The 60547-nt window shown below is 34.2% G+C and overlaps 3 protein-coding genes and 1 long non-coding RNA gene across 6 annotated transcripts; 3 read left to right on the forward strand and 1 right to left on the reverse strand.

Moving 5' to 3' along the window:
• Positions 1-4349: 4349 nt before the first annotated feature.
• NRPD1A (nuclear RNA polymerase D1A) lies at positions 4350-17369 on the forward strand. Of its 2 annotated transcripts, none has more exons than XM_016346496.3 (16): positions 4350-4588; positions 5678-5806; positions 6221-6341; positions 6431-6555; positions 8004-8057; positions 8167-8379; positions 8994-9149; positions 9267-9362; positions 9447-11719; positions 12304-12479; positions 12891-13150; positions 13244-13417; positions 13525-13662; positions 14185-14432; positions 15193-15304; positions 16554-17369. In XM_016346496.3, the coding sequence occupies exons 2-16, from the start codon at positions 5720-5722 to the stop codon at positions 16716-16718; spliced, it is 4398 nt and encodes a 1465-aa protein (XP_016201982.1). In that variant the 5' UTR covers positions 4350-4588; positions 5678-5719; the 3' UTR covers positions 16719-17369. The 2 variants fall into 2 exon arrangements, with proteins under 2 accessions (XP_016201982.1, XP_016201983.1); XM_016346497.3 differs by having other exon boundaries at positions 12307-12479.
• Positions 17370-24677: 7308 nt separating this feature from the next.
• Positions 24678-25913, reverse strand: LOC148563416 (uncharacterized). The gene is made up of 2 exons (XR_015883183.1): positions 25777-25913; positions 24678-25626 (listed from the first exon to the last, which is right to left on the reverse strand). It is a non-coding gene; the product is annotated as an uncharacterized LOC148563416 (long non-coding RNA).
• Positions 24935-38111, forward strand: LOC107642973 (molybdenum cofactor sulfurase-like). 2 transcript variants are annotated; one of them, XR_015883182.1, is made up of 3 exons: positions 24935-26789; positions 28013-28067; positions 37954-38111. XR_015883182.1 is itself a non-coding variant. In XM_016346499.3 (2 exons), the coding sequence occupies exon 1, from the start codon at positions 24935-24937 to the stop codon at positions 26783-26785; it is 1851 nt and encodes a 616-aa protein (XP_016201985.1). In that variant the 3' UTR covers positions 26786-26789; positions 28013-28393. The 2 variants fall into 2 exon arrangements, 1 of the variants encoding a protein (XP_016201985.1); XM_016346499.3 differs by lacking the exon at positions 37954-38111 and having other exon boundaries at positions 28013-28393.
• Positions 31115-32426, forward strand: LOC107640178 (uncharacterized). Its single transcript, XM_088486797.1, has 2 exons — positions 31115-31461; positions 31676-32426. Exons 1-2 carry the CDS (start codon positions 31115-31117, stop codon positions 32424-32426), a joined length of 1098 nt encoding a protein of 365 aa, XP_088342923.1.
• Positions 38112-60547: the final 22436 nt, after the last annotated feature.

Consider the following 60547-nt stretch of genomic DNA (forward strand, 5'->3'; position numbering starts at 1 on the left):
TAATAATTATTATTTATCTCCTTTGAAATTGCCATATGAAAGACAAACAACACTTATATAAAATACAGCAACCAGTAAAATAAGCAAAAGTATTTAAAAAATATAAAAAAAAATATGACAATTCACGCGTATAATCAAACACACAATCAGTATTTTCTAATCTGCAAAATCAGCACATCACAACATGTATCTTCAAGGTCCTAGGACACCTGTATGTTAACAGGTGTCTTCTGCAGCCCATATTGCTCCAATTTTTTCTCTCATTAAATTCTTTTTCATCTTTGTACACAATATAAATTCTGAAACATATCTCGGCTAAAATTTTTATATATGATTAATTTTAATGTAAAATACAAAAGTATTTGATTATTTTAATATTTTACATAATTGAGATAATAGTACAAAACGTCAATTGTAATAAAAATAAATTTTTAATTATAAAAGAACAAAATGTCAGTGACGTTTTGTAATAAAAAATATTATTTTAATTATTAAAACACAAAACGTCGATGACGTTTTGGTAAAAACATATTATTTTAGTTATAAAACACAAAACGTTATTAATGTTTTGTAAATAACCATAGCAGTGTTTAACATATAGTTTGGTCCATAATAGAGAATTTCACACTTAGTAATACAATATAAAAAATAAAAAGTTCACATATCTTTTTTGGCCTTGTCATAATTCTCTGTCTCAAAATTTTTTAATTGGTTGTATTACACCATTTAATCCAATCTACCATATTCTTTTGTAATACCATAGTTATTAATGCTTTTATTATTTTTTTTTATATATTTTTGTATATTATCTCGTACAAGACACAGTACATATATATATTAGTAAATAATTAAAAAGTGTGTCATTTGCATTACTTTTTAGTATATATTTTATTTTATTTTTATGTTAAAATAATAAAAATAATTAAATACAATAAATATATATTATGTTCAAATAATAGGGTGTATTAAAGATAGTACATGTGTTATTTTTCAAATTAAATACATATGCTGTGGATTTGGTTATATTGGAGTTTAAATTGTAAAATTTATAATCAAATATAAATTAAATTTATTTTATTTTAGAATTGTAATACTTGTTATTTTTTTATTATAATTAGATTAGATGAGATAACAAATGTATTATATATCCCTTACATATAGCCAATAGATGAGAGAATATATATATGCTAAAATTAGTTATAAAAAATTAGTCATTATATATTTGTGTATAAATATATAAAATTTTTAATTTATTTTTAATATATATTTATATTTTAATATTTATTTTATACTGATAATAAATTTTAGTGATTGATACATATACTAGTTTATTGTTTAAAAATAAAAAGAGTGAGTATAAGTATACAACTATATAAGTATATATTATTTGTTTGAGATAATACTAAATTTGGTCTCTAAACTTGCATACAAGTTTCGATTTAATTCCTGAAATTTTAATTACCTCTATTTAATCTCTAAACTTTGCGAATGTGATCTGTGTTAATCCCTGGCATAATTTTCGGCGCACAAAAGCTAACAGAAAGTTGACGTGGATAACTAGATGCCATGTTGGATTCTGTAAACGACGTCGTTTTTGTTTTGACATTCAAATAGTCTAAAAAAAAGCCTCCTAAGCAGTATTATTGAAACTTTTCCTTCTAAAACAAGTGATTCGACGTCATTTTTTGACTAATACTTGAGCTCCAAAATCAAAATGGCATCGTTTTACAAGTTCTGACACGGTATTTGGTTGTCCATGTAAACACTTCATTAATATTTTGGTGTCAAAATTTATTCCAGGGATTAATATAAGTCACGTTTATAAAGTTTGAGGGTTGAAAAAAGACAATTCAAATCTCAGAAACTAAATTAAAATTTGTATAAATTCAGGGACTAAATTAAATATTATTAACTCTTATCTGTTTTCTTTCATGGTATTAAGTACTGTATTATCATAAATCTAAAAATAAGAAGGTTAATAATCAATCAACATTAACTTTAAATATATAATTTTTTGTTTTTAGTTTTTGTTAAAATACTTATTAAGATGTAAAAATATAATATAGAAAAAAAAATTATTAACAAGTTTAAAAGTTCAAAAATTTGTAATACATTTGTAGTGTGTTTATTGATTTTTTTTTTAAAAAAAAGTTTTACTCTAAAGTCTAAACAACATATTTTCTTTTTTAAATATCTAACACCCAAGTTTGTTCAGGACATTGTTCCTACAACATTCCTTAGTCTCAAAATCTATATGGTTCTAGCTACTAGCTTGTTTGGTTGGTCCATTGCACAATCGAAGAATTAAAGATTGCATAAAAAAGAATGAAAATTTGGAAATATTTATTTTGATGGTTAAAAAAATTTTTTTAGACAACATCTGTCAAATATATTTGTTTTAAACTTTTATTTTTGGACATGTAAATGTGCATTGTTCGATTAATTGATTATCAATTGTTTTTTTAATTATTTTTAAAAAAATCTCAAATATTATTTAAAGCATTTATATGAAGCAGGAGTAGACACAGGAGATACGCAAAAGCTCTCTTTGCAGTTTGCTACTTTGCTCAAACCTCAAAGTACATTTGTACGTGTAACATGTCTCTCACACCATGCTCGCACGCACATACATGTAGATGTAGTGCACTGAACGAGGGATAAAAGGGAAGCAAGCAATCAAGACGACGAGAATTTTGTTTATCTTAATTATTTATTCCTTTTAATCTATAAGAAAATTTTGATTGAAGTAGATAGTTAATGGAAAAAATGAAGGAAGTAATGGTTTTTTAGATTTTATTTTCATCATAAAGTTGAGGACAAAACATTTCCGTAAATTAAGAATAAGATTTGTTTTTTGAGAAATATTAGAGAATTAACAAAATTTATTATTTTTAATTATTAGTTAATTTTTAATATTTAAAAATATGAGATAAAATATATTTTTTTTTTACCAAAGATAAGATAACTCAAACCTGTGACCTTTTAAATGAGTATGGAGAGACTATGCTATTTGAGCTATAACTCATTGGCAGATGAAATATATTGTTAGATTACTATGTTTAAAAAATTAAATTGATTACTAAGTGATAGATAAAAATAATAAATTATAATAATCTTTTAGTATTTCTTTTATGTTTATTGTTCCTATCAAAAATATTTTATTTGAATTTGGAGTTTTGTGTTTGATTATCACTTTTCTGAATATATAATATTTTCCTAAGTTTTTCACACACATTTAATACAGTAGATATTCGATATTCTGTTGTAGAGATGATAATCTAGATGTTGATATGTATTATATTAAATATTTTAATTAAATATATTAAATTATTGAGCAAAGTATATTTTTTATAATATTTATAATTTTTAAATATTTATATTATTTAATTTATTCAATTTTATCTTTAATATTTTTGATTTATTTAATTTTGTCATAAACATACATTTTTTATTTAAATCAAAACTATTCCTAAACGTTTTTAATTTTATTCATATCGTTTTAGATATAGTTAACATTTAAGAATATTTTTGACACAAATATAAAATATTAAGGATAAAGTTAAATAAAATTAAATATTAAAAATATTTAAAAAATTTTAAATATTAAAAATAAAAAATATATTTTACTCTAAATTATTTAACAAATTCTTCAAACCTTTATAAAGAAATATCACTAGAAAAATATTTATAAACTTTCAGAGCATATTTAATTCCTTGTTATTTAAACATATATAACCACTTATTTATGACTTTATATATAACTCATCAATATAATCAATCTAATAAATAAAATAATAAACGATTATGAATATTCTTCAAACGCACATTAAATATGGTTAATAAATATACAAAATATTTTTCAGTGAATAATAATACTCATCATCTTTTTAATTATATTCCTAATACTTCAAAAAATTTGCTAATAAGTACTTTTTTCCGAATTTTTTTTTGAAAGGGTTTTTCCGAATTTATATTCTATCTCATTATATTCCTGATGTGAAATTTTATTTCAAAGCACTGTATAAGGATTTTAAATTTTTAAAATTAAAGTTTTGAAGGTTTCTTTATAAAACTTATTTTTTTTAAACTGGTTATTTTTGTACCATTGAAAATTACCTTTTAAAATAATCGTTACGAAGATTCTTTCTTAAAAAAAAAATCATATAAGAGAATATATATCATGATTATTGATTATTCTGTTTGAACAAGGGGGATGGAAAAACAAAACAAAAACAGAATCACAGCAGAGGAGGTAAGTAAGTTGTGGTGATTGGTGAGAGGAGGAGAGAATCGTAATTTAAAGGAAAAAGTAAGGGTTAAAAGATACAAGGCCCAAAAAGAGAGACATTGCTGAAAAGAAGTGACCTTTTTAGCTTCCCAGAGAAGAAGTAGAGAACTCACTTTTACTTACTTACTCCCCTTTAAGCTACCGGCGCTTCTCTTCTTCACTATCACGCCGAAACGCGTTTCGTCCTCTAATCCCTTTTTCTTCCGCGCGATTCTCGCACCCAACGGTTTCAACGCACTTCTCAGTTCTCACTCTCACTCTCATCTTCCCTATATTCGCATTCATTCACGTTTTTCTACGGTAAGTAAAACCTTTTTTTGGCTCGCTCTTTTTCTCTTTATCGGCTTTGGACTTTGATTATCTGAATGGTTTTTCTGTTTATTGAAACTCATTGAATTGTTTTTTTTTTTCGAGCTGCTGCGGCCGTTAGAACTGTTTTCCGTTTTGCAATGTGCGCGTGATCATGTTCTGCATGTTACATGATCATGCTTTTGAACACTGTCTTCGTAGTGTTTGTCGTAATGTGACTTCTCTCTTTGCTCATTATTAATGCTTTCATTCGGTTCTGATGCTAATCATTCTTCTTTCCCTCTCTGGAATCTTTGTTAATGGGGATTGTGGAGTCACTCTGTAATTATGCTATAACAGACTCGTTTTGCAATGTGAATGACATGTTCTGGCATTGGTTATAGTATATATTACTCTTGATACTGTGTGTTAGGTGGAGTTTTTTATTTTTTGATTTTGATTTTGGCAGAAAGTATTTCCTCTTAATTGATTATGGATATGGCAAGACACCATTCAAAATTTCTGTCTTTAACTCTTCAATGGAATTTGGTGTGTCCTTCATGGATGCTTTCTAATATGACAATCTATTTATAAAAAGCCTTTCTATCAATATTTCAATTCCCCATTTTTTATGAATATTTTATTCTCACGTATGCGGTGCATATGAACGTGTATTGAGCTGTTTTTTTTTTTTAAATAATTGATAAAAAATTGCTATGAACTTGTTTGGGTGCATTGTGATTAAGCATCAAAATCAGCTGATAGGACACAAGGCTAAGTCAAACCGCACAAAAAAAATACTAGTTTATTTGGCTTCAGCTAATTAAAAGAAATTTGCTGGTTTGATATTCTTTATGGAACATTGTTGACATGGAATTAGAATGTTGAGGAAAGTTTTTTTTTCTGGTTTAAATATTTGCTTATTTATTTTCCCTTTAGCTTTATATGGTATATCTTCTAATGCCTAATCTGGGCTCTTCATGGTATTGGTACCTACACTTTCAGTGAAATAATAACTACTCTATGTATCGATATGCATTTTTGACTCATTTATTATTGATCTCATTTCTTTACAATCTATTAATATTTGCTAATGAACAGGCTGCTTGAGATTTTCTGCTTTGCACAAGGTTACCAAGTTCCATGGATGATAATCTCTTCAATGACCAAGTGGTGCCATCTGGTCGCATAACAGGAATAAAGTTTGGCCTTTTAACTGAGGAAGATATAGTTAAGTATATTCTTGATCTTATCTGCATTAGCTTTCAATTGTTTGGTGTATTAAGTCACTGTTACTGGTGGCTCATATTATTTCCAAGCAAATACTAAAAGACACATGCCGAGGAAATTTCAACCTAAGCACCACATTTATTCCTTTATTGAATATCCATGGCATTGGTCCAAATCTATAACAACATAGTAATAATTGTAAAAGTATATATAATGGCATGCACTTACCATGCATAAACACAGGATCAAGGGATGGTTGGAAACAAGAACGTCCTTGTTTGGGTGCATCCGTTCTATTTGCCTTAAAAATGAGACATCCCTAATCTATAGACTGGATTATCAATCTCGAATGTCTTCTCTCACCTTGTAATTTATTAACCATGTATTGGATATTAATCAATTTCACCTTTACAGGAGAATGCCTCTACTTTGGAAATACAAGCAGCCGGGCAGGTTAACTGTTCTGATTTGGGACTTCCAAACCCAACTCATGAGTGCACCACTTGTGGTTCTAAAGATAGAAATTTCTGTGAAGGTGAGGATGTATTTCAGGACAATTTATTTATAGATTATCATTTGTAAATGTACTAGAAAAGACAGTGAAGGATTAATACTTAATTTCAGGCCATTATGGGGTAATTAAATTTAACATTACCATACCCCATCCTTATTTCCTATCGGAGATTGCACAACTTTTGAACAAAATCTGCCCTGCTTGTAAATCTATTCGAGAAGAATTACGGAGCAAGGTCAGCTATGCTTTACTTCTGCCAAATATTACTATAGTTAATTTTACTTTTTTTACTATGATTGGCAATTTGTTTTAGTGCACTCTTCTTGTAAAGAGCTTCATATTGTCAAAGGGCCATATTCAATTTGGGGATCTAACATCTAGTGTCCTATTAATTCGACCTTCCATGTGCTATGAAGGGCAAGAAAATTGATTTCTGTTCATATGTGTGCATGTCTGCGGTTTTTTTTAACTAATTTAATTTATTTAGTTCATTTATTTGTTTTAATCATTTAAAAGGGATCATATTTGATACTTTGGTTTACTTGATTCTGCTCTCTCTTGCAGAACAACTATTTTCCCATGACTTTTGTGTGTTCTATTTATCTTTATCTTTGTACAATCTTTATGTTTACAGAATACACCCCTTTTTTTATCGATTTTCTTTGTTGGATGTATAGAGGGATCAGGAATCAAATGTATAATAAAAGGTCACTCGTTGGCCTCTTCTTGGAGCATTATTAATTAATTGAGTATTTAATTTGTAATAAGCCATAAATACTTCCAATCAATAATTCAATTTGGAAAATCTCCTTTTAACAATGTGTTTGGATGATAGTTATTGAGTTGAATGATAAAGGAACAAGGGAAAAAGAAGTAACTATAAAGTAGATAGGAAGGATAAATAACTCAAGGTGATCTATTTACCTTCCATTCTGCTGCAAGAACCTATGTCTGTTAAACTTTTACTCCCAAAATTGGGATGGAATGGAAAAGAGTAAAACTTGTATGGGATTCAGAAAACAAGTTGTATTTGGCTGGAGTGTAAGCCTTGTGTTGAATGACTGACATTTGGAGAGAAGTGGATGATTTATGCTGAGGGATTTGGAAGCTTTTGCTTTTTTGATGTTTTCTTTGTTCTTGAAAATAGGATTATGTTTTAATCCAAAAAAAGAAACTATGCGATTATTAATGTTCCAAGCAAGGGAAGGTAGTTGTCTTTTATTTTTTAATAAAAAAAATTCCCTTGTACTATTATTTCCTTCCTTTTTGGTCCCACCAATACTTGTTTCTTTCTATTTCATTAACAAAGATCCAAATATGGGTTAAAAATTAATCTAATAATTAGTTGATTAAGCATTCATAGAGTAGATAATGTAGTATGGGATGCCTGTAAAATATGGAAACTTATTTGATTTTTGAAGTCCTTCAAAACCATTTCCCACTTCTAAGTTACACGGGATGCTTAAGTAAAATTAGACATCCTCCAAGACTCTCATTGGTCTTTGCTTCTAGAAGTTCCAGGAAATTATTCCTATATATATATATATATATATGTATGCATGTATGTATGTATGTATGTATGTTTCTTTGTTGTTGTTGGGGTTGGCTTGAATGGGATTGAAATTGTATTTGTTTTTTCCATTGTTATTTGCCTCTATTGATAGTTCAAGTGTCTTCTTACAGGGTGCTCAATTACTCTTTGGAACCAAACGGTCTAATGGTTGTAAATATTGTTCTGTAAGTTAGTGTGGCTTCATCCTCTCCAAGAATCAATTTTGGTTTTGGTTTTCTTTCATTATTCTTCTTTTTGTTTTGTATTATTAATAAATTTTTGTGCATCAAACAGGGAAATAGTTATCCAAAAATGAAATTCAGAGTTTCGTCCAATGATCTCTTCCGAAGAACTGCGATTATTGTTGAAATAAATGAGAGGTCTTTAAACTCAAAGAAACATTTGGGACGAAGAGTACCTGAACATTTTTGGGATTTCATCCCCTCAGATCCTCAGCAAGAAGAAAGTTGCATAAAACCAAACAGAAGGGCTTTATCCCCTTATCAGGTAGCATTCCCCAACTTTCACATATGTTATTCAATTTTGTATCGTTTTCCTTTCGATACTTGTAATGTTAACCATATTCATATGTAATCTTCGTCTGTCTGATCCGAAATCGTATATTATATCATGTTAAAGAATGGGGGCTATTTCCGATTTTTGAAAGATAAACTGTTTATTACTGTCTCTAATGAAAATGCTTCTTCGAAGCTTAAACTTGTGTCTTATAAATTTTAGCACATTAATGCAACAATTGGACATGATACATGCAATTATATATGTGATCTCGAATTGGGCTTGATTGCAAAAAGGTAAATGCATCAACTCTAATATTGGGATTCAGATTTTATTTACTTGATTTTTATTGTTGATGTGATGTTCAGCAACATGAGATGTTCTTTGATGTGCTCACATTTTAATAACTTTTTCATATTAATTATGTTTTCTTCTGTATCAAGTAATGCTCTTTAATGTGTTTCTGGAGGGATGGAATTTTCCAAGACCACTGAATTTGATATAGCTTTCAAGTTTATTTTCTTGCATCATTTTCAGTATGAGGTCATGCTTTTCTGCTGATGCTGTATTATTATCGGTATTTGGTATTCCCCTTTTGATCTCAGGTTCTTTGTTTGCTGAGCGATGTTGATCAAGACTTTGTTCAAAAATTTGTTCCACAGACGGAGTTACTTGGTCTTAATTGCTTCCCGGTGACGCCAAATTGTCATCGCGTGACAGAAGTCATGCATGCATTTTCTAATGCAAACCGATTGAGTTTTGTAAGTATATTTCTTTTTCTCCTTTATTGTGTTCTTTAATATAGTTATGAACTTTCAAGTATAATCACTTGAGCTCTAGTCTTTAATATGGCACTTTGCCTGGTTAAATGTTTTCAGGACAACAGGACCAGAGCTTGTAAGAAATTGGTTGATTTCCGGGGTACAGCTACTGAGTTAATTTCTCGTGTTTTGGATTGCCTGAGGATCTCTAAGGCAAGATTTTCAACCTTTACTTTTGTGACATTTTGTCAGATTGTGATTTTTTTGTCTTTCTTATGATTGTACTTTAAAATGCAGCTACATCCTGATAAAACACCAGCAAATAGTTTTGCTGATATCCAGCAAAAGAAAAATGCTGAAAATGCGTGCAATTCATCTGGTTTGAGATGGATGAAAGATGTGGTTCTTGGAAAACGTAATGATAGTTCATTCCGTACGGTAGTAGTTGGTGATCCAGACCTTGAGCCTGGTGAAATTGGTATACCTTGTCAAATCGCTGAAAGTCTGCAGGTTTCCGAGTATGTGAACAAGCATAATTTGGAAAAAGTGCTTTATTGTGGCGAGTTACGCATGATAGAGAAGGGAAACATAAAGGTCCGCAGAAAAGGTAGTCCTATTGTCCTGTACAAAAAAGAAGAGCTTCAAATAGGAGACTTGTTTTATCGGCCACTTGGTGATGGTGATAAAGTATTGATAAATAGGCCACCTTCCATACATCAACACTCAATGATTGCTCTCTCGGTTAAAGTCCTACCAATATCTTCTGCGGTGTCTATCAACCCACTTTGTTGTTCCCCACTCCGTGGGGATTTTGACGGTGATTGTCTTCATGGGTATATTCCACATTCAGTTGCTGCAAGAGTTGAGCTAAGTGAGCTGGTTTCTTTGGAGAAGCAATTGATAAATGGGCAGAGTGGTAAAAATCTGCTTTCACTCTCTCAGGATAGCTTGACGGCTGCCCATTTGCTGATGGAAGATGGGGTCCTTTTGAATGTTTACCAAATGCAGCAGCTTCAGATGTTTTGTGCTCATAATTTAACGCCACCTGCTATTGTTAAAGCTCCTTCCAGTAATACCTCATTTTGGACTGGCAAGCAATTATTCAGCATGCTGTTGCCTTCTAATCTTGACTATTCTTTTCCTTCAAATGGTGTTTCTATCAGAAATGGCGAGCTTATATCTTCTTCAGAGGCTTCTGGTTGGTTACGTGATTCTGACTGTAATCTTTTCCAGAGTCTTGTTGAACAATGTCAAGGGGACACTCTAGACTTTTTATATGCTGCACAGAAAGTTCTTTGTGAGTGGTTATCTATGACAGGTTTCACAGTTTCACTTGCTGACCTGTACCTTGCTTCTGACTCCTACGCACGGAAAAATATGATGGAGGAAATCTCCTTTGGCTTACAAGAAGCAGAACATTCGTGTAACTTCAAACAGTTGTTGGTAGATTCCTGTTGTGATTTTCTTGCAGGTAATGTTAAAGGAAATGAAAAGACTATGATTGATGTGGTTCGTATGAACTATGAAAGGCAAATATCAGCTGCTCTCAGTCAAGAGTCGGTTGATGCTTTTAGACAAGTTTTTCGTAATATTCAAGGTCTAGCTGACAGATATGGACATAAGGACAATTCATTCCTTGCTATGATCAAGGCTGGAAGCAAGGGTAATTTGCTGAAACTAGTGCAACATTCCATGTGCCTTGGCCTACAACATTCTTTGGTACGTTTATCATTCAGAATTCCCCATCAACTCTCATGTGCTGCTTGGAATAGTGAAAAGGGGCTTGATTCTGTCCAAAAGTTTTCTAGTACTCCTAAATCTGTTCAGTCTTATATCCCATATGCTGTGGTTGAAGGATCGTTCCTGTCTGGGTTGAATCCACTTGAATGTTTTGTTCATTCGGTCACAAATCGTGATAGCTCTTTCAGTGACAATGCTGACCTCCCTGGAACATTATCTCGTAGACTAATGTTCTTCATGCGGGATATTTATGGCGCATATGATGGAACGATTAGGAATTTGTACGGTAATCAGATTGTACAGTTTTATTATGATACTGATGAGGATTCGCCTATGGGTAGCTGCTCCCAAGAGACTACTATAGGTGGTGAACCAGTTGGAGCGCTTGCTGCTTGTGCGATTTCTGAAGCTGCATACAGTGCTTTGGGTCAACCAATAAGTCTTCTTGAAACATCACCTCTGTTGAATTTAAAGAGTGTTCTGGAGTGTGGTTCCAAGAAAAAAAGTGGTGACCAGACTGTCTCTTTATTTTTGTCTGCGAAATTTCGTGACCGGAGATATGGGTTTGAGTATGCAGCATTTGATGTTAAGAATTATTTGGAAAGAATAATGTTCTCAGATATTGTTTCTACTGTCATGATAATTTACACTTCACAGTCTAGAAACCAAGAAAAGTACAGCCCTTGGGTTTGCCATTTTCATCTAGACAAGGAAATTGTTCGCAGAAGAAACCTGAAATTGTGTTCTATCATTAACTCTCTTAAGAAGAGATGTGGGATTCTAAGGAAAGAATCCAAAGTATGTTTTGCCAGCATGGAAATATCACTCAAGTAAGTTTCTTCTCTTCTGGCTCTTCAAACGGTAGCTGTTAGATCAAAAAATATTTTCTGTGATGTCTATATTGATGCTTTGCATTCTTCTGGTTCCTAATATTGTCTGCTCTCAACGATTATGCTTATTTCCCCAGCTACTTTTCATCCAAGCCCTAATAATATAATAATTTTGCTACAACCTGTAAACAAAATTCAAGATTTCTGATAGATGTTATGGAAGTACCTAGGAGGGGTGAGCAAATGTTAATAGAACTCCAAACTAAACCACATTAAACTTAGTCTCTAGTGCAATGGAGGTTCTTCTTGAGTTTAAGTTCAATGTAAGATGGAGAAGTTTCTAAATAACAAAAAGGAAAAGAAGATATTGGAAACTTTAGAAGTGGTTGAAGACTAACATTAGGAGATAGTTTAAAAATTACAGTTGAGCATAGGGCAAGTATATATGTTTTTAACCTTTGTCTAAAAAATTTTCTCCTTCCATAAAAGATTTACTTTAAGCAATGTATATTATCTTTCTATTTCTTCCTGCGTTGTTATTATTCCTTGGAGCTTTGCCATTCACGTTGACTCAAAGAATGTAGCAGGAAGTGTTCAGCTGCATACATGTCTCAGGAAGGAAAAATTACTTCTACAGATAAGGGAATGGAGGGTGATGATTGCATCACTGTCACCCTTGTTGAATACTTAAACAATTCCATACCACTTGATGATGTTCGGGACTTTATGCTACCTTCCCTTCTTGGAACTACTGTAAAAGGTTGGCAGTTATCTAATTTACATAAATTTAGTTTAATCTGGTGATTTGCAAGTAATGCATTTAGAAATTGCCCTCTTTTTTTCCGTTTTCTTGTTGTTGTTGTGTAAACATCATTTGGAAAATTCTTTGATAAACAGATATATGTTTGGGACATTCTTGAAAAGCACATTTCTGCTGCATACACATGGCTACTGAAGTTTGCCTTAAACTCGTATAAACTTGCATGTTCAATTTGGGGTGGGGGGTTTTTCTTTTTCTTTTTTCTCATAAATAAATTCAATATAATATTTTGTTCAAAATATTTTTCCCTCTGATTTGATGATATCCTTCTTATGTATGTATATGTATTGCTTGTCATGTAAAATATTATCAAATTTAGACATATTCTTGAATCCCTGAAATGCTCTTTAGGATTTCCGGAGATCACGAAGGTTGATATTCTGTGGAATAGTCTTCCGAAATCAGCAAATTCCAGAATTGGCTGTTCTGGGGAACTTTACTTGAGGATTACTATGTCAAGTGATAATAGCAGTGGAAGATTCTGGGGTGTTCTTATAAATCATTGTCTACCGATAATGCATATGATTGATTGGACAAGAAGTCTCCCAGATAACATAAATCATTTCTGCTCAGCCTATGGAATTGATGCAGGATGGAAATATTTTCTCCAGGTGTTTATACTTTTAATTCTCTTCTTTTTTGAAGGTTCCATTGAAATTCATGGTAATGTGTATTAATTTTCTATCATCTGGTTTCAAATGTAGAATTTGGCATCTGCAACAACAGATACTGGCAAGACAGTCCTTCACAAGCATTTGCGTCTTGTTGCTGATAGCTTGTCAGTTAGTGGAGAGTTTGTAGGGTTAAATGGAAAGGGCATGGCACGACAGAGACAACATGCATCTGTTTCATCTCCCTTTGTACAAGCATGCTTTTCTGTCAGTTTTCACATTTATGATTCCAATCACATACTTTATTTTTAGCAAAGGTCAGCTTATGGTGGCCTTTAGAAATCTTGTTGAAATTCTTGAATCTTATTAAACAGAACCCTGGTAGTTGCTTTATAAAATCTGCTAAGGCTGGAGTCAAAGATGATTTGCAAGGCATCCTCGACGCATTGGCATGGGGAAACTGTCCACCCTTAGGGACAAGTGGACAATTTGAGATTATATATTCTCCGAAGGTAATGTTATCTGTTTACTTATGTTTAAATATTTTGCTGTTAAATTTAATTTTTTTTTTCCCGGTTACAAATACAATTCTATTTTCAAAGAACACAATTTGCAAGGCAGTTGTTCAGTATTTCAATGTACAAGTACTTTTTACTCTCAAAGAAGTATCATTTTTTTCTTTCAAAAATAATGTGTCGACACATTTAAGTTATGGAAAACTTTGTACTGGTAGTGGTTTCGTTTTAATACTCTTATACTTTTTACAGAAGTCCTTGCAAAAGAGTAGCCACATCCTTTTGCATATTATGGTTTCTTCACTTTATTCCATTTTTCTACCATTTTCATAACTGCAATCATAATTTCTCTGGCACTAATGAAGAGTGCATCAGAGCCAAGGATATTTTTATCTGGGGTTGGGCTAGGAAAGTAAAGTAAAAGCTCAAGGGTTATGTCACGGAATTGTCTTGAACCTTGTAAGTTGTACATGCAAAAACTTTGTAATGTAAAATGGTATGACTCTTGCTTTTTATCAGGGACAAGAGCTTGCTAAATCTGGAGATGTTTATAACCTGCTAAAGGCCAACTTTGACCAGCAGAGTGAAAAGAGCAGTCTCCCTACTGATTACAAATATTCACCTGAGAAATGGAGTTCTAATGTTCGGCCCAAAAATGGTGGGTTTGGCTTCAAAGTGCACAAACAGTTGAAAAGCCTTATTAGAAATTTTGTGACTGTGAACGATATTTACAAACTGACTTCTGCATCAAGGAACATACTGAACAAGTAAGAGCCTACATATAGCTTTTGTATGCTCTATTATAATGTGTATTTTGATGGCATCAACCGCCAGATATTCTATATAATGGCATTCACACTTGTGTATATATCGTGCATTATGTACTTATGTTGAAGAAAAAAACTGGAGGGTTGTATGTATTATTACGCCAGCTGTAGATCTGTAGTGTTTCTTGTAGTTCAGTACTTCAACCATAGGGCTTTTTTTTGAGATAATAACCATTAATTTATGTTTTCTTCTGGCTTGTGTTTTTGAGATAGTTTGCTGGTTGGGGAAGAACTAAAAACTCAATGGTCATGAAATTATTTGCACAATTAAATCCTTTGGAAGAGATTTTGTGCCTTGGGTCTCAGTCCTTCTCAAGGCTATTCCATTTTAGATCCTTATCAACTCTTGAAATATTTAGGGAAAGGGAAGACAATAATTTCTAACGTTGGATTTTTAGTGAGTTTAGTTTTGAATTTATTTCTTAGTGTTCAAGGAAACTAGACTTTTCAAATAAAGGATAAATTACGTAGTAAGTTCCTACTGTTTCACTAAATTTCAAATGTTAGAACTTAAAATTCTATAACAAAGTCATTTCGCATCTAGAGTTTTTAAAGCAGTTGCATTTTTCAATATTGCTACTAAAATCGAGGCATATCTTATTGGATGCTGTTGCTACCATTGTTTCTTTAGTTTCCCATAACATGATTCAGGATCTCTGTTTTGCAGAATAATAATAACTGTTGGCTGTTATTGGTGTAGGTATTCAATTGATGAGCAACTGAATGAGAAGGACCTATTTACCATGCTGAAGGTTCTGCATTTTCATCCGCATAGAGATGAAAAGTATGGCTCTGGACCACAGCACATCAAGGTATGCGAGCTTGTGTGAAGATGGTCTGATTTTGTGATCAAAATTCATTTTTTTTTTCTTTATGCTAATGTGTATAAACTATAAAGATTAGCAATAAAAATTCAGGAAAATCTCTTGCAAAAATCAGGTCTATTTAAGTGTACCAAAAAGAAAACAGAATTCACTTTTAATTAACTACTCTCGTGATTTAACGCTTTAGTAAAGTTTAATTGATTGACAGGGTAAATATTTTATTATTAGTGTGTGGATATTATTCTCTTATATTAAGGCATTTCAATTTCACAGTAGGGGGAATATTCTTTATGTTCTCTGAAGAAGTCAAGGAAACTATCTCTGCTTGGGTTAAATGTTTTTCTTTGAAAAGTGTCATTTTTGGTTTTGATTGACTGACTTTATGGTTATGGTCCTTGATGACTTTAATAGGGTCATGTAAACAAGCATGCAATGGTTAATCCACTTATACCTGGCCTCCCAAAGGGTCCACTTGTAGCGATTTGCAGGATCTACCCAATATAGGATGAGATATTTCATTTTTATTGAAGTAAAAGTATCCAACTATGCTAAAAAATTCTGCCACCCTATAAAATACGTGTTAAAGTACAAAATACACATTGAAAATGATTTAAGCAACATATACATGCATTTATACATAAATACATAATGACTGATTTTTGATATGCACATACCATTATATATGAACTTTACTACCTGATCCTTTATATCAAACCCTTAGAATATCTAAAAATATCTCATAAAATTCTTATTATAGAAAACATGATATTTCCTTATTTGATTCCTTATTTACCCAGATTAGGAGTGTAATACTAATGCCGGTTTAAATAGGGTTCAGTGATTTGTATTTTGTATCGTATCTATATAGAGAAAATATAATTAAAAGTCTCCTCTCTGTTGTTTGCACCTTCCACACCTGAACTTATAATTCCAACCAGAAAGATTATCCAATATTTCAGATTTTTTCCCCTTCCATTCTGAAATTTTACTATAACAAAGCAAAATGAAAAGTAACGCAATTTGTCAAATATTTTAGGTTTTTAGAATGAAGGGAAAGTTTGAGCGACCTAAATTTCATGGTTGTAGTGCAACACTTTGCACTTGTTTACTAAGAGATGTTGGAGCTAACTTTGCTTTTGTTGCCAATGTTAAAATATTTTCTAGTGAAACAATATATTACAAATTTCTCTTTTTTCTCCTCATAAGATGCTGATGCCTTTTCCATTGCCATTCACAGGTTGGATGGCACCCTGAACATAAGACTACACGCTGCTTTTTCATAGAACGAACTGATGGGACTGTGGAGGATTTTTCATACCGGAAATGCATTCTTGGTGCTCTTGAGATTGTTGCCCCAGATAAGGCAAAGACCCAGAAGAAAAAATGGAAGAAAGATGAATAAGCTATCTCTGCTTGTTCAAGAATAATAAGTGACTGGCCACTTGATCAGGTGACAGCCACAAACTAAAAATATGAGATGATGATCATGGTGGGTGATAATAGTGCAACAACTCTACAAGTACAAAATACGACGTTGTTTTTCTACCTTTGATTTTGAAGGAGGAGGTCCCAAATCAGTGGTAGAGAATCACAGTTGTTTTTTGTGAGTTTAGAGTTATGTCATTGGCCTTGCTCCATCAAAAAGCTGACGAATAGTTTGGAGCGTTCATTTTTGTTGTATACTCTCCGGAAGTTAGTAGCTAACTGAAATGTAGCTCGTTTGGTAGAGGCGCTGCGCAGCAAACCAAGATCAAAGGGGTAATATTTGTGCAGTAGCCAAGTTTGAAAGGCAATGGCCATATGTTTTTGTAATATCATAACCTAACAAACTAGTCCTTTTTATGGTAAAGATGGAGGGATCCTTACCGTTAGCTTCTTTTTGCTTCTTCTACTAATACTTTATTTGCCTCCTATAACGTCAGGAAGGCAAGGAAAGATCTAGTGGAAGCAGCAACGAGAAGCTTGAAAAGGTTTGCCCCGGACCACTTTTATTCTTAATATACTTTGGCAGTTAGATACATTCTTCTTTGGGCTGCTTCCTTCAAATCAATGAGTGCCTCCTCTCTCTATTATCTCCCTCTATTGCAAAAATAATTTATGCTTTCTTTAAACAAATTAGCTGCATATAAAATTTAGTAATAAATTAGCTGCATAGTGCTAATCTATCATACGTTGCACTTCCAATTAAGCTGCGTTATACTTTTTAATCTTTTTAAATGAGAATGGTTTCTAAATGCAATTTCTGTTTTATCAAGTAATACACTAATGAAAGATTACGCAAGTTAAAAGCTATATTTGTTCAAATTCTTCATTTTTTGTCTCATCATATGTTAATATATGTTCATATACTAGCTTGTGACTTTAGTGATAAATAAAACCAGGGAGACGAGCTATACTTGGAATCTGAGAAATACTGTCAGCAGTGATAAATAAATCAGCAGCATTGTTACACATGTGGATCATCTTTCGTTTATATAATCGCGTATAAATGAAAGAGTAGTTTGGGAACTTGTTAATGAATGAGATATTCAGTTATTTTGTAGATATAAACAAAAAAATGGTTAGAACTAAGAATATGACATAGCATGAATTACTGGAAAAAAAAAATATCAAATACCACTGATGATCATCAAAAACTAAGAATATGACAAGGATATACTCTAGGCCAGAATTGTGTTCACAAGTGCTGAAAAGTAAAAGGTAAGAGAAAGAAAGAAAGCATATATCTTAGGCCTTTTATATTAGAATTAGAATACACACGATAGATTTGGAAGCCTTTTTATGTGTTGTTTCAATATATATTCCATCAAGGATAGATGCAGAGAAAGCAGTAGGAACCAGGATATGCTGTAGCATATGCTAATACTTAATGAGCCAACTTTATCTATATATATGCCAAGAATCAACAAATAGGTAGCCATAGTCAGAGACATATGGTTTGAGAGAGATAAATAAAGGTCTAAGAAAACCAATTGCGGGGCTCCTCACCTTTGGCAGATACATGACGTACATTCCAACACATGCATGCACGAAAGCATGAATATGATCCGCCAAAGGAGAGTTGCCCTGTAACTGCATTCTTTCTTAATAATAACATCAATCCACGCATTCTACCACTCAACTTCGATTCTTGGACTTTCTTGGACATTCATGTATGATCAGGTATGTAGTCATTAACGTAGTTAAAAAAAAATTAGTCTACGTGTGTATGCATGATACATGCATGTGCTTATGCTAGCTGTCTTTAATTATGTAATTATGATATTATATTATAGGAAGGTTATCACACTGACAAAAAAAACATTGGTGTTTTAGTGCTTTTATCTATTTGATCCTTTTTATGAAATACATCCATAATTGATATCAAATAATCAATAGCTAAAATTACTGGAACACCCATGTTTTTGGATCACCTAAAAATTTTGCTATGTGTGTATGCAAATGCAAGCCAAGGGTAATTAGCTACTGAAGCTCGTAGACTGGAGAAACTGTTCTCTCTAGAAATTAGCAAGGGGACCATCTTGCCAATGGAGGAAGCTAATTAGCTGACTACACATATGTAGTAGGTCCAACTAAGATGCAAGCTACTATAATAATGATGATATCTAGCGATGTATTAATTGTTAATTAGAACCTCCAACAAGCTAATTAGCAACAGGCTCGTAAGTCGGAACCATGCGCCAATCTATCTTTCGATAAAGTTTAGAGAGAGATAGTAAGTTTTTTTGGTGACTAAACAAGGAAAGAAACAAAGCAAAAACTATTCTAAATCCGAGCAAATGATTTGTTGGAGATCAACACTAGGCTCAGACCAAATAACATGATTAGAATTACTCTTGGCACCATATTTAGCCATCCAATCCGCAGCTCTATTTGCTTCTCGGGACACCCATTCAACGTGAACAAGCCAAGGACTAGATAAAAGCTCATGAATCTTGTGAACCAAATCTGTTACTTCAGATGGATACCCACTTGTAAGCTCATGCATGATGGGCAGAATGTCAAGGCAATCTGTTTCACATATAATATCCCTCAAACCGCAATCCCAAGCTAAAACCAGCTCCCTCCAAGCAGCAAATAATTCACATCTGATTATAGACCAAGGGGGAATGCTTCCAGAGCAGTCCGAGATCCAATCTCTCTTAGAATCTCTAATAATACACCCAAATCCCGCTAAATTTGAATCCATATACAAGCTTGCATCACAATTAACTTTAAAACTATTGCCTACCGGTGGTTCCCAACACAGGCAATTTCGGAGAGACCTAAAGGCATTGTTTCGATTCCTGTAAACCTATAAGTCTTTGGCAGTAATTCTGCCAAGGCAACAACCTTATGGTCTGTCCAAGGGTTGTCAGTGTTGAATATGTCATTGCACCTATGTCTCCATACCCACCAAAGCCCTGCACCAAAGGACGCCTCATTGTTAGCCAAGGCCTTCCGAAACCACTCTTCAAGAGCAGTACCAGCCGTCGAGTCCAGGATACTAGGATCCAACATATACCAGATTGCCTTTGATCGTTCATAGTCTCTAAGGCAATGCTCCATAGTCTCCTGCACCTTGTTACATCTCTTATACATATCTGAAGAAGCTAAATGCCGCTTGAATCGAAAGGTCTCAGTTGGTAGAGCATCATGTAAGCTAAGCCACATAGTAAATTTGAACTTCTCTGGAATGTTTGTGTTCCACAACCAGTTCCAATTACTGTTGGCATTCCAATTTAATGTTTTCTTTAATAACCATCTGTAACCCTCCCTTGCACTATACTTTTTTGTTGCTGCAGGCCACCACTCCCACTGTGGCTCCAACTCAGTCAAACTAGGATATCTCAGACCACAAATAAACTGCTTAATCTCATGCGGAATAGGCGTGGTAAGACTATCAACCTCCCAAGACACCCCTTTCCACAAGTCAGCCACCATGAAATCTGATTCAGAAATATGTACATAAGGAACAAGGTTGCAAAGCTTACCAAAAGGAGTCCACTCATCATACCAAACTGATTTGTGGACATCTCCAATATTCCAATGAAGTCCTTCCTTGAGATGCTCATAGGCACTAACAATGTTCTTCCAGGTAGCCGATGAATAATTTCTACTGTTTCCGTTCATACCAGATTGATTCTTGAGATATTTATGCTTCAGAACCTGCACCCATAACTTCTCACTATTATTTAGACAATCCCATACCAACTTTCCCAGAAGCGCCATGTTAGCACAGGAAGTATCCCTAATACCCAATCCTCCTGCATTTTTAGGAGTTATGACAACCTCCCACCTGACCAGAGGCAGCCCTTTTCCAGTCGCTTGGCCTTTCTACAAGAATTGTCTCATCAAGGAATCAATTTTATTACATGCATACTTCGGGAGAAGAGAAATTTGCATTTCATAAACTGGGATAGAGGCCATAACCGATTTAACAAGACAAAGCCTCCCTGCCTTATTCAGTAGGCATCCTTTCCAACTGGAGAGCTTTCTCGAAATTTTTTCAATAATCTCCTGAGCCGTCTTCCTGGAAGCTCTGGCATGACCGATGTTAATTCCCAGGTATTTACCCAAATCATTGCAGAACCGGATGTTAGAGACCCCTGAGAGAACCTCTTTTCTCCTCTCCGACACCCTCTTGGAACACTGGGCCTTTGACTTATGAAGATTTACCTTTAAACCTGACGCTCTAGAAAACAAGTCCAAACAATGCATGACCTCTATTACTTGAGCTTTTGATGCCTTGCAGAAAAGCAAAAGATCATCTGCAAACATCAAATGAGAGAGTCGTGGTCCATTCCTAGAAACCGCAACTGGGTTCCACAAACCTTGGGAAACTCTATGAGAGATAAAGCAGGCAAGCATTTCCATACAGAGTACAAATAGATAAGGAGACATAGGATCTCCTTGCCTCAACCCTCTCTTCGGATTGAAATTTTGGAGCCTGTTCCCGTTCCACAAAACTGCCAACGAAGAGGAAGTCACACAATTCAATATAAGATTAATGGTAGCCTTTGGAAACCCAAACCGGACCAAAGTAGCTTCCAGAAAATGCCAGTCTACCCTGTCATAAGCTTTTTCCAAATCAATCTTGAATGCCATGGTCCCTTTTCGAGACTTGGTGTTCCTCATGAAGTGCATAATCTCTTGAGCAATGATAATATTCTCTGTGGTTCCTCTTCCTGGAATAAACCCTCCTTGCAAAGGACCAATGATCTCCGACAGGAAAGGTCTGAACCTGTTAACTAGAACCTTTGTGACAATTTTATAAATTACATTACATAAGCTAATAGGCCGAAACTCCCGTAAGAAAGAGGGAACTTCCACTTTAGGAATTAGAACAATGAGAGTATCAAAAATAGCCGCATTCAATGAGAGAGATAGTAAGTTGAAGTACTGCTCGCAAAGACTAATAATAATGCTTTCATATATAGAAAAGTATATGAAACCAAAAGGTAATCAGCCAAAAAGTAAATAAAATCGTTTAATTAGAATCACTTTTTGAATAATATGTTTGAAAACTGCTCCTGAGCACAAACTAAAACCCGATTTTTCATAGAACCCAAACACATTTTGACTGGTTTTTGGCTGATATGCTTTTGGTTCCCTAGTTGTTCTCTATATAGAAAAGTTCTCTTCATATATTAAAATTTTATTATAATGGATACTTAATTAAATAGTCTACACAACTAACTAGTCCGAAAGAATATATAATGCAAGCCATTCAGAGACTACACTAACTTCGTGGTTCGTGGTTAATCCAATCAAAATTGAATATAGACCATTAATTGAACCAACATTAGTCCTTTTTTTCTTCGAACATCTATTCTTAATTCTTAATATATAAAAGTAGATACATAAGTTCCACATTACTTTTAAGACATTTCTTTTTTCCTACTAATGCTATATTAGCAATATCACTTACTTGGCAAAATTTTAGAATCAACCATTCAATTCTTGCCAAATCAACTATTATTTCCAAATCAGCAAAAAAATAAAATATACAAATAAAAAACTAAAAAATACAATACAATAACTTTGTAACCTACAAATATATTGAATTCATATTCCTGTATTTATTATATCTTACCGTTATAAGCAATAGAATAAATTTATAATCCCAACAATTAATTTATTAATTTTTATAAATAACTCACTAAAGGTAATAAACATCCATATTACAAATGTCATAATAATATTATTAATCATAATAAATTTTACGTTATAAGTATTTAAATTCCATACTATTTAAACTACATATATAAGTCTCTTATCACTATTCCTTCAAATAATATTAAATTTAGCACAAGAAATTTATTTCCCAATTACACATCTCAAACTTACTCAAATATCATACATTCATACATGCATCATACATTCATATATACTTACTCAAATATCATATACCTAATAATAACATAAATTGAATATTGGAATAGGAAAAGATCTTCACAATTTTAGCAAATATAAACGAAATTGATTACAAATTTGAATGAAACTATGTTGAATGTAAAAAGTGTCCGAAGAAAATATATAAAAAAGAAAACAACTACATTTGTGGCACATATAATCAAACACCACAATATCCAATAATAAAGTATCTCTATATACTTTTCATAATCTCATCTATCAAATTATTAGTTACTAACACAATACTTATTTTAGGTTCAAAATTCAACTAAAGGTTTTAGATCAAAGTGTTACAACAACTTTTGTACTATTTGATGGCGAAGCAAAAAATTCATTGGGCACAACTGCTTCAAATCTAATGACATTTCAGAAAAATAATGACATTGAAGCACCACTCCATCAAGAGATTAAGAAGAAAGAAAACCTTTCAAGACACATCTTCGTACATACAAAGATGGAACAAACAACACAATAGAAAGTACATCAAACTCAACAATTCATAAAGAACATGCCTTCATAAGAACCTACGATAGAAAGAAGAAAGTAACAACTCTAACAACAACTAATAAAAAAAAGGAGGACGAACACCACATAAGAAGATTAAGTCCATCAACTAAAACAAATGTAAAAATCAAACCACCAAATAAAAATGTCACTTTATATAACTCTAAAATCCAAATCTTTTGTACTACAAATTATTTTAAATAAAACACCTTTTAAATTTAACTTTAATTTACACATATTTAATTTATTTTTACAAAACATAATAATTTCTAATATTTATTATATACTATCATTAATTTACTGCTCCGCGCATGGCGCGGGTCTTATTCTAGTTAATCCTAGTTCTGAACTTGAGAAAGAAGCCTCACAATTTCGTTAATAACCTCACAATTTCGTTAATAACCCAAAACCTATATGTTATTCAAGCACACCATATGTCGTTGATTTTACCTTTAAAGAACACGTTATTAACCAGTAACACCCAAAACTAATTTCTTCGTCTCCGGTCGAAAGTCATAAAAATAATAGATGTAATAATTTGTAATTTCCTCATTTTTTTTTGCCAAAACAAAAAGAGAAGAAAAGAATAAAGGTAATATTTCTAGACAGAATTGCACGGAGTGACTAGTCGAAAGAGAACCAAAATTACATATGCAAATTAGGGGCCACATAATGGGGGCTACTGGCTACAATACAGACTGATTAATTGCATTTGCTAAACACACGTATCCATTTGCATGATCGGAAAACGTTAAAAATTTTAGAAAAGACAATACAAAAGTTAATAAAGGTATGTGATTAATTTGATAGTGTTAGCTAATAATCTAATATGTCATTGATAACAAAAAAGAAAAAAAAATTACAAAAAAGATACTTATACTAATAAAGAATAACATATCAAAATTAAATCTAAAATTTAAGCAGCAAAGATGAAAGCGAATCATAGATCAAAACAGAAAAATTCCAAAGACATACGGGTCTACGTGACTGTGGAAGCCACTATGGAAACTCAGGCTTTGGTTTTGCCCTCTACCTATTGTTGTTTTCTATGTAAGCATCTTCAAAACTAGAACTCAAAAAGTTCAATGCAGCCAATACCCTTTTTACCCCTTGCATGAAGCCCCACGACCACTTTCCGTATGGGCTAACAAGGACTTTGACGGTAATGAAATATCGTATAACGTATGGTATAGAGTGGACCAGCCAAGCAACTTTACTGTATAGAAAGTGATTTCATATGAACTGATCCGTGACGCATTAATTTGATCAAATCTAATTCGACGTCTTAATTAATAAATTCACCGCTTTATCGCAACTTTAATTTACAGGTGTGAGATAAAATTAAACTTGTTATTTTTACACACTAATAACACTTTTTTACTATTAGATGGAGCGCATGATTTATAACTAATAAATCTCAAATCTTATGTAATACAGAAATAGAGACAAGACAAAAGGAATACTAAGTAAATTTCTAATGAAATAATGTCATATTCAATAGTCAACAACGTAGGATAAAAGTATTGCTTGAAGTTACGGTCGAGGGAAGAAAAGTTTGGGATAATGGAGAGTAATGAAATTCCCCATCCCTGAAGGGACAACTTGTCTGGTTGACAATGAAATTTACAATGATAACTTAGTTAACAGTTTCGATGAAATCAATCAGACAAGGAAAGAAATGACAATATAACATAGTGGCATGAATATGAAAGAAAGAAAATGAACACACCTTGCGCTGGAGGAGAAACATCACAGCCTTGCTACAATGGCTGTTTTCGTTCTCCCTTTATTGTCTCTGACTCTAATAAGTCTCAAAATTCCAGCGTCAGTGTTGTGTTTGGATCAAGCCATGACTTGGAAGAAGCCACGTCTTATACTCTTCATCCATATACACAATTCACAAACCATGAGGCCATCCCTTCTTTGCAAGAATCATATGCTAACTTCATCAAAGCATACCCTCCATTTGGGAACACTTCTGAAGTTGATCGAATTCGTGCCCAAGAATACCCTCACTTGAATCTCTCCAACATTTGCTTTGATTACACCGGACATGGCCTTTTCTCCTATGTTCAGCAGCAGAGGTTCTGTCCCTCAACTTCAGTTGCTTCTTCATCTTCTTGTCCTCCTCCATCTGCCTTGGAACCACCCTTCTTCGATATCTCCCACAAGCCAGTGAATTTGCATTCTCAGATACTCCATGGTGGACAGGAATCAGAGCTTGAATCCAGAATCAGAGAGAGGATCATGGCATTTATGAATATCTCTGAAGCTGATTACACCCTGGTTTTCATTGCCAATGAGGTATCTGCTTTCAAACTTGTGGCTGAATCTTTCCAATTTCAGTCCAATGGAGAGCTCCTCACAGTGTATGATCACAGGAGCGAGGCACTGGATGTGATGATGGAGGCCTGCAAAGCGCAAGGGGCACATATCTTGTCAGCGGAGTTCTGCTGGCCAAAGCTAGGAATAAAGTACAAGAAATTGAAGAAGATGATAATGAGCAAAAGAGATAAGAGAAAGAGAGGCCTATTTGTTTTTCCACTTCACTCAAGAGTTACCGGAGCACCATATTCATATGTATGGATGTCTTTGGCACAAGAAAATGGATGGCATGTGTTGGTTGATGCATGTGCATTTGCACCTAAGGAGATGGACACCTTGGGTCTAACCATGTTCAAACCTGATTTTCTGATCTGTTCATTTCACAAAGTTTATGGTGAAAATCCATCAGGTTTTGGGTGCTTATTTGTCAAGAAATCCAGTGTTTCTGCTATAAAAGATTCAGCCAACAATCCTACAAGCCTAGGAATTATAAGCCTCCTTCCGGCATTTCGACAAACACAAGATCTACAAGAAGAGTTGCAAAGTGAAACTTCTCCACCACATGAGATTGAAGTAGTTTCAGTGGCACAGTCATCATCAGAAATTGTGGAGTTACAAACATCGCTAGAGTCAACTCTATCTAGAAGAGGATTAAGTTCAGTGAATGAGATAGAATGCAAAGGATTGGAACATGCAGATTCAGTGGGGCTAATCCAAATTAGTTGCAGGGCTAAGTATCTCATCAATTGGCTTGTTAATGCAATGATGAGTCTCCAACATCCACATCATCCTCAAACTGGGATTTCCCTAATTAGAATCTATGGACCAAATATAAATGCACACCGTGGACCAGCAGTGGCATTCAACGTGTTTGATTGGAAAGGAGAAAAGGTTGATCCTTTAATTGTGCAGAAGCTAGCAGACAGGAACAACATCTCTCTGAGCAGTGCAGTTTTGCAGAAAATAAGGTTCTTTGACAAGAATGAGGAAGACAGAGAGATGGGTATAGAGAGCAGAGTGTGTGAGGTGAAAGGGTTGAGGGGGCAATGTGGTAATTATATTAAGACAGAGAGAGAAAGAAATGAGTGTGGGATAAGTGTGGTGACAGCTGCACTTGGTTTCTTAACGAACTTTGAGGATGTATATAGGCTTTGGGCATTTCTTTCAAGATTCTTGGATGCAGATTTTGTGGAGAAAGAAAGATGGAGATACATGGCTCTTAATCAGACTACTATTGATATATGAATTGGTTTGTTGCCTAATTACCCTTTATCATCATTTTTTCATTGCCTCATACTGCTAATAATAATAGTTCCAATCTTCAATTAATATTGCATTTGATATCTGCATCATCAATTATCTACTCTTTTGGCAATGTCATTCAGTCTTTGCATTATTACATCGCAGGTACTGCTAAAAAAACAGCTAGTATAATTTCTTTTTGTATTTTTCAATTTGCAGCACTTATATATATATATATGGATAATTCTATAATGAAGATATATTTATGTGAAAAGAATGAAAAAAAAAATAGTAAGTATAAGTATAATCTATTTTAAAAAAATTAATAAAAATAAAATTATACATTCTTTAAAATTGTATCTAATTATTTATAAAGGTAAATTTTTATCCGTTATCATTTTTTCTCTTCATCATAGTATGAATCAAGGAATAAAAATTCAAAAATTAAATTGAGACAATTAAAAATTAAAAAATTATTTAAAATTTTAGTGAAAATTCAATAACCACTTCAACCCTTAACTCATTTTTGGAACTTTCAAATTCTAAGCGTTTAGGCCACCTGTACGAATCGCAATTAATTAATCGCTTAATTAATTAATTTAATTGTCTAAAACAGGTTTCAAAAATTTAGAATATTAATTAGAAAATTTAAATATCATATTTGGACTTGATAGATTTTTTTAAGTTGAAAAATGTAATTTTCTGTGAAAATTGCGTAAAAATGCATACCAGTAAATTAGCCGGTAGTACCGGCTTAAATTTGTCTAGTACTATGTGAGAGCAGTAAAAACGGTAGAAAAACTTAGGAAAATAATTAAAGTTGAAAATCGAGCGCTAATTTTAAAGGTTTGGCCTAAAATTGGGCCAAACGAATTAAAAATACTGACGGGTTGGACCATGTCCAAGTTGGGCCCAACCCAACATATATATAAGCCAATTAGAGGCCATTTCAGCCACTTCACACTTCATAACTCAACACACACAGTAGTTGGTAGGGTTAGAGAGTTGAGGAAGAACACTATTCACTTTCTCGCTCTTTTGCTCATAACTTGAGTTACGGTGCTCCGATTCGCGAACGTTTTGCGGCCACGCAAAATTTTCGCCGAGCCCGTTAGTTCCATCTAATCAAAGTGGAAAGATTTTTGAAAATTCTTGCCCATTTTTCATCTCTATAAAATTCAAAATTTTAGGTTTGCTTTTTTAGTGATTTTTGTAATTTTTGGTGTTTAGGTACACTTTAACACTTGGTTGCTATTGGATTTTATCCCTAAAACTATTGGGTAAGGTAAGAATATCTTAAACCCTTGTGGATTTATGATTTTGGTAAACCCTAGGATTTAATTATGATGAATTAATTGTGTAAAGCTTGGAATTTATGATTATTGGAGCTTTTGGATTGTGTATGGTGGCTTGATTGAACTTGAAAACTTGTGGAAGCTTAGTTGGGGTCAAATTTTGGTGTTTGGTGCATATTAAGAATCAACTAAAGTATGGTTTTGGTTTTCTCTATGTAATATGTAATATTTCTGGACACTTAGGCTAGTAGACCTGAGAATAGGATTGAATTGGTTATTGATAATTGTGATGTATAACGATTTTAATGATTGTGATGATTTTGGTGAATGATGATATTGATTTATAATGTGGGGTTGGATAATGATGATCATGAGGATTGATAATGAATTATAAGGCTTGTTGATGTTGATAATACTGAGGATAACAAAATGATGTTTTGTGATGTTAATTATTGAAAGTTGAGTTTTATAAGTGGAATTTGGTGTATGGAATGGATGATATTATATGTTGTTAAGTTGTGAAATGATGAGAAGGTATATGAATATAATTTAGGTACATTGGAACTGTTTTGGATGTGGAATAAGTGGTTTTGAATTGAGAGTTTTGGTAAAATTGAGGTTTAAGAGTTTTTGGTAAAAACGGATTTTGGGCCAATCTTGGCAGATCATATCTTGAGCATCGATTTTTGAAATTGATTGAATTTTGTATCAAATTAAAGATAATTTAAAGAGCTTTAAATTGGTATAGATTTCGAGGAAATCGGAATCTTGTAGAAAAAGATATGATCGTTATAAGTTGGTATAAAAAAACTAAATTCTGTGATGTTGCAGAAAATTTTAAGTTTTGGTTTGTGTGCCCATGCACGAACCTATATCTATGAACTGAGGAGAACGGGTGTTATGACTCGTGCGTACGCACGAGGGGTGTGCACGCACACCCTGAGAAAGTTGCAAGTTGTGCGTACGCACAACATCATGCGTACGCACAAGCTGGGAAGAGCATTCTGTTGAGTGCGTTCGCACGTATTCATGCGTACTCACAAGATGAAAAATTTTACTTTGTGTGCGTACGCACACCTCTATGCGTACGCACAAACCCTGCTTTTCAAATTTAAAATTTTGTTTTCAATTGTTTTACCTTCCCGATAAGCTTGCAAACTTCCGTAACGCTTGCTTAAGGTCCCTTAGCTTGTTAATAGATTTTGAAAGATAGATAATACCTTAAGTGAGTTTAACTAGATATTTTCTGGTAAAATATTTAGAAGACGGAGACTTAGGTTTCTGAAGTTTGTGAGTGGACCATTGGAGTACTCTATTGATGATGAGTGTGATGAGATGTGGAAATAAGAAAATTGATAAAGTTTGCGACGAGTCTGGGACTCGAAGATAAATGAGAAAATATTGAATGTTGAAAGTGATCACTGAATGAGAAATGGATATATATTGTATTATACTGAGATTGTTGAGATGCTAGGCGCCTGGCAGGGACGGTAGGTTAATCCCGCCTGTCGAGGTCGCGACAACGGCGTAATGGCGGTGGTTAGTCCCGATTATGTTGAGATGTGAGGTTTGTGGCTGAGTATCCCGCTCGCATCTTTTCGGAATCACAAGAGTATGTCGGACACTATATTCTGGACTATGTGTTGGACACGATATCCCTGGGGTTTCCATTTATATTTGTGACCAAAAGGCGACATTTCCATGGAAAAGTGTCGGGTTGGCAGTTAAACCGACAATGTGATATCACAGCCAATAGCACAGGCATTCATCATGTGCATTTTCTACGTGGTTGCTTGCTTTGTTTACTTGCATACTATGCCTAATTGTATAACATGCTTAATTGGTTCTTGATTTACTTGCTATACATGATAATTACTTGTGCTTTACTTGTACGAATTACTTGTGTTTTCTACTGGGATTGAGGAGGTTCAGTAGGCGGTGGCGATGGGATCGCATGGCGGTTAGGCTAGCAAAGGCTATGGGACAGCGATGTAAATGTTAGATTAGAAATCTCCTAAGTTAGATGTCCTATTTAAGGATTTATTTATCTATTTTATAATCTTGAATATTATGATGATGTGAAGTTCTAGGATTTTCTCTGGCGTCCCGGAATCTTATATCTTACATTACTGGATACTGTTACCATACTGAGAACTTTCGATTCTCATAACCCACCTCGGTGAGTTGCATGACAGTGACAGAGCGGAGGATCCTTATCATCTTTTTTGTTTTAGTACTGTCACTTTTGTATCTATATTTGCCTTAGAGGCTAACTTTGAGAGTAGATATTGTATATGCTGTTTTAACTTTTCGAACTCTGTATGTCTGCATATAGCTAGTCGGCCTAAACTCCGCAAGCTGTGGCTAGTATTTTATGACTATTATACTCATATATCTACATATGCCTTGTTATCTTGTATCTACATCTTGTGCCTTTAGGCTTGTCGTTTCGTGTGAACATTTCGTGCTTTTGAAACTCTGTTTTTGAGCTTATTTCTTCATCGAGCTTCTAGAATTACTATCTCTTTCTATATATATTATTTTATAAGCCTTAGAATTGTCGTGACCTTTAATTATCCTTTACTTTACGGCATGAGATAAGACTTAGGGTAATTAGGGTATTACATTTAGTGGTATCAGAGCGGTTCGTCCTCGTGAGCCTGAGGGATGGACCGATTGTGCTTCATTGCATACCCTGTGTCTTTTTCTTTCATGCTATTTAGGTTTTCTGCTTGATATATATATATATATATATATATCATGCTTGTTTGTGAGTGCCTTTTTGGGATAATTGAAGCACTAGGCTTTTGATATTGAGACTGATCACCTTGATATCGACTGTTTGGTGTAGACAGGAACCCTAATGGCTACTCGCAGATGAGGTCGTACGCGTACCCTGCAAGCCCAGCATGTTTCGAACAACCAATTTGTGGATTTTGCGACGTATCAACTGTTAGGAGAGGCTCAACATTGGTGGCAAGGGGAATGCCAGTTACTGCATCTTCAGAATGCCGACATTCCTTGGGATGTGTTTCAAATGGCATTTTATAAGAAGAATTTTCCGGAGTCAGTGAGAGAAGCTAAAGAGTTAGAGCTTATGCAGCTGAAGCAAGGCTCGTTATTCGTGGCCGATTACACTAGTCGATTCGAGGAGTTCTGTAGTTTCTCTAGGGTATGTCAAGGTGCTCCGGAGTCCTATGAGAGTTGGAAGTGTATCAAGTATCAAGGAGGCTTGAGGGACAACATTATGATGGCTGTAGCTCCTTTGGCGATTCGGATGTTTTTGGAATTGGTGAATAAAGCCCGAGTGGTTGAAGAGTGCGCTAAAAAGGTGTCATTCGTAAGAGATACTAGAGATGGAAACAACAACCGTGGGCGTGGCAAGTACTTTCAGCCGAGGGGGTCAGAATTTCAAGAGGAGATGACATGTACCTCAAGGTCAAGGCAACATTAGAAGACCCACTTTTGATCAGTACCACCAGGAAAGAGGAAGAGGTAACCAGGGTAAGACTTCTCCGGATTTAACTTATGATCGTTGTGGGCGTTTTCATCCATATGACTCGTGCAAGCTGGGTATAGGTGGTTGCTTCAATTGCAGATTTCCTGGTCACTTGGCAAGGGATTGGACTCATGGGAAGAACCCAAATGCGGGTTGGAATCAATACCAAGGACGAGTGTTTGCTGTGAACGCCAATAATACTGCCAACGGAGACCCTTTGATGAGAGGTAAATGTTTATTTGGTGATAAAATATTGGTTGCATTGTATGATACTGGGGCTTCGTATTCTTTCATTGCATTTGATAAGGTTGAAGAACTAGGGTTGAAAATGTCAGAATTAGCTTTTGATTTGCATGTACATACCCCATATCAGACAGTTGTGACTAAATCAGGTTGTAGGAAAGTATCTTACAAGATTGAGGACAGAGAATTTGTTCATGATTTAATCTGTTTGCCAATGGTTGGGTTGGAGATGATTTTGGGGTTTGATTGGTTGTCAAAGAACCTGGTATTGTTGGATTGCTTTGAGCGATCAATTCGGTTAATGCCAGAAGGAGAAGGAGGAGTAGTGGTAGCTAAGGGTTATTATCTGAAATCTGTGTTGGTAAATTATAGTGGAAAAGAGTATCCGAGTTATATGCTTTTGGCTGCGAATGCGTTAGGTGATGAACATGAGTTAGATCAAATTCTGGTAGTTAGAGACTTTTCTGAAATATTTCCTGAAGATATTCCCAAATTTCTACCTCAAAGGAAAATTGAATTTGCTATTGACTTGGTGCGGAGAGCCGAACCAGTGTCGATTGCGCCGTACCGAATGGCTCCGATAGAGCTGGCGGAACTAAAGACTTAGTTGGAAGGACTTCTAAACAAGAGGTCCATTGAATGAGTATGTCTCCATGGGGAGTGCCAGTTTTATTGGTAAAGAAAAAATATGGGGAAATGCAACTTTGCAATGATTACCGACAGTTGAACAAAGTGACTGTGAAGAACAAGTATCTGTTGCCGAGGATAGATGACTTAATAGATCAGTTGCAAGGAGTTGGGGTGTTTTTAAAAATTGATTTAAGATCCAGTTACCATTAGATAAGGGTGAAGGAGGATGATATTCCGAAAACTGCGTTTAGGACACGCTATGGACATTACGAGTTTGCGGTGATGTCCTTTGGGTTGACGAATGCACCTGCTGTGCTCATGGATTACATGAACAAAGTATTTTATCCCTTTTTGGACAAATTCGTGGTGGTATTCATAGATGACATCTTAGTTTACTCAAAGACAGTGGAAGAACATGAAGATCACTTGAGGATTGTGTTGCAAATCCTGAAAGAGCGTAAATTGTATGCGAAATTATCTAAGTGTAAATTTTGGAAGGAAGAGGTGAAGTTCTTAGGTCACGTAGTGAGTAAGGGTGGAATAGCGGTGGATCCTTCTAAAGTGGAGGCAATGATAGAATGGGAGAGGCTGATTACGGTAACAAAGGTTAGGAGTTTCTTGGGATTGGCCGGATATTACCGAAGATTCATAAAGGGATTTTCTCAAATTGCTTTACCGATAACTAAGTTAACCCGGAAGGAGAGACCATTTGTGTGGACGACAGAGTGTGAGGAGAGCTTTCAAGCTTTGAAGGAGAAATTAACCTCGTGCCTGTTTGAATTTTGTGGAACCGTACGAGCCATTTGAAGTGTACTGTGATGCTTCGTTAAAGGGTTTGGGTTGCGTGTTGATGCAACACCGAAACGTAGTGACTTACGCATCGCGTCAGCTGAGACCTCATGAGATGAATTACCCAACTCATGACCTAGAATTGGCGGCAGTTATGTTTGCATTAATGATTTGGAGGCACTACTTGTACAGAGGTTTAGAGTCTTTTCTGATCACAAGAGTTTTAAGTACATCTTTGATCAGAAAGAGCTCAATATGCATCAAAGGAGGTGGATGAAGCTACTAAAATATTATTATTTTGAACTAAGTTATCACCCCGAAAAGGCAAACGTTGTGGTGGATGCATTGAGTTGAAAGTCGTTAATGATCACTTAGATGAAGATCAAAGAGGAGGAGTTAGTGGACAAGTTTGCAGACCTCAAGTTGGATATTGAGAAAGTTGCCAGAATAGCTTGTTTGAATCAGTTGCAAATTTCAAGTACGTTTTTTTAAGTCAGAAATTCAGGGGGCTCAGCAAAATGAGCAAGAACTTCAAAGATTGTTCCAACCGATTGGTAAGGAAAGGCATGGAGAGTTTACTAAGGACAATGAAGGGTTATGGAGGTATAAGAGGAGGATTTGCGTGTCGGATGTTAGAACTTTGAGACAAGAGTTGTTGTCAGAAGCCCATAGCAGCGGATTCTCCATTTATCCAGGTAGTACGAAGATGTATCATGATTTGAAGAAGATGTTCTAGTGGCATGAGATGAAGAGTGATGTAGCTACACTTGTGTCTAACTGTCTGACGTGTCAGAAGGTGAAGATAGAGTACTAGAGACCGTCAGGAATGTTATAGCCACTTGAGATTTCTCAGTGGAAGTGGGAAGGAATTGCAATAAATTTTGTGTCCGGTTTATCGAGGACTAGGTCGGAATTTGATGTGGTTTAGGTGATCGTGGATCACTTAACCAAGTCCGCTCACTTCCTGCCTATCCGAGTGAACTACTCCTTGGAGGACTTGGCAAGGTTGTACATCAAGGAGATTGTAAGGTTGCACGGGGTGCCATCGAGCATAGTGTCGAACCATGATCCCCGATTCACATCAAAGTTTTGGAGAGCTTTCCAAAGAGCTTTCGGTACGAGACTATGTCTCGACACAGCGTAAAAGGACAATTCAGACATTGAAAGATATGCTAAGGGCGTGTGTATTGGATCAATCGGGAAATTGGGACTGTTACATGCCATTGGTGGAATTTGTGTACAACAACAGCTTTCATGCGAGCATCGGAATGGCTCCGTATGAGGCCTTGTATGGACAGAAGTGCCAATCTCCACTGTCTTGGTATGAAGCCGGTGAAGTAAGTGTGTTGGGGCTGGATTTGGTAGCAGAGACCACTGAGAAGATCAAACAAATTAGGGCCAGAATCTTGACTGTACTGAGCCAACAGAAGAGTTATGCAGATCAGAGAAGGAAACTGTTGGAATTTGAAGTGTGTGAGCACGTATTTCTGAGGGTTACTCCGACAATTGGAATTGGAAGGGCGATTAAAACTAAGAAGTTGAGTCCGAGATTCATTGGGCCTTTTGAGGTCTTGAGGCGAGTCGGGCCAGTGGCATATCAAGTAGCTTTTCCGTCGTGTTTGTTTAACTTACATGACGTATTTCATGTGTCACAACTCTGTAAGTACACGTCGGATGCGACTCCTGTGTTAGAGCCTGAGTCGGTTGAGTTGAAGGAGAACCTGACTTTTCAAGTAACACTGGTGCGGATTGACGACACTAGTGTGAAGAAGTTGCTTGGAAAGAAAGTTCTGTTGGTTAAGGTAGCTTGGAAGAGAGCAGGAGTGGAAGAGCATACTTGCGAATTGGAGTCTGAGATGCGGAAGGATTATCCCAAGTTATTCGCAGGTAATCACTAAATTTTGGGGACAAAATTTTTTATTTGGTAGGGAGAATGTAAGAACCACAATTAATTAACTGCTTAATTAATTAATTTAATTTCCCAAAATAGGTTCCAAAAATTTAGAATATTAATTAGTAAATTTAAATATGATATTTGGACTTAGTAGATTTTTCTGTGAAAATTTGCGTAAAAACGCGTACCAGTAAATTAGCCGGTAATACTGGCTTAAATCTGTCTGGTACTGTGTGAGAATAATAAAAATTGTAGAAAAACTTAGGAGAATAATTAAAGTTGAAAATCGAGCGCTAATTTTAAAAGTTTGGCCCAAAATTGGGCCAAACAGGTTAAAAACGCTAACGGGTTAGACCGGGCCCAAGTTTGGCCCAAGCCCAACATATATATAAGCCAATTAAAGGCCATTTCAGCCACTTCACACTTCATAACTCAACACACACAGCAGCTGGTAGGGTTAGAGATCCGAGGAAGAACACTATTCACTTCCTCACTCTTTTGCTTGTAACTTGAGCTACGGTGCTCCGATTTGTAAACGGTTTACAGCCACGTAAAACTCTCGCTGAGTCCGTTAGTTTCAACTAACCAAAGTGGTAAGATTTTTGAAAATCCTTACCCAGTTTTTATCTCTATGAAATTCAAAATTTTAGGTTTGGTTTTTTAGTGATTTTTGTAATTTTGGGTGTTTAGGTACACTCTAGCACTTGGTTGCTATTAGGTTTAGCCTACAAAATTATTGGGTAAGGTAAGGATATCTTAAACCCTTATAGATTTATGACTTTGGTAAACTCTAGATATTAATTATGATGAATTAATTGTGTATAGCTTGGAGATTATGATTATTGGAGCTTTTGGATTGTGTATGGTGGCTTGATTGAACTTGAAAACTTGTGGAAGCTTGGTTGGGGTCAAATTTTGGTTTTTGATGCATATTGGAAATTGGCTAAGGTATGATTTCAGTTTTCTCTATGTAATATGTAATCTTTCTGGACACTTAGGCTAGGAGACCTTAGGATAGGGTTGAATTGGTTGTTGATAATTGTGATGTATAATGATTTATGATGGTAAAATGATGTTTTGTGATGTTAATTATTGAAAGTTGAGTTTTATAAGTGGAATTTGGTGTATGGAATGGATGATATTATATGTTGTTAAGTTGTGGAATGATGAGAAGGTATATGAATATAATTAGGTACATTGGGACTGTTTTGGATGTGGAATAAGTGGTTTTGAATTGAGAGTTTTGGTAAAATTGAAGTTTAAGGGTTTTTGGTAAAAACGGATTTTGGGCCAACTTTGGCAGATTACATCTTGAGTCTCGATTTTTGAAATTGATTGGATTTTATATCAAATCAAAGATAATTTAAATAGCTTTAAAACATTATAAATTTCATGGAAATCGAAATCTTGTAGAAAAAGATATGATTGTTGGAAGTTGGTATCAAAACTCTAAATTCTGTGATGTTACAGAAAGTTGTAAGTTCTGGTTTGTGTGCTCACGCACACACCTGTGCCTACGCACCGAGCAAAACGGGTGTTATGACTCGTACGTATGCACGAGGGGTGTGTGCACGCACACCCTGAGAAAGTTGCAAGTTGTGCGTACGCACAACATCATGCGTACACACAAGCTGGGAAGAACATTCTGTTGAGTGCATCCGCACGTATTCATGCGTGCTCACAAGATGAAAAATTTTACTTTATGTGCGTATGGACACCTCTATGCATACGCACAAGCCTTACTTTTCAAATTAAAAACTTTGTTTTCAATTGTTTCACATTTCCGGTAAACTTACAAACTTTCATAACGCTTGCTTAAGGTCCCTTAACTTGTTTTTAGGCTTTGAAATATAGAGAATACCTTAAGTGAATTTAACTAGATATTTTCTGGTAAAAAGTTTAGAAAATGAAGACTTAGATTTCTGAAGTTTGTGAGTGGACCATTGGAGTACTCTACTGATGATGAGTGTGATGAGCTGCGGAAATAAAAAAATTGATAAAGTTTGTGATGAGTCTGGGACTCGAAGATAAATGAGAAAATATTGAATGTTGAAAGTGATCATTGAATGAGATATGGATATATATTGTATTATACTGAGATTGTTGAGATACTATGTACCTGGCAGGGATGGTAGGTTAATCCCGCCTGTCGAGGTCGCGGCGACGGCGTAAGGGCAGTGGTTAGTCCCGCTTACGTTGAGATGTGAGGTCTGTGACTGAGTATCCCACTTGTATCCTTTCGGAATCACAAGAGTATGCCGGGCACTATATCCCTGGACCGTGTTCCGGGCACGATATCCCTGGGGTTCCCATTTATATTCGTGACCGAAAGGCGACATTCTCATGGGAATGTGTCGGGTTAGCAGTTGAACCGACAATGTGATATCACAGCCAATAGCACAAGTATTCATCATGTGCATTTTCTACGTGGTTGCTTGCTTTGTTTACTTGCATACTATACCTAAATGTATAACATGTTTAATTGCTTCTTGATTTACTTGCTATACATGATAATTACTTGTGCTTTACTTGTGTTTTCTACTGGGATTGAGGAGGTTTGGTAGGTGGTGGCGATGGGATCGCATGGCAGTTAGGCTGGCGAAGGCTGTAGGACAACGATGTAAATGTTAGATTAGAAATCCCCTAAGTCAGATGACCTGTTTAAGGTTTTATTTCTCTGTTTTATAAGCTTGAATATTATGATGATGTGAAGTTCTAGGATTGCCTCTGGCGTACCGGAATCTTATATCTTACATTACTGGGCACTGTTACCATACTAGAACCTCTAGTTCTCATACCATATTCTGTTGTTATTTTTCAGATATAGGTCGTAACCCACCTCGGTGAGTTGTGTAATGGTGACAGAGCAGAGGATTCTTATCATCTTTTGGACTTCTTTTAAATATTTTATTTTAGTACTCTCACTTTTGTATCTATATTTACCTTAGAGGTTAACTTTGAGAGAGATATTGTATATGCTGTTTTAACTTTTCGAACTCGTTATGTCTGTATATAGCTAGTCGGCCTAAATTTTGCAGGCTACGGCTAGTATTTTATGACTATTATACTCATATATCTACATATGCCTTGTTATCTTGTATCTACATCTTGTGTCTTTAGGCTTGTAGTTTCGTGTGAACGTTTCGCGCTTTTGAAACTCTGTTTTTTAGCTTATTTTTTCATAGGGCTTCTAGAATTACTACCTCTTTCTATATATATATATTATTGTATAAGCCTTAGAATTTTCGTGACCTTTAATTATCTTTTACTTTACGGCATGAGATAAGGCTTAGGGTAATTAGGATGTTACGGCGCCTGATCTAATTTTTTTTCTTTTGGTTCAAGAATACTATGGCAATGAAATTGATATTAAAATTAAATAGGTTTAAATAGGTATTCACCCTTATAAAATATTTGTTTTCTCGTTTTATTTTTATAACATGTTTTGCATTATTATTTAACCTATTATATTTATAGGGACGGATATAGAAATTTAGTAGAGAAGGAGGTCAAAAATTAAAATATTATATAATTAAATATAATATTATATATTTAGTAATATATATAATCATAATTAATATTTTTTAATTAAAAAATTCTAATATGTACTTGTTATATAAAAGAATTATGTTAATTTTTATAATTTTTTTATTTTGAATTTGATAAAATATAAAAATTATCTATTTTTTAATTAGGTTACTTTGTTAAGTATTATTATGACCGTAAATTATATTTTTATACTTCATGTTATAAAAAATATGCTATAAAATAATATAAATAAGTTATTTTAATAACTTTGTTATACGCATTTAAAACATTTTCGTAAATAAAATATAATCGTTTTAATGAATTTACTTAATATGTTATCATTTTAATATCATGTAAAACATAAATAAGTTGTAAAATAATTTACTTTCATCTATGTACGGTAATATATAAAGTTTTTTTAACATTTAATTAGATGTTGATGTTATTATAAATATTAAAGTATTTTTGTAATAAATTTGGTATATCACACAATTTCTCTTGTCCTATAACACTTCAACAAAATGATGTTGTAGAAAAGAGAAATAGAAGTTTTTAAGAAATGACTCGAGTCATGCTTTGAGAAAGTGATGTACCCAAATTTCTTTGAGTTGAAGCTGTGAATGCAGCGTGTTATATTTTGAATCGAACCATAATCCAAAAGTTTTTAAAGAAAACCCCCTATGAGCCGTGAAAAGGAACTCCTCCTAATCTTAAGTACTTTTATGTCTCTGGATGTAAATATTTTGTGTTAAATACAAAAAGATAATCTTAGAGAATTTGATCCAAAGTCATATGAATATACCTTTGTAAGATATTCAACTACTAGCAAGGCTTATAGAGTATACCTTAAAGAATATAGGATAATTGAAGAGACCATACATATTACTTTCTGTGAATCTAACTCAATTTCAAGTGTTATAGAAGATAATAATGCAGGAAATTAAGTTGAACAGAACTTAAGTGGAGCCTAAGTTCAAGACAAATCAGAATTCTTGAAAGAAGTTTCTGACTCTAATTTTGCAGACCAAAATGCAAGAGACAAATCCGTTTTGTCTTCTACCACAGCAGAAACTTCTAAAAATCTCAACACTCTTGAATCAAACAAATCATATTTGCTCTCGCATTACCCAAACCCAAAGAATGGAAGTTTTTGAAAAACTATCTATAAGAATTTATAATCGGAGATCTATCACAATGTGCTACCACAAGATCTTCAAATAAAAGAAGGATGGAACAAAATAATTTTGCTTTTTATTTCTCAAATTGAATCACTAGATATAGAGGAAGCCTTTGAAGATCCATCATGGATCAAAGCAATAGAAAATGAATTAATTCAATTTGAGAAAAATAAAATTTGGACATTGGTGCCAAGTTCTAATGGAAAAAAGGTGACGGAAATTAAGTGGATCTTTTAGAATAAGTTGGGTGAGGATAGTAGCATTGCAAGAAACAAAGCAAGACTAGTGTCTCAAGGGTATGGTCAAGAAAAGGGAATTGACTTCGATGAGTTATTTGCTCCGGTTGCAAGAATAGAGATAATATGCTTTTTTAAATGGTATTATTGATAGAGAAGTATACGTGACTCAACCTCCAAATTTTGAAAACAAAAATTTTTCAAATCATGTTTTTGAACTTTCAAAAGCTCTTTATGATTTTAGACAAATTCTTAGAGCTTGATATGCTTAACTCTTGTTGAAAAATAGTTTTCAAAGAGGTACCACGGATACAACTCTTTTTATTAAAGAATCTAATGATCATTTCATTCTAGTTTAAATTTATGTAAATGACATTGTGTTTAGATCGGCTGATAAAACCTTGTGTTCTGATTTAAGTGTATTAATGACTAGTGAGTTTGATATGAGTATGATGGAAGAACTCACATTCTTCCTTGGACTCTAATCAAACAAATTTCTAGTGGTATTTTTGTACATCAAAGTAAATATATCAAAGAGTTAGTTAAAAAATTTGGTTCAGAAAATTCTAAACCAATGAGCACCCCAATGTATCCAAACTCTAAACTTGAAAAGGATAAAAATAGTAAAGATGTGGATGAAACAAGGTATAGAAAAATAATTGGATCTCTCATGTACCTCAGTTCCTCTAGACTGGACATAATTCAAAGTGTTAGAGTATGCTCTAGATTTCAATCACACCTAAAAGAATTCCATCTTTCGGCTGTCAATAGAATTATTAGATATATAAATGACACTTATGATTATGGCCTTTGGTATCCTAAATCTGATGAGTTTTGTATAGTGGGTTATTGCGATGTAGATTTAGCCGGTGACCAAATTGATCGAAGAAGCACTTCCAAAATTTGTTGCTTTTTTAGACAGTCACTCAATGTGTGATCCAGCAAGAAATAACTTATTGTTACTTTGTCCACAGCTGAGGCTGAATACATAGCTGCATCGTCTTGTTGTTCACAATTATCGTGGCTTAAAACCCAACATTCGGATTACAAATTGTAAATCAATAGTATTTTCTTGATGTGTGATAACATGAGTACAATAAATATTTCTTAAAATTTTGTTATGCATTCTAGAACTAAGCACATTGAAATAAGATTCCACTTTATTAGAGAATATGTACAAAAGGAAATCATTAACATTCAATTTATAAAATCTGATGATCAACTTGCTGATATATTTACAAAACCATTGTCTGAAGACAGATTTTGCAAGTTGAAAACTGCATTGGGTATTGTTTGTACTGAATCCCTAAATTAACTTGATGATGGAGCTCTCTGTTTATTTTTGTCTCTTAGATCGACAAAAGACAAAACTGGACAGATGATGAATTTCTCTAGGTTTTCTTGATCATAAGTGTTATTCTTTTTTATTAACATGGATCAAGGCTGAACTATTTTTGGTGATCCCTTATGTTTCCTTAAAACCACCATCGGGCCAAAAAAAAAGTTCTACTCTATGATGTAGACCTCATTGAATTTTTTATCATAAATTTAAAATATTTACCTTTAGAATTTTCCACCTAGTCAAATCAAGTGCAGATTTTCAAAAAAAAAAAAAAGAATTTGGCTTCTCTTTTCAACTACTTGCTTGTTTTGTTTTTAAAATCTTTTCAATTAAAACACTTTTTCAAATTTTTTAATATTATTTAGTGTTTTCAAAACTCAAGCATTTATATCAGTTACTCTTTGTAATCGCTCATCTTCTCCTCTTACTTTCATTAATTCTCAACACTGTATTCTCATAAAGATGAGAAAAAAATGACTACAATAAGAGGCTCTAGTGTCTACCGTGCTCCTAGAAATCCTCCACCAAAAAATCAAGCACACACCCACATCCACATCCATTGTCATTCTTCTTTACACTTCTCTCCTGTATCCGAAACCATGGTTCGGACAAAGACCACTTCTTGTCGTCCCTCAATGGCTCTTCCAAAAGCGGGTACATCTTAAGAAATTAACTAAATTAATTAATGATGACAAACATTATTTTTGAGCAAAATAAATAATTAGTGTTGATTAATTATATCTACCTATTAACTAATTATTTATTATATGTTGCAGGCCAAAATGTGAATTACAGCCCAAATGGAATGAGAAACAAAACAAGGTTGATGGGCTGGTAAATCAAGCAAAGCCCAAAAGGAAGCAAGCTTAAGAAATTAAAATGAGCCAAGCATATCTCTACCCGATCCAAGCCCAATTTTGTTTCAGCAAATAATTCCCTCCATTTTGCTTAACCAAGGCAATGTTCCTCTCCTCTCTAATCAAGTCACATCAAGACTTCAGAAAAGTAAGAAAGAGAAAGAGAAGAAAAGCTTCCTCCATAAGCCAATAACCAAAGAAGCAAGAGAGAGAGAGTTGAAGCTTGAAGCACAGAAGCTAAAACAGAAATCCCAAGCTAAATCAAGCTTAAGAAAGGTAATCCATCTCATCTTGCATGCATCAAATCTTCATCCCTTCTTCCCAACTCTCTGCTATATCCGAAAATGGCATTCAAGGGAAAGTTGGTCTCTGCCCTATTCTGCTGTGTATCTACGGTCTTAATCAAGACTTGGGGACCAAGTTGGTGTTCAAAGGCTCAGATCAAGTTGACCATAAGAAGATTTCTACTGTTACTGCTTTGTGGCTTTCGGTCAAGTTGGAAAAGTCAGAAGCAAAGGTTCTACTTTGATGCTTGAGAAGAAAAAGTAAGCTTGTGGGTTGGTGAAGCTCAAGGCTCAAGATGTTGACCTTGGAAGATGAACCAAGGAACATGCAAGGAGATAAAAAGAAGCTTGCTGTTCATTCAGAAGCAAGGAGAGAAAACCAGTGAATAGAGGTTATTGTTCTGAGAGAGCTCTTTGAAGAAGTTCAACTAACTGGACAGTGTAACCTAATCAAAGGTGCATTCCGCCAGTATGAAGAACTGAATCAGAGGCTTGCTAATCTGGTTTTTCGCATAGCACAGAGGCTGTTGATGAAGTCAATCTCCTTCATGTTTTACTGATTGTAATGTACTTTTCTAAGCTTATCTTTCTGTAATTTCTTGAGAGAAAAGGCATTGTGAGAAAGCTTGAGAAAAAGCCATGAGTGGAAAAAGGCTGAGAGATACACTTGAGAGAAAAGCCTAGAGTTATTTTCTGATTTCTTTAGGTTGATTAAGTGTCTTGTATCTAGTATCTGAATGGTATCCCTTTCTTAGTTGGGTTAGCACTAAGAGGTATAGTTAGGTATTAGCATAGCCAATGTCAAGTTAGGTTAGAACTTGAGTGTGAAAGGATTGGGTCAATCCTGTGTTATTGGTGTATGTAATACTGTTTACTATAGTGAAATTCTTCCACAGTTGTGGAGGATACTGGATGTAGGTTGCATAGCACAAGGCAACCGAACCAGGATACATGCTGGTGTTAGCTTTTCTCTTCTCTGCTGTGTTCTGTTTTCTGATATTCATGAGACAAAAATAAATTGTCTCATAAATTTCCGCTGCTAAGTTAAAACAGAATCAGAATTGCAAATCTGTTTTAAAAGGGTAACAACAGTAATTAAAAGGAAGGCATAGATTCAACCCCCCCTTCTCTAAGCCTACCACAACCTTCAATTGGTATCAAGAGCTAAGGTCTCAAGAATCAAGCTTAACCGCTTGGAGCAAAGATCCAATGGCGAACAATCTGGGCACAACCACAATTGCCTACACCCTCACTGAAGGCCAGTCAAACAACCGGCCACCTTTCTTTAACGGAAAGAACTATTCCTACTAGAAAGAAAGGATAAGGATCTTCATCCAATCCATTGACTACAACTTATGGAAGATCGTTGTGAGTGGCCCCAAGATCCCAACAAAAACAAGTGCTGATGGAGTGGTGACTCCGAAAGAAGAAGCTGAATGGAATGAAGATGACAAGAAGAAGATAGAGCTGAACGCTAAAGCAATCAACCTTCTTCACTGTGCTATCAGCTTTGAAGAGTACCGGAAGGTGTCTAGATGCAAGACAGCCAAAGAAATCTGGGAAAAACTCCAGGTTACACACGAAGGCACTAAACAAGTCAAAGAAACGAGGATTGATATGCTGCGAAAAGAGTATGAGATGTTTAGCATGAAGGATGGAGAAAGCATTGATGAAGCATTTGAGAGATTCTCAATCATAATCAACAACCTTGATGCTATGGGTACAAACTATGCAGAACAAACCTTGGTGAGAAAACTCCTTAGAAGCCTCACAAAAGAGTGGGAAAACACTGCCACTGTCCTAACCGAGAGTAACAACATAAGTCCCATAACCTATGATGAGCTGAGAGGAAAACTCCTTGCCTATGAAGCCACACACACAAACACAGACTCAAAGAAAAAGGGAATAGCCCTCAAGTCACAAATAGAACCAAAAGAGAGTGAGTCTAGTGATGGTATTTCAGATGACGAACTTTTGTTTTTTGCTAGGAAATTTAGAAGGATGATGAAAAGCAAGAGCAAATACAAGGGTTCAAGTTCAAAGGAGTAAAAGATGGACTTGAGCAAGGTGACATGCCATCATTGCAAGGAGGCTGGACACTTCAAGTCAAACTGTCCAAAGCTCAAAAAGGAGGACAAAGGCAAGAGGAAAAGGAAGAGAGTACTCATGGCAGCTTGGGAGGATCTTGAGAATGACTCAAATGAAGAAGAAGAATCTGAAGGAGATGACAAAGACTGCTTCATGGCTGGAAACAACAATCTTGATGAGGTAAACTATTATGATTTGACCATTGAGGACTTGCATGTTATTATTGATGATCTCACTTTAAACACATCAAAACTGCTTGATAAATACAATGAATGCAGATCTGAAAGAAATGTGTTAAGAGCTGAAAATGAATTTTTAAAAGAAAAAGTGAAGGAAACTGAATGTGCTTTGGACATCATTGAAGAAAACAGATTTCTAAAATCTGAACTTGAAAAATTAAAAGGAAAGCATATTGTGGATCCTTCACATGAGTTAATTGCTGAAAATAAAAGATTAAATGATATGGTTAAAAGGCTGAATAGTGACTTAGCAAAATTTGCTCAAGGTTCTAGTAACTTGGACAAATTACTTGCAAGTCAAAGACCATTGTTTGAAAAATCTGGTTTAGGCTACATAGCCAAGGAAGATGCATCTTCTAATATTTCCTCTATAAAGTTTGTGGCTTCTTCATCAAATACCAAAACCATACCAAACAAATCTGGTATTGAAAATGCTCAAACAATTGAAGAAAAATTTGATGAAGTATACACAAGTGAAACTGACCCTTCACCAAAAACTGAACCGAGTTCAAACCGGCCAGGTTTGGGTTACATTTCGAAAAATGAGGCTGCCTTCAAGAAACCAACTTTTTACAACAAAACCTCATTCTCGAAAGGCAAAAATTTTCAAAAAAATTCTGGTGAAAATGCCTTTGCAAAGAGGAATAACTTTACTAAAAATCAGTTTGTCAAAAGAAATGCATCTCCTCCAAGAACCAGAAAATTTCAAAGCTTTAATCATTTCAAGCAATATAACTCACATCAGTTTCAGCAACACACACCAGAAAATCATTGTGTTAATTGCAAGAAATTTGGTCACTCATATGCACAATGCTTCATTGAAAAGAGAGTTGTAGGAAACAAAGTCTACAATGTTGTTTGTGATTTCAATGCACTTGGGCAACCAAGATGGATTAACTTCAAAGGATCCAAATTAATTTGGATACCTAAGGCTACTTGAATCTCATCATGCAGATTTGCCTAGCATCCAAGAACAAAAAGGACATGTGGTACATGGATAGTGGATGTTCAAGGCACATGACTGGAAGGTCAACCTACTTCATCAAACTAAATAAGTATGATGGAGGTTTTGTGACCTTTGGAGATGATGGTAAAGGTAAAATCATTGCTGTTGGAAAAGTAGGTAATGAGCAATCTACTTTCATTGATGATGTACTTTTAGTATGTGGTTTAAAGCACAATCTTTTAAGTATAAGTCAGCTGTGTGATTTGGGATATTTAGTTGTTTTCAAAAGACTTGAATGCTGTGTTGTCAATGAAAAGATAAATGAAGTGATGTTTGTTGCCAAGCGTTTCAATAATATGTATGGACTTACTCTTGATGAACTAAAGAATCAAAATGTAGCTTGTCTTCACTCTAAAGAATCTGAAAAGTGGTTATGGCACAAGAGATTGGGCCATGCAAGTATGTTTCAAATAAACAAACTTGTAAAGAAAGAATTAGTAAGAGGTCTTCCTTTGATAAAGTTTGACAAAGACATCACTTGTGATGCTTGCCAAATGGGAAAACAAACAAAAAGTTCTTTTAAACCAAAGGAAGACATCTCTACTAAAAGACCACTTGAGTTGCTACACATTGATTTATTTGGTCCAACAAGAACTCAAAGCCTAGGTGGTAAACATTATGGTTTAGTAATTGTGGATGACTACACTAGGTTTGGTTGGGTTTTATTTCTTGCACACAAAAATGAAGCCTTTTCGGCCTTTGAACCTTTTTGCAAGAAAATTCAAAATGAAAAGGATTTGAAAATCTCTTCTATAAGGAGTGATCATGGAACTGAATTTGAAAATAATTTGTTTGAATCCTTTTGTGAGGAATTTGGAATATCTCACAACTTCTCTTGTCCAAGAACACCACAACAAAATGGTGTTGTGGAAAGAAGAAATAGAAGCATACAAGAGATGACAAGAGCTATGCTTTGTGAGAGCAATGTTCCAAAATTCCTTTGGGCTGAAGCGGTTAACACAGCTTGCCACATTTTAAATAGAACAATCATAAGGAAATTTTTGAAGAAAACCCCTTATGAACTTTGGAAAGGCTACCCACCAAACTTAGATTACTTGCACATCTTTGGATGCAAATGTTTTGTTTTAAATAACAAAGAAAATTTGGGAAAATTTGATCCAAAGGCTTATGAGTGTTTATTTGTAGGATATTCCACAACTAGTAAAGCATATAGGGTTTATCATCAAGATGCTAGAATTATTGAAGAGTCCATACATGTTACATTCTGTGATACTAACTTGGTGCAAAGCATTTTGGAAGATGTTGATGCAGGAAATCAAGCTCAAAAGGAGGATGAGACTGCTCAGAATCATGGAAAAGAGAATTCTGGACAAGCTGAACCAGAAACAGCAAATGATGAAAATTCAAGAGACAATTCCATTTTGTCTCATGAATCTGAAGGAAATTCTGCAGACAGCAGCACACAGAATCCCTTGGTGACTGAATCTGCCTCCAAGTCCACCAGACCTCGTGAATGGAGATTCTTGAAGAATTATCCTGAGGAATTTGTCATTGGGGACGTCTCTCATGGAGTGCAAACAAGGTCCTCCACTAGAAAGGCAAATGAAGGTTCAAATATTGCCCTTCTTTCACAAATAGAGCCTCAAAATGTCAAGGAAGCACTTAGTGACCCTTCTTGGGTTAAAGCTATGGAGGATGAGCTTCTTGAGTTTGAAAAGAACCAAGTGTGGACGTTGGTTCCAAGGCCAAGTGGAAAGAAAGTGACCGGCACCAAGTGGATATTCCGGAACAAGTTGGGAGAAGATGGTAGCATTGCAAGGAACAAGGCAAGGCTGGTGGCACAAGGATATGACCAAGAAGAAGGAATCGACTTTGATGAATCCTTTGCCCCTGTTGCACGAATGGAAGCCATAAGACTTCTCTTAGCTTATGCTGCATTTTGTGGTTTTAAATTATACCAAATGGATGTGAAATGTGCATTTTTGAATGGAGTGATAGATAGAGAAGTGTATGTGGAGCAGCCTCCTGGTTTTGAAAATAAAGAGCACTTTGATCATGTTTTCAAACTATCTAAAGCTCTCTATGGTTTAAGACAAGCTCCTAGAGCTTGGTATGAGAGACTTAGCTCTTTTCTTTTGAAAAATGGTTTTCAAAGAGGCACCACTGATACAACTCTATTTATCAAGAATTCTAATGATTCTTTTATCCTAGTCCAAATATATGTTGATGACATTATTTTTGGATCAGCCAATGAATCCCTTTGTTCTGAATTTGGAAAACTCATGACAAGTGAATTTGACATGAGTATGATAGGTGAACTTAATTTCTTCCTTGGGCTGCAAATTAAACAAACTGATAAAGGAATTTTTATTCATCAAGAGAAGTATGCCAAGGAATTAGTTAAGAAATTTGGTATGGAAAATGCCAAACCCATGGGAACTCCCATGCATCCTAATTCTAAATTAGATAAGGGAGAAACTGAGAAAGATGTTGATGAGACTAGGTATAGAGGAATGATTGGCTCTCTTATGTACTTAACTTCCTCTAGACCCGATATTGTGCAAAGTGTTGGATTGTGTTCTAGGTTCCAATCCAAACCAAAAGAGTCACATCTCTCGGCTGTTAAAAGGATCATTAGATATGTTCATGGCACATCCAATTTTGGTCTTTGGTATCCTAAGATTGATGATTTTTCTGCAGTTGGTTATTGTGATGCAGATTTTGCTGGTGATAGAGTTGATAGAAGGAGCACTTCTGGTTTATGTTGCTTCCTTGGGAAGTCCTTAAATGTATGGTCAAGTAAGAAGCAACCAACAGTGGCCCTTTCCACTGCAGAGGCTGAGTATATAGCTGCTTCTTCTTGTTGTTCTAAGCTTTTATGGTTAAAAACACAGTTTGCTGATTACAAATTAAAGGCTGAAAATATTCCCCTGCTGTGTGATAATATGAGTGCCATTAATATCTCTAAAAATCCAGTATTGCACTCTAGGACTAAACATATTGAAGTGAAATTTCACTCAATAAGAGAACATGTCCAAAAGGGGGATATTAGTATTCAATTTGTTAAATCAGAGGAGCAATTAGCAGATATTTTTACAAAACCATTAGCTGAGGATAGATTCTGCATGCTTAGGACTTGTTTAGGAATTTTGAGTTATGATTCCTTGTTTGAAAAATGCTAATGTATTTGCTGGAGCTTTTTGTCTCATAAACAGGCATGAGACAATTCTGGGCAGGTGATGAACATTTCCATCTAGTCAACGTGTTCTGGGCTTGCTTCAAGTGAAAAATTGATCTGGACCAACCTCAATTCGGATCTGGGTTGTCCTATATCTTTCATTAAATCCAAATCACCTCAAGGCCCTAACATGAATATTACAATCTTGTTTGTTATTTTTTGATGACTTGTGTGTTTCATAAAAGGTTTTCAATAAATGTTTTGTGGCCCAAATGGTTTTCAAATGGATTTAATTTTGGCCCAAAAGATGTTTCAATCTAATTCTGATTGTCTTTCAAAATTTAAAATTAATCTCCTGTTTTAATTTTAAATCAAATAAAATCTTTCTTGAATGAGGTCATGTCTTTTCAAGTCTTTTCAAATGGTGATGCAGTTGCATGGTTTTGGAAATCCACTTTTTGGGTACGGTTACCAACACTCCCTCTCTTCCCTCCATAACTTCTCCACACACTCTTCGGTTTCTTCCCACTCACTTTACTGCTTCTCTTCCCTCAAAAGACTGACACTAACCAAATGAGGAAGAAAACCATTCCTAAAAGGCCTCCTCGTGAAAAGATCTTCAAGCTACCCACAAAGCCTTCCACTCGCTCTCAAGACCGCACCTTTACCCCTTCTCCTTCTCCTCCTACCTCTCCTCCTCGCACAGCATCCATGGCACGAACCAAGACTACACCAAGGTACCCTGCCTCTGCCAAGCCGACGCCACCACCAAAGGCCACACCTTCCAAGCCTGGCTCCTCAAAACCAAGTTCAGCAAAGCCTGGCTCCTCCAAAGGCAAACGTCAGGCGACAGAGGAACCCATAACCGAACCAACACAACCAAAATCCAGGTCGGTTCCAATGCGATCTCAACGAGGTAACACTCGAGTCCCTCTCCAGAATGTTAAAGAACCAGACATTGGACCTTTTGATCACAAAGCTCACTTTTTGACTTCTCATTCGAACTATAACCCTTATAGATTCAAATCTGCCATGAACAATGATTTTTATGAGAAGGTTATCCAGTATCGTACCCTATGTCCCTCTTTTCTCGCTGATTTGCCATCTTTGAAAAGAAAAGGTTTTCCTTTTGTTGATAACTTGATTTTTCTGGACTGGAATCACCTTTTTGATATCAAAAAACCTGTTTATCCCTTGTTGGTCAAAGAGTTTTATGCAAACATGACTTATCATGAGGGCACTGCTCATTCGTATGTCAAGGGCCGAGATATTGTTTTAAACAATGAGACCATCAGTGATGCTTTGAAGTATACTGATGTTGGGCCCTGTGCCTACACGTCAGTTAAGTGGGATGAAGGAGTTGGTGTTTCTTACAATGATGCCCTGGCTAGTATTTGTGAACATATCTCTTTAATAGATGGCATTACACCCACTCACAAAGCCCTAGGATATGAGCGTGCTCAACTGCACCGAATAGTCAATCATATTCTTCTACCTCAAAGCGGCTCATATCAAAGGGTTTCCTACACTGATACTCTTGTTTTATATGCTCTTCTCACCAAAACTGAAATTTCATTTGCATATTTGATGGTTAGATACATGTTTGACTCTGTTAGAAGTGAAAAGGACAAAGCTCTTCCTTATGGCATGTTTCTAACTTGTATTTTTGAGTATTTTGGTGTTGACTTGACAAATGAGAAATATGAAAATAGACATTCATATCTAAAGGGAGGTGGTTCAGTGAAACAGAACAAAGGACCCACTAGATCTGAAAGAGTTGTCCTAGATGATGAAGATGATGACTATGTCCCTGAGGATTCTTCTGCTCCTTCCACTGAGGGTACTTCCATTTCCACTGGGAAGAAATCCACTCTGCTGAATGTGGTCAAGGATGTTGCTCAAGAGTTTGTTTTCCAGTCAAATCACTTGATTGCCATGAGTAAGGAACAAAGGAAACTAGCTAGCAAGCATGAGAACTTCCTGAAGAAATCTAGGGATAGGGTGGCTGTGCTCATGACCTTCATTGATAATCTTCAAAATGATGAAGACATTGCCACTGATGTTGAGGATGAAGCTGCTTCGGAGGGGAATGGTTCTGATGCCTAGGATTTGTCTCACAAAATCTGTTGATGCTCCTCAATTTTTTGTTTCATGATTTCTGCTTCTTTTGCTACTTTTGAACTATTTCTTTTTGGATGACTGTAATAACTCTTACTATTGATACTCTTTAGACAGCTTAATTAGTACTTTGATCTGTGCTCTAACTCTTTTCTGCAGGATACAAGATTTTGTTTTTGTTGCTCTTATCCGCCCTTGATGACAAAAGGGGGAGTAAAATAGCAATAGGATAGGATAGTACTAGTACTTGTTACTTATTTTTGCTGCATTAATACTTGTTTTCACATGCTGAATCTGTTTGCTGATGGTAATAGCTTGATGTTGGGCTGATTATGTGATGTTGCTCATTTGATATCCCTTGTACAAGATATATTGTACATAACTCTTTATTGTGCTTCCTTTAAGTACAATGTGAAACAGGGACAAAGAGGAAAGCATAGATTCAGGGGGAGCAACATAAAATCAAAGGGAGTTTTCTAAACCTAACTCAAACTTACTTCCTTTTGATTATTGCTTAAATCATGTTTGTCATCAAGGGGGAGATTGTTGAGTTAAGAAATTAACTAAATTAATTAATGATGACAAACATTATTTTTGAGCAAAATAAATAATTAGTGTTGATTAATTATATCTACCTATTAACTAATTATTTATTATATGTTGCAGGCCAAAATGTGAATTACAGCCCAAATGGAATGAGAAACAAAACAAGGTTGATGGGCTGGTAAATCAAGCAAAGCCCAAAAGGAAGCAAGCTTAAGAAATTAAAATGAGCCAAGCATATCTCTACCCGATCCAAGCCCAATTTTGTTTCAGCAAACAATTCCCTCCATTTTGCTTAACCAAGGCAACGTTCCTCTCCTCTCTAATCAAGTCACATCAAGACTTCAGAAAAGTAAGAAAGAGAAAGAGAAGAAAAGCTTCCTCCATAAGCCAATAACCAAAGAAGCAAGAGAGAGAGAGTTGAAGCTTGAAGCACAGAAGCTAAAACAGAAATCCCAAGCTAAATCAAGCTTAAGAAAGGTAATCCATCTCATCTTGCATGCATCAAATCTTCATCCCTTCTTCCCAACTCTCTGCTATATCCGAAAATGGCATTCAAGGGAAAGTTGGTCTCTGCCCTATTCTGCTGTGTATCTACGGTCTTAATCAAGACTTGGGGACCAAGTTGGTGTTCAAGGGCTCAGATCAAGTTGACCATAAGAAGATTTCTACTGTTACTGCTTTGTGGCTTTCGGTCAAGTTGGAAAAGTCAGAAGCAAAGGTTCTACTTTGATGCTTGAGAAGAAAAAGTAAGCTTGTGGGTTGGTGAAGCTCAAGGCTCAAGATGTTGACCTTGGAAGATGAACCAAGGAACATGCAAGGAGATAAAAAGAAGCTTGCTGTTCATTCAGAAGCAAGGAGAGAAAACCAGTGAATAGAGGTTATTGTTCTGAGAGAGCTCTTTGAAGAAGTTCAACTAACTGGACAGTGTAACCTAATCAAAGGTGCATTCCGCCAGTATGAAGAACTGAATCAGAGGCTTGCTAATCTGGTTTTTCGCATAGCACAGAGGCTGTTGATGAAGTCAATCTCCTTCATGTTTTACTGATTGTAATGTACTTTTCTAAGCTTATCTTTCTGTAATTTCTTGAGAGAAAAGGCATTGTGAGAAAGCTTGAGAAAAAGCCATGAGTGGAAAAAGGCTGAGAGATACACTTGAGAGAAAAGCCTAGAGTTATTTTCTGATTTCTTTAGGTTGATTAAGTGTCTTGTATCTAGTATCTGAATGGTATCCCTTTCTTAGTTGGGTTAGCACTAAGAGGTATAGTTAGGTATTAGCATAGCCAATGTCAAGTTAGGTTAGAACTTGAGTGTGAAAGGATTGGGTCAATCCTGTGTTATTGGTGTATGTAATACTGTTTACTATAGTGAAATTCTTTCACAGTTGTGGAGGAGACTGGATGTAGGTTGCATAGCACAAGGCAACCGAACCAGGATACATGCTGGTGTTAGCTTTTCTCTTCTCTGCTGTGTTGTGTTTTCTGATATTCATGAGACAAAAATAAATTGTCTCATAAATTTCCGCTGCTAAGTTAAAACAGAATCAGAATTGCAAATCTGTTTTAAAAGGGTAACAACAGTAATTAAAAGGAAGGCATAGATTCAACCCCCCCTTCTCTAAGCCTACCACAACCTTCAGTAAACACCGCAAAAGGGAAGAAATCCATGACTGGGGAAGAACCACCCATGTCTCTTCCTCTACATTCTTCAGCTCATTCTTAAGGACATTCAGCCCCCTCAAATTGAACACCCAAAGGTAATCATTGACCCCTTCTTAAGTTTGTAAAAGAACCACAGAATCCTGATCCTGTTGGGTTTAAATATTATTTCGGTAACCTTTCACACTCTCATTTTGATTCTCTTCAATTCTCCTCTAGCATGAATTTTGAATTTTATAAAACTATAATTTCTAATTGTCCTTTATGCTCAACATATTTGGCTGATTTAAAAACTCTGGCTAAAAAGGGAATAAACTTTGTTGACAATTTATTTATTTGGACTGAAAAAGATTTTTGAGATTCAAAAATCAGTTTATCTCGATTTGGTTCAAGAATTTTATGCCAATATGTACTACCATGAAGAATCTGTTCACTCATATGTTAATGGCCGCAAAATTATTTGACCAAAGATTCTTTTAGTGAAGTCCTAGATTACTATGATACTGGTGTCGATGCTTACAGTGCTGGTAAGTGGGACCATGATTTGGACATTTTACATAAAGATATTTTGGCCAATATATGTGAGAACATTTCACTCATGGATGGTGTCACTCCTAACCACCAGTCTTTAGGTCTTGTTAAAGTCTAGTTGCATCATATTATTACCCATATTCTATTGTCACAAAGTGGTTCCTATCAAAGAGTTACTCTATGTGATATCTTGGTTCTCTTTGCTATTCTCAATAAAGTAGAAACTTTATTTGCATACCTGATGATGTGTCATATGTATGACTACATCCGCAGTGCTAAAAATATTTCATTACTATATGGCATATTTTTTACTTATTTTTTTGAGTAATTTGGTGTTGATCTAAATAATGAGATCCAACAGAATAGAACTTCATATCTTAAAGGTGGTGATGCAGTCAAACAAACTAAAGAAAAAAGGGACTAAGGTTACAAGAGACATGATTATGGAAGAAGAAGAAGATGAAAGCATCCCTCCTCCATCAGCTGTTGGTACATCATCATCCAACAAGTACTTGGTCAATTGACTTGCAAAAGATGTCTTAAAAGAATTTGTGAATCTGACCAAGCATATAATCAACTCGAGCCAACAAACTAGGAAACTAGCCATTCAAAATGAGAATTCTTTGATAAAATCTCAAAGTCGAGTTGAAGTACTTATAAAGTACATTAAATTTTTGGAAGATGACAAAATGCTGTCTGATCAAGAAAAAGAAGAAATCTTAGAAACTGAGGACGAGTGATCTGATATTTAGTTCTTTATCTCTACTGTCAATTATGAAAACTATTTTATGATGTTTATACTCTTTAGTTTAACAGATAACTGTAACAGGGACTTATAGCTATTTAACTTTGAATTGATATATTTCTTTATGCTTAACAATTCTTGTGTAGGGCACACTTCACCTCCTTGATAATAAAAAAGAGAATGAGTATGAAAAAATTAATTGTTGATGCTGCTGTAGTGAATTGTTGGTGCTATTATTAGTAGTGTTCAAATTGATTAAACTACTTTTTGTTCACTATTCTGATTGATAAATTTGTGTTATGATTGTTTGATGCTGAACGGTCATTTTTGAAGATTGATAGCTTATTAAATTTTCTAAAAAATGATTTATCTGGCTGGTTCATTTGGTTTGATTAGTATATAAGGTTTTTTGTATATTTTTAAAAGGTTAAATTACACAGTTGGTCCCTACACTTTCAGTGAAATTGTAAATTGGTTTCTATACTTTAAAAGTTTGTAATTGGATTTCTAAAGAGAATTAAAATTTGTAATTTAGTCCCCACCGTTCAAAAAGTGTTGATTTAACAGAATATTCTTAAAATATGCTAAGAATATTCTGTTAAAATAGAGAATATGTTGAGAATATTCTGTTAAATCAAATACTTTTTGAACGACGGAGACTAAATTACAAATTTTAATTCTCTTTAAGGACTCAATTACAAATTTTTAAAGTGTAGGGACCAATTTGTAATTTCACTGAAAGTGTAGGAACCAACTATATAATTTAACCTTTTAAAAATTAATCTTGAATGTTTAGCATTATTCGTGAGTATAATTTCTGTATAAATACAGTTGATCACAAATTGAAAACGAGCTCACATTCAGGGGGAGCTAACCAAATGAAAGAAAGGGAGAGCTAAACTTAAAGATTGAATCATCAAAGAAAAGTTCATTAAAGTTCTCTTATTTTTTATTTATAATTTATTTTATAATGTTTGTCATAAAAAAATTATTGAGTTTGAAAAACAAAACAATAATTTGATAATGACTAAACATGATTAACTTGGGTCAAAGCCTAATTTTGTATGTAATGTGTTTGTTCATTGTGCATAAATTTATATTACTAAGAAAAAGCCAAAAAGAATAACATACCTAATAACAAACTAATTTAGGCCCAAAATCAAAAGTCTTTGTTCCACTCTTTGTTGGCCCATAACATTTGATCCTAATCACTAACTAAAATGAAAAGATGCAACACTTTTTCTTCTGGACCAAAGTCAAAGTAACCAAATTCATTCTTTTTTTTCTCTTTCCAACTCACTTGATGAGCTCCAAGAGCAAGCAAGAAAAAGGAAGTTCAATTAGGATTCAAATCTAGAAGAAAAAGACGATTATCAAAATCAAGTAACAAAAAAAAAAAAAAAAAAGTCAGAGGTTAAGGCACAAAAATAAAGATTAAATCAATAGGTGAATCAAACAATTTTTTCTATTTTTGTACTTCCATTGTAATTTGTTGAAGATGTTTTTCTCCTACATGCACCGAACGAAAAACTTGAAAAAAATGAAGGTTATAAAGATCTACTATAAATTAAAGGTCAAGAACAAAATTTAGAGTCAAAGAATTGATGAATTGCTTAAATCCTTGAAGAAATTTGAAAAAGGAAGAAAGAGAAGCAGCTAGGTAAGAATGAATGTCAATTTTAATCACTAATGATGCCCCATCTCTTATCTACACTGCTGCCGTTGTGTTATTTGGGGAAGAAGAATAATTCACAGGTGTTCAAAACCAAATTCAAGTTTTGGAAGCTTTACTCCTCTTTAAAAGGGTAAACGGCCAGAAATTGAAGTAAGGAGTGTGGAGTGAGCATACAAGTTTGAGTCTTCATAGCTTATAAACCATTCCTTCTTCTCTTTCATGAGTTTACATTAAATTTATTATGATAATAGTATGCCCAAGATCCAATCTATCATGATTGACTCTCGTGCAAGTGGGAGATTGTTGGGAATAAGGAGTATGACCACAATCCAATCAATCATGTGTCAAATAATTTGTTATTGTTATTATATTAAAATATTAATATAATAAGGTCCTTGATTAAATTTATAGATTTATCATTGTAATAGTGATCATAATATTGAGAGATAAATCTTTTATAATTTAATCTAAATTGTTCTTGGTCATAGGATTATTAAAAAAGACATTAATAATTCGAAAAGATCAATATATATAATGGTCTTCATTGGATGAAGATTAATAGATCTTATTTATTAAATTATATATATAGATGGTGCATATAGAGATATGACCATTGAACTGGCTCACTTTGGGAATTCCTAATGGTTATAATTACCGTATATTTGTCAATAGGATATTCGCAAGATGAACATAGTAATAGAGTTTCCTTTGACCTGCGACTATCATAGTAATTAACAATGTATTTATTATACTTTGATTCCGGACATCTAATACCCTAGAGTGCTAGTTGAATGGATATTGTGTATGATTTAAATACTTGTAGAATTAATGATTAGTCAATAAGGAATCCGTCAACTCTCGGTAAAGAGTTTGAGCTCTGATTATAATGACTGAGATAAATAAAATCTTGTCCAAGGGGATTGAATGAATGAATAAATGAGTTTCTTAGGTCATTCACAGTTCATTATAATAATGATAACAAGTTAGAGTTTAACAATTAAACCATACTCTAAGGGTTAACCAAGAGCTGGAAAGATGGAAGGAATTATACTTTGTTCTTCTAAGGTTCTTAGTAAAAATATATTACTTCATACTATCGGGTCGTTGAGGAGTGTTGCTAGATGCCAACCTTGATTAGTAAATTTAGTATGACTAATTTACTACCTGCTTAGTATTGAACCTATGGGGTCACACACTAACGAGTGTTCTAATTTTTGCTGTAGAATTATTTAATTATTAATTTGATTTGATCAAATAAATAATTATATTAATTCAAATAGAATATTATTATATTTTTTGCTAGCACCAAGAATATAATAATAGTATGATAATTGAGAATATTAAATGAGATTTGAGAATAATTAGTTATTTTATTTCTAAATTTGGATGAGATCCTAACTGATTATATTTCAAATTGAGTTATGATATGATTCATAAATTTAAAGGATTCAGATTTAGAATTTTAAAATATGATTTAAATTTGAATTGAGATTCAAATTTAAAATTAGTAACAAATCTCACTATATATATGTATGCCAAGAGTACAGGAAACAGATGAGAATAACAAGAGTTTTATTCCGTTACCTCTATACATATAAACGTATGTGAGCCTGATTCTTGGAGAAGAATTTTATGGCGTGCAAAGAATTGCAAGAGGTTTCTTGGTGTGGATACGCATAACGCCTTCGTACCATCGAAGGAAAAAGTGATTTTTATTAGCGTACACAGATATTTAGATCTGATCTATATATTGTATATTATTGGAATAAAGTATAAGCACAAAATAGATTTTTAAGGATTACTTTCTTTTCTTCCGCTGCGTGTTATGAACACATGGTAATCCTTCAGCTTCAATGGTATCAGAGCTCTGACTTTTTTGTGTTTAAATTTTTATTCTTATTTTCTTAAAATTTGTAAATTAATAAGATTAATTCAAACTTTTTTTTAGCATATGATGCAGTTATTTCATTGAGATGATTTTTTAATAAATTAATAGTTAATTATTTTAATTTTGATTATTTAATTGTGATTAAATTATTATTATTTGAAAAATAATAGTTATGATTTTAATCAACTATTTGATTTGATTTTATTTCATCGTGACTTTTGTCACATAAAAGGAATAAGATACAAAAAATAAATTTTATTTGTTTCTTATATATATATTGAGAAGGTCAAATTTGATTTGATAATTTTTTAAGACTAAACGTTAGTACATGAAAAATCAAATTTTGATTTGATTTATGTGTTTTGAACACTATAATATTAGAAATTAATTTTTCTAATATTCTTGATTATAAAGAGCGGCCTGACAACCAGGAGTTTTATTTTCAAGATAATAATTAGTATATATATTTGATGTATTAGGGATTTAATTTTATATTTTTACCTAGACAATCTGAAAGTATAAAATTTAATCCATGAATACTGGTAGAAATTCTCTAACAATTGAGATAAATCCTAAAAGTTAGGAGTTTGCCAAAAATAAATTTATCTCTTGTTTACAAGGAACGACCTGACAACCAGGAGACTTGTACTCAAAGATAGAATTTATTTATACATATGATGATGTATAACGAGAATTAATTTTATACTTGAACCTAGACAACCTAGGGATATAAAATATAATTCAGTTAAATAATTGTCTGACAACCAGATAATTATTTGGGATTATAATTGTATGGGATACAATTTAATCATGTTTATTTAGAATGGGTATGAGTAACAACTTGACAACTAAGGTACTCATTCACGATTCTAAATAATTTTGACAGAAATATAGATTTCTTAATTTACTTTCATATTTTAAATTTTTAAATATGTTCACCTTTTGTGTGGCATACTTGAAAGTAATAAATTGGCTATACATTGAGAATTGTTCTTATGTATAAAAGGGTTATCATGGACATGATAATTCTATTGAAATAATATTGTCCAATAAAATTGGTGATGGAATAGTCAGTACTTGTGAAGTATCTAAAATATTTACAATATGGATTGTTTTGACAACCATGAGTTCTAATTTCAAAAGTATATACCCACTATTTATTACTAAACATCTTGAGAAGATGTATGGTGCTCAAAGTAAGATAGTATGACTATCAAAGATTTTATTTAAACTAGTGGGAGTATTGGGTAATATATTTTGAATTAAACAATTTTAGAAGTTGGAATGTCATTAGGCAAATAATTTTAGCGAGAATTGTTCTTGCAAGCAATTTTGGAGATGTATTTTGTTGCAAACAATTTATAATTGGCTTTAATATGATTAAGGTCTGTGATATTTTTGGAAAAACTCAATATGAGTATTGAGGACGCGAATTAAAATTGCTCGTAAGGGTTGGTTTGACCAATAATAAAAATATTGAGTATTTTTATTATAAGAGATTAAAGTAAAATCTCTAATTATCTAATTGATATTCTATCGAATAGAGAATGAGATTCTCTCAATGCACAAATATTAGTACTCTATGTACCCTATCATGTTTAAAAAATATGAAATTTGATTTAGTTGAGTATCATTGTTTGTTAAATATTTGGACTACATTTTAGAAATGTTGCTAAATTAACAAATTTTTTACCAAATCAATTTTTTTATCCATATGAGATATGGAAAAGGCATAAGCTGAAACTCAAGAACATTAGAGTTTGGAGATGTCTTATATGTGTTAAGAGAATGCACAACAATAGAATTGATATTAGGTCTGATAAATGAGATTTATTTATTACCCCAAAAAAATAACAAGTATTATTTCTATCACATTTCTTAAGACAAAGTGTTTGTGATAAGATGTTGAACTCTTTTTAGAAAATGGATTCCATCCTAAAGAAAGAGTTGGAGTACAATTATTTTTATCAGAATTGTATACCACTGAAAGATTATCATGTGTTCATAATACGCAGCGGAAGAAAAGAAAGTAATCCTTAAAGATCTATTTTGTGCTTATACTTTATTCCAATAATATACAATATATAGATCAGATCTAAATACCTGTGTACGCTGATAAAAATCACTTTTTCCTTCGATGGTACGAAGGCGCTATATGTATCTACACCAAGACCAACTTTACTGTCAACTCCTTGACCAATGGACATCTTATCTAAATTGAGAAACCTCTTGCAATTCTTTGCATGCCATAAAATTCTTCTCCAAGAATCAGGCTCACATATGTTTATGTGTGTAGAGGTAAAGGAATAAAACTCTTGTTATTCTCATCTGTTTCCTGTACTCTTGGCATATATATATAT

Source organism: Arachis ipaensis, chromosome B5 (genome assembly GCF_059453495.1).
Source record: "Arachis ipaensis isolate K30076 ecotype BB chromosome B5, ASM5945349v1, whole genome shotgun sequence".
In the NCBI taxonomy this organism is placed as follows: Eukaryota; Viridiplantae; Streptophyta; class Magnoliopsida; order Fabales; family Fabaceae; genus Arachis; species Arachis ipaensis.

Coding starts and splice junctions, on each gene's coding strand:
- NRPD1A (XM_016346496.3), top strand. CDS start 5,720: ATGGATGATAATCTCTTCAATGACCAAGTGGTGCCATCTGGTCGCATA. Junction 13,418..13,524: donor TTGTACAAGCATGCTTTTCT/GTCAGTTTTCAC, acceptor CTTATTAAACAG/AACCCTGGTAGTTGCTTTAT. Junction 15,305..16,553: donor CTGGACCACAGCACATCAAG/GTATGCGAGCTT, acceptor TGCCATTCACAG/GTTGGATGGCACCCTGAACA.
- LOC107642973 (XM_016346499.3), top strand. CDS start 24,935: ATGAACACACCTTGCGCTGGAGGAGAAACATCACAGCCTTGCTACAAT.
- LOC107640178 (XM_088486797.1), top strand. CDS start 31,115: ATGGCATTTTATAAGAAGAATTTTCCGGAGTCAGTGAGAGAAGCTAAA. Junction 31,462..31,675: donor AACAACCGTGGGCGTGGCAA/GTACTTTCAGCC, acceptor CTTCAATTGCAG/ATTTCCTGGTCACTTGGCAA.